Genomic DNA, 72,089 nt, shown 5'->3' on the forward strand with positions numbered 1-72,089 from the left:
GAGAAATCCATGAGAAGCCGAGGACGAATTATTTTCTACAGAAAAAATCCCGCAGAATCTGAGGACCTATTTTGTCTAGAGAAAAAATCCTCATAACCTGAGGACTATTTTTTTATAGAAAAAAAATCCCTCAGAACCCGTGGACTAATTTTTCCGTAAAAAGTAATCCCTCTGAAACTGAAGACCAATTTTTTCGACGGAAAAGGTCTCTAGGAGCAAAAGTTTAGAAATAATTATTTCTGTTAGAAATAAGAAAAATCCACCCCAATAACTTCCCCTGCATATGCATGATTGCATTTTTGCACAGAAGACATAATCAAACTATCGAAAACACCATCAAACATTTAACACAACATCATTATCATCATCATCACAATAACAACAACAAAACAGTAGCAGCAACATCTTTAAGAACACAAATTTATGTATGTCCGAATATGTTCTGGCAACAAGACATTATTTTAATGATGTCTCAGCTCAAGTTCCCTGGGGTAGTTGTTGTTGTGGTCATGTTGGTGCAGCATTGTTTTTGGGATGCAACTGCATTTAATTAACAACTGGAACTTTTTAATGGCTCGATTTTTGGTCTTTCTCTACGTTTTGACACATAAAAATGCATTAAAGTTAAGAACAAAATAAAACTGATAAAACAAAAGAAGAAGAAACACGATATTATGCTGATTGCCATCGTATGTATGTAGTTACTTAAATGATGGTTAGGACTTTGGCCAAAAGGACATTTTGCCACTGGACAGACTGGACAGCCCAAAAATCAATGAATAAATCATGAAAATGAAAGTGTTTGCTTTAAATGAAAATATTCGTAAATAATAATTAGGGAACACTTATTTTTGTATGTGCATTTTGATAACAACGTTTGCTTAACGTTGACATTCTTTACACTCCAACAAAAATGTTAGTTGAAATGGGTATGAGTTCTAATAAATTATTTAAGGGAATTAAAAAGTGGTTAATGGTGTTAAATGGGAAGTAAAATTTGGAGGATAGTATTATGGACTAAAAATCATATTTGAAACCTAAAAGGAATACAGAGATATGGTTCATCATACCACTCTGCAGCAATCTAACGTAAAGTTTGGACCATAATGGCTACAATGACAAATAGGACCCATAGAACTCAAAATATGAAGTTCCCATACTTTGTAAGCATCGAAAAGGGTGAGGCTTTTGATCATTGATCACTTCTCAAATGAAACTCTTCCAAAATGTTAAGAAAGGTTTTGGTAGTCCTTGTCCCCAATGAAGATGAAAACGGTTAGCGGACAAGTAAAACACTTCTATGTGAACCGGCATTGATTAAATTCAGTATCAATGGTATTGGATGAACAAATATACCTTGATGTGTGAAATTTAATATTTGGGTTAATGTTCTGAAAATCCGTTCAAATAGCTAGGATCTTGAGAATCAGACATGCTGTACAATGATTGCTTGGAGAACTACTCAATACCGAAACAAGTTAGTGATGTGAAGAATAAAACCCAGTCACGTGACTCAAGAACAATTGAAAATATTGCTGATGTTGCCGAAAGATGTGAAGAAACCCTTAGGACTTAAGAATTAAATTAATATTTCTTCCAGACTTAGTTCAAGTTCCATCGTACTATCCGATCTTAACCAAACTTTGTACAACCTATTATATTTACCAAACCTAAATTATGTCCAAAGATGGGATCCATTGGTCCATTCGTTTTGGTAGTTCCATTACAAAGGCTCAACAATTTCAATATTTATAAATCCAATGTTAGGCTAATCGAATGTCCGATTTAATCCAAATTATGCAAATCTAAATTAAGTTCGAAAATGGGGAAATCCGTCCATTTCTTCTGGTACCTCCTCCTCAAAATGCTAACAAATTTTGCAAAAAATACATTTTATAATAATTCGGTTAGGGGAAATGCATGAAAGAAATGCATTATTTTTATATGATCTATAGGACTTTATTTAACATGCATCGGAATGTCCGATTTGAGCCAAATATGCACCGTTTTGTTGTATAATTTGTCGTCATTTTGAATGTAACTTCATAATGCCTCTCTCTTAGAAGTATTGCTCTCTATTTGCAAAAAACTCTAGTAGTCGATTTTCAAAATCCTAGAAAGGATTTTTTATCATTAAAGCAATGCAACAACAATTTGATATTCGCATTGTGCCAAATCCGGACTGTATGGCGGATGCATTAAAGCTCCCGAAATTTCTGGTGAGTTACTGTAGATGTATGTGACATAGCCATATGGAAGCAACTCATAATAAATAATCGCCTTCCAGCCCCACCGAATGTATATCAAACATTCCTGGCCGTTAGCCGGTGACCAAACCAAGTCACCGTTTGAGGTGCTTCACCGCTCTTTGACCACGATCGTTTTCGGAGAGGCTTATCAAAATTTAGCCATATGGAAGCAACTCATAATAAATAATCGCCTTCCAGCCCCACCGAATGTATAGCAGAACATTCCTGGCCGTTAGGTTTGGTCACCGTTTGAGGTGCTTCACCGCTCTTTGACAGGCTTATCGTATGTGATCCGTTTCTCATCTCCGGTCATCATCCGTTTAAGAAATGGATCTATCTCATTCCGTTTGGCTTCCCAGATGGAAATTCGATCCATCCTATTTTTTTCTGTTAATTGGTGTGACACATAAACATCGATCTTCTTTTTGAATCCATTTTTGTGTAAAAGGGTTTAAACATTTTTATGGTCGATTTTTAGCTCCTGGGCGATGTTACGGCTGCTATGCATGCCGGTCAACTTCGATCATTTCTCCGATTTTATCGACATTTTCATAATGAATTTCTTTTCTCCCACGCCAAATATACTTTCTATATTTTTATACCATTAATTTTGTTTTTCCGTTTGTAACTCATCGAAATAATCATTTCCGACCCGATAAAGTATATATATTCTTGATCAGCGTAAAATTCTATGACGATTTAACCATGTCCGTCTGTCTGTTGTAAACATATTAGCCTCTAAACGAATTAAGATAGATCGCCAAATCGTCAATTTCGAAGATGGGCTATATCGGTTTAGGCAAAGCTCCATTATAAAGTTGCGCCCAATTTCCGGTACTTTGGGGTTCTTGAGAGCGTTTTTCAACCGAATTCGCTGAAAATTAGCTTATTGGGTTCTTATTGGTTACCAAATTTCCCCACTAAAAATTACAAATATAGGTCCACTTTCTCTGGTAGCCGCCATTTTTGTGGAGTTTTGACAGGATTTTGTCATCGAATTGGCTGTAATTTTGTATTTTGAGTTCTTAATAGGTGTCAAATATCTCCACAAATTTATTTAATTTGGATTATAAATGCAAACTGTACTTTGTTTACAATTTAAAATGGACGGGCGGACATGCAAAACTCGACTCAGAAAGTGATTATATGCATATTCTCAACAGAATACATGTGTCTATCTCATTTCCTTTTGCCTGTAACAAACATATGTCCAAAGAGATAACACCCTGCACCACAGTGTGACGAAGGTTATTAGATTCGAAATTGAGCTATATCGGTCCTTAATTAGGCATAACCCTTCATATTTTAAAAAGGCCAAATATTCGCTAATACCTACACAATGTTGTCAATATTGGTCCCGCTTTAGGTACGCCTCATATAACTTTGCAGTATTTTGAGGATTTTATACAAATGTTTCGCCCTACCATGGAAAAACCCCCATTAAAATTGCTGAAATTTTTTATGGGTTGCAACAATCGATTGGAAGAATTGTCGTTATAAATTCACTTTTTGGTATATTCTCCATATTTTCATTTCACGTAACTGTAAGTATTCCTATGGTGGAGGGTATCCAAAATTCGGCCCGCCGAACTTAACGCTTTTTTCACTTGTTTTTTTTTTCTAATCCCGAAGCTACTCACATTATAGTTGTGTAGGGTATGCATATTTTTATCTATACCTCAATTTCAACGCACAGACGAACATATCTTAAACGACATATACTTTTATTCTGATATAATAATTTTATGGGTTCTCTGGGGTTAATATTTGAAGGTTTTCCAAATGGAATTACAAATATACACTCCCCCTGAAATTAGATGTTATATAAATTAATTTATCGACTGAAATTCAGAAGAGGATAACAAATATGAATAAAATGTAAAAAATATATATCCCTGTTATTTATTAAAAAAAAACTTTAAAAAGTTGTGTCATCGCCCTGTTCATTATCCTTTCTCAGACTGAGATGAATGATTTGGGTATGAAAGAATATCAAAATCAAAAACTATTTATTTTACAAATAGTTAATTCGTCCTCAATAATCGAATTTATTGATATTTAAACTGTTTTAAATTGGATGACTAATAGCTTATCACAATAAAAAACAAACTTAAACTTTTATGTGATTTTGGCAAATTGCCTTGTTTAGTCAACATTTTCGCATCGCCTCTTTTTATATGCACCCACAATTACATGGTAGTCATATTAAATGTTCTGTTTGATTCGTAACTCAATTTTTTTATACCCTCCACCATAGTATGGAGGGTATATTAATTTTGTCATTCCGTTTGTAACTCAACGAAATATTCATTTCCGCCCCGAAGTATATATATATATTCTTGATCAGGGTAAAATTCTAGCCATGTCCGTCCGTCTGTGGTAATCACGCTATCTTCTGCAGGTAGGGTGCTGAAATTTTGCATAAGATTGTCTTTTGTCTGCAGGCAGGTCAAGTTCGAAGATGGAATATATCGGTCCACGTACCCTCCACCATAGTATGGAGGGTATATTAATTTTGTCATTCCGTTTGTAACTCATCGAAATAATCATTTCTGAACCTATAAAGTATATATATATATATATATATTCTTGATCAGCGTAAAATTCTATGACGATATAGCCATGTCTGTCCGTCTGTCTGTTGTAATCACACTAGCGTCTAAACGAATTGAGATAGATCGCCAAAATTTTGCATAGAGTCTTTTGTCTGCAGGCAGGTCAAGTTCGAAGATGGGCTTTATCGGCCATGTTTAGGCATACCTCCCATATAAGGATACCCCTAATTTTCGGTATTTTGGGGTTCTTGAGCGCGTTTTTCAAACGAATAGGTCCATTTTTCTGGTAGCCCCTTTTTATACCCTTCACCACACTGTGGTACAGGGTATTATGTCTTTGTGCATATGTTTGTAACAGGCAAAAATAAACGAAATAGACACATGGTTCCTTTTGAGAATATGCATAGAATCACATTCTGAGTCGATTTATGCATGCCCGTCCGTCCGTCCGTCTGTTGGTGTTAAATTGTAAGCAAAGTACAGTCGCATTTATGATCCGAATTGGATGAAATTTGTCACAGCTCGTTTATTTGGCCCAAGGACGAACCCTATTGAAATTGGGAAAAATCGGTTCAGATTTAGATATAGCTCCTATATATATTTTCGTCCTATTTAAGGTAAATGGTACACCAAAGACCCTATATATCTGTCGATTTACACGAAATTTGGTACAACGTACTGAATTGAGCCTAGAATGATGTCTGTCAAGTTTCGTAAAAATCGGTTCAGATTTAGATATAGCTCCCATATATAGTTTCGTCCTATTTCATGTAAATGGTGCAAAAAAGTCCCTATATATCTTTCAATTTGCATGAAATTTGGCATAACGTACGGAATTGAGCCTAGAGTGATGTCTGTCAAGTTTCGTGAAAATCGGTTCAGATTTAGATGTAGCTCCCATATATAGTTTCGTCCTATTTCATGTAAATGGTGCAAAAAAGTCCCTATATATCTTTCGATTTGCATGAAATTTGGCATAATGTACTGAATTGAGCCTAGAGTGATGTCTGCCAAGAAAATTGGTCCAGATTTAGTTATAGCTTCCATATATAATTTCTTCCGATTTCATGTTAATGGTGCACCAAAGCCCCTATATATCTTTCGATTTGCACGAAATTTGGCATAACGTACTGAATTGAGCCTACAGTGATGTCTGCCAAGTTTCGAGGAAAACGGTCCAGATTTAGATGGTTAAAATTTATATATATTGGTTCCATATATAATTTTTTCGTTCAATTTTACGTGGATAGTTTGTTAAACCATATAAAAAATTCTCCACATATTTTCCAATGACATTAACATTTATATGTACTTTCGAATCAAGTATGGATAGACCATGATGTAGGGCATCACATAGTCGGCTCCATTCGACTTTGTTCCTTCCTTTTTACTATGAAGTGTGTATAAAATTCCATGATTATGGTGGTTTTACTTTAAAACTGACATGTCATGACCAAACAAAAAAAAATTTCCTAAACTGTCATAAATAAGTTTATGTTTTTTATCTGAATTTTTCTTTTGCTAAACCATGAAAAATCAAACAATGAAAATGTTTTTCTTTTCATAGTTATCAAAATGTTTCCGTTCGGGGTTCATTGTTGTATTGTTCCATGTGATATTTGTTTGCTCTTAGCAACAGAGCATTTTGGCAAATTAAAGTATATTCGAAAATTGTTTTGTAAAGCTGTTTAATAGTTTTTAAAGGAAAAAAATTGTAGAGTCTAATATCGAAGGCAATTTGTTCGTTAATTAATACTGACCTATTAATTTTTTTCTCCATATTATATTTGCTCCTTCTGGTTTTATCTATGACACCTTTAAATAATCTAATCAAACTCGTAGTCTAGTAGTGACGTTCCACCACCCAATTACAATTGAATCGAAACGTGTAAATAATTTTAGAAAAAAAATCTTCTTACAACATTGTTGCTGGCCACTTAAGTAACATTGCCTGTTCATACATTGTTTGCAACAAAACAATCATTTTGCAAGTCTATCTGCCTGTATGTCTGGGTGGGTGGCTTAGAAAAACATTTGAATTATCTAATTGAAATTTCGACATTATCACATGATATTAGAATTAGGTGCTATGGGTGTTTAGTGGCTGGCAAAAAATTGAGAATTACGCTGAGACATAAACAGTAGGGACTGGCTAAAATTATTAGATTCGTTTTAGTTGTATTTTTCAAATGGTGTTTGGTTCGGCGCGAAAATGTAAGTAAAAATCGAGTTCTGTTATTTGGGTTAGTAACAATCATGCGCATTAAGGATCGGAAAGTTTAAACAAATATTAAGGATATTAAAACTAAATTATTTAAATTGTATTTTATATTTTTCATAAGACATAATCATAGTTGTCCTTTCCAGAATATGACTTCGTTAATCTTTCAGTGTTTAAACAAGAAAAATCTATTGGTTATATTATATCGAGATATTATAAATAATATCTCGAATTATAATTAATGATAATCATACGCTCTATGAATCAGAGAAGAAAAATTAAAAGTTCGGTCGAGTCGAGAGCAAGATTTTACAGCCATCAGCTGCTGGTGGCTAATGGGTTACACTATACTAAATTGTTGCTACCTAAAATGACCACCATAGGTGAACTGAAATTTATATACAAATAATTTTACAAACCTACTGGGAATTAAAGTCGTGGCTACCGGTGTAATGAATAATGGGCGGGATAGTTATATAGGGATAATGAAACTAGTAACAATGTCTTTTAGTTCGGCCAGGCCGAACATTTTATACCCTCCACCATAAGGTATTCATTTAAAATGTCTATAATGGATCGGAAATTTTATATATTGTGTCTATGACATGACAAATTTTTCGTAGGAGGGGGATAAAGAATTGAAATAAATCTGATTACGTAATACTTGAACGGTCCCTAAGCAATAACAAATATGCACCGTTTGTTATATGATTTGTTGCCATTTTAAAGGTAACTTCAAAATGACTCTCTCAGTCCTGCTCTCTATTTGCAAAAAACTCTTAGTATTTTCACGATACAGATATCACATTTTTATGATATCAGGTTGTCAGGGTATTTTAGCTTTGTGCAGCCCAAAAGTTTGTAACGCCGCCTAGAAGGGGATCGGGCCATAGAGAAGGGGATCGGGCCAAAGAATAAGCATGCCTGTTGTGATAAAGATTGGTCAATATTAGCGGGTCAAATGGACCCTCACTTTTGTGTGAAAAAAATACAAAATCGTTCTGGGGCATATATACTTGCTCCTGAAGGACATATACCCGAGAAGTTGATAGTATATCCAAGAGGAGTTGTTGACCTTCAAATTAATACTAATTATAGTTGAGATTTCATTCAGGGGGTGCAACGAACTGAAACATTTATTTTTGTCAGATCTTCTAGTCGTTCTAGAAGCAATTATTATATGCAGAACATCACATATTTTACACGATGGCGGGGATCTGACGAAATACTTAGTACGCCTGTTTAGATGATAATCAGTCAATATTCCGAGGGACAAATTAACAAAAACCTAAAGTGACCAAATATAAATAAGTGAAAATATCACGAAATATTGCCCAGGCTCAGAATATAGAACCGCAGAAAGTTTGCTTTTCGTGGTAGTTGTGTAGGGTATCATATGGTCGGCTCCGTCCGACTATACTGCTCGTTTATCATTAAAGAAATTTTGCGATGCAAAAAAAAGATAATAATCGCTTGGTGTCAAGTCCGGACTGTATGGCGGATTCATTAAAACTTTCCAACCAAGCTCCCGAAGTTTCTGGCGAGGAACACGACACCTCTCCTACAGGCCAATTCTGGCCGTTTCTGGTCAATTGCTATCTTCCAAAGGGTCCAGTTGTTGACAGTACAGATCAGAATTTACCATTTGGCCATATGGAAGCAACTCATAATAAATAATCCCCTTCCAGTCCCACAAAATTCGTGGGCGTTAGTCCAGTTGTTTACAGTAGAGATCAGAATTTACCGTTTGGCCATATGCAAGCAACTCATAATAAATAAACCCCTTCCAGTCCCACCAAATGTATAGCAGGATCTTCCTGGCCGTTAGCGGTGAAGCACCTCAAACGGTTGTCAACGCTCTTTGATCACGATCGTTTTCGCACTGGGTTATTGTATGTTATCCATTTCTCATCTCCAGTCACTATCCCTTCAATAAGTAGGCCTATCTCATTCCGTTTGGCCAAGGCTTCGCAGATGGAAATTCGATCCCTCCTATATTTTTCTGTTAAAGATCGAGCTTCTTCTTGAATCCAGTTTTGTGTTAATTAAAACAGTTTTATGGTCGATTTTTTACCGATGTTACGACTGCTAACATGCCGGTTAACTTTGATAATTTCTCCGATTTTATCGACATTTGCGACGACCGTCTTAATGGATTTCTTTTTCCCCAACCTAATATATACTTTATTGGGACTCCAGTGAATACTTCGATGTTTTATAATAATATACACTCACTCCACCTTATGGTGGAGGGTCTAAAAAGTCGACCTATATCCCCAATCTTTCCAATAGAATCTTGTAACCCGTAACTCAACAAAATTCTAAATTTCAGGATATAGTATTTTGAGATTTTTGAGATTCGGATTTTGACTAGGAGCCGCAAATAATTCGGCATATTTATAAAGAAACTTTGCAAAGCTGTAAAGCTTCGATATAATTAAACAGTAAAGAAGGTTCAAAAAGTTCAATATGATACCCTTCACCACTATGGGTACATGCAAGACATGTTAATGTCTACAAAATCCTGTATATATAGAAATTTCGCATACATCAGTCGGGACCTAATTCAGTACTCTGTGGAAAAATTTGCTTCGATCGGAAAAATATTGGGAGTTTGGTGCACAATTTACTTTAAATCGGACGAAACTATATATGGGAGCTATATCTAAATCTTAACCGATTTCAACTAAACTTCGCATTCATCAATCATGACCTAATTTAGTACGCTGTGCAAAATTTTGTCTCAATCGGATAAATTTTGGCAGTATGGTGCTCCATTTACATAAAATCGGACGAAACTATACATGGCAGTCATATCTAAATCTGAACCGATTCCAACAAAATTTCGCATTCATCAGTCGGAACCTAATCTAGTAGGTAAATCTGAACAAATTTCAACAAAACTTTTTTCTCAATCGGATCACTATTGGCAGTTTGGTGCATCAATATTTAAAATCGGACGAAAATATATATGGGAGCTGTATCCAAATCTGAACCGATTTTCTCCAATTTCAATTGCGTTTGTCCTTCGGCCTATTCAGTGACCTATGCCAAATTTCATCCAAATCGGATCATAAATGCGTCCTGTACTTTGTTCACAAAAATACATGGACGGACAGACGGCTATATAGAAATCTGGACCGGTTTTCTCGAAACTTGGCAGACATTCATTCTAGACTCAATTCAGTACGTTATGCCAAATTTCTTGCAAATAGAAAGATATTTAGCGACTTTGGTGCACCATTTACATGAAATCGGACGAAACTATATATGGGAGCTATATCTAAATCTGGACCGATTTTCACGAAAAAAGGCAGACATCACTCTAGGCTCAATTGAGTACGTTATGCCAAATTTCGTGCAAATCGAAAGATATATTGCGACTTTGGTGCACCATTTACATGAAATCGGACGAAACTATATATGGGAGCTATATAGAAATCTGGACCGATTTGCTCGAAACTTGGCAGACATCTTTCTAGGCTCAATTCAGTACGTTGTGCCAAATTTCGTGCAAATCGAAAGATATATAGGGACTTTGGTGTACCATTTACATGAAATCGGACGAAACTATATATGGGAGCTATATCTAAATCTTGACCGATTTTCACGAAACTTGGCAGACATCATTCTAGACTCAATTCAGTACGTTATGCAAAATTTCGTGCAAATCGAAAGATATATAGCGACTTTGGTGCACCATGTACATGAAATTGGACGAAACTATATATGGGAGCTATATCTAAATCTCGACCGATTTTCTCGAAACTTGGCAGACATCATTCTAGGCTCAATTCAGTACGTTATGTCAAATTTCGTGCAAATCGAAAGATATATAGCGACGTTGGTGCATCATTTACATGAAATCGGACGAAACTATATATGGGAGCTATATAGAAATCTGGACCGATTTTCTTGAAACTTGGCAGACATCTTTCTAGGCTCAATTCAGTACGTTATGCCAAATTTCGTGCAAATCGAAAGATATATAGCGACTTTGGTGTACCATTTACATGAAATCGGACGAAACTATATATGGGAGCTATATCTAAATCTGGACCGATTTTCACGAAACTTGGCACACATCATTCTAGACCTAAATGATTAGGCTGTACCAAATTTCGTGCAAATCGAAAGATATATAGGGACCGTTTACATTAAATCGGATAAATATATATATGGGAGCTATATCTAAATCTGAACCGATTTTTCCCAATTTCAATAGGGTTCGTCCTTGGGCCAAATAAGTGACCTGTGCCCAATTTCATTCAAATCGGATCATAAATGCGACCTGTACTTTGTTTACTATTTAACATCTACAGACGGACGGACGGACGGACATGCATAAATCGACTCAGAAAGTGATTCTATGCATATTCTCAAAAGGAACCATGTGTCTATCTCGTTTCCTTTTGCCTGTTACAAACATATGCACAAAGACATAATACCCTGTACCACAGAGTGGTGAAGGGTATAAAGACATAAAGACATGCAGGGTATAAAAAGAGACTTAATCACCGTTTGGGTTTGAATATAGTATGTTTAGTCTTCTGCTCTTCGTAATACATAATAATGAATCCACTGTAGTAAAACTGTCTGAAAATGTTGCTTCCCATTTGATTGAATGAATTAGGTAAAAAAACCTGTGCAAATGTCTCGAAATGCGTAAACAATCAAATATAGAACTTGCTCCAGTTTGTATAGTATATCGGTAGTAGTAGTAAATAAATGACTTATGTTCTGTTTGTCTGGCTATATAACTGTCAGTGAGTGAGCCAAGTAGCCAGCCATCGAGACATTCAGTCAGTCTGTCTATCTAAATCTAAAATTTTTCGCACTGACTTAGTTGGTAATAACAAAAATAACAGCATTAGACCTTTTGATTGCCAGTACAACAATAACAACAGCAGCAACACCAACAATATAAAGCGTCTGCAAATTCAATTATGCTACTACTACACGCCACAAATAGTCCAATTGGAAAGTAGAAAGTGAGAATTATTGCACACATACAGTGACTCCATCGAATAATCGGACAAGTGGTTGTCAGATATAATAATGTTATACATTTCAAAAAAATTGTCTAAATGTGTAGTTTTTTCGCTTTTATTTACACATTTCTTACTTATATTTCTGAACAATACAAAAAAACAACAACTTTCCTAGTGATAACAGTAAATTTCGCCAGAAAAACAAAATTAACTCAATTTATTGTGTTCAACGCAAAATCGGACAAAGCAAAGTATCAATGTTAAAAGTCCCGTTATTATGTTAATATGAACTTCAAATCTGTATTTTGTTTGTCATATTCATTCGTAAATTGCATTTAGATCAAGAAATTGGAAATAATAAATAAAATTAAATTTAAATGGCTCCAAAAGGGAAACAATCCAGTGTGGAAATCAGACAATTAATAGATAAATTGAATTATGATGGTAAAACAGTAAGAGAAATTGAGAATTGGGAGGAATGAGTAAATCTACTGTCGACGACATTATAAAGAGGTTCCGTGATGAGTTCAGATTGACCAATAAAAGCAGAGAAGGTCAATGGAAGATATTAAATGAGCGAGGAGAGCGTTCGATATTAAAAGAAATAAAGCAATATCCATTTAAAACCGCAAAAGAACTTAAAATAAATTTAAAAACTCGCACTGCAAAAGATGTGTGCCTAAATACTATTCGCAATACATTACATAAATATGGTTATTATGGGAGAGTTGCAAGAAAAAAACATTTATAAGCCTTAAAAATAAAAACAGTAGAATAAAATATGCCAAGGAGTATTTACTAAAACCAGAAGATTTTTGTAAGCAGGTAATTTGATGATAGATCATCTTAAAATACATTTGTATTGATAGTTTTCATTATATTATGGTTCTGTTTACTGACGAAAGCAAATTTTATTTGCACGGATCAGATGGAAAGATGTATGTGTGGCGTAAGCCAAATGCTGAATTTAATCATAAGAATACAAAAGCCACTGTTAAGCACGGACTAGGTTCTGTTATGGTTTGGGGCTGCATGTCGAGTGTGAGAGTAGGCAATTTTCATTTTATTGATGGTAAAATGGACAAATTTGTCTACCTCAACATTTTAAAACAAAATGTAAAGCAAAGTGCAGACAAATTGGGTATCGCGAACAACTTTGCCTTTTATCAAGACAACGATCCCAAGCTCACATCAGGTGTTGCAAAGCTTTGGTTGATCCATAACTGCCCCAAACGTATACAAACGCTTCCACAGAGCCCAGATCTTAACGTAATTGAGCATCTTTGGGAAGAATTAGCTAGTAGAGTATATGAAAAAAAATTAACTCCTTAGTACAGCTTAAGGAGGCTTTACTGGAATCGTGGAACTCCATAGAGCCAGAGGAATGCCAGAATTTGGTCAAATCAATACCGAAGCGTTTACAGGCCGTTCTGGACAACAAGAAATATGCAACTCAACTCAATATTAATATTAATTTCTCGATTTTTTTCATTTTTTAAAATTGATACTTTGCTTTGTCCGATTTTGCGTTGAACACAATAAATTGAGTTAATTTTGTTTTTCTGGTGAAATTTACTGTTATCACTAGGAAAGTTGTTGTTTTTTTGTATTGTTCAGAAATATAAGTAAGAAATGTGTAAATAAAAGCGAAAAAACTACACATTTAGAAAATTTTTTTGAAATGTATAGCATTATTATATCTGACAACCACTTGTCCGATTATTCGATGGAGCCACTGTATATATAATCCAATCCATTCAATCCACAGCATCATGCTGATGTTTTCTATAGAAAATGGGATGGCATGTGTTTCACATTATCAATCATGACTGATGATGCTGATGATAATAACGATAATAATACTAATAGCTGTAGCCTTTGGATAGTATAATGGTGATGATAATAGAAATGTACGTTCGTGGAGATTTGGGTGCGTATGTGTGGCATTGCTTGTTGTATTTCCTGTTTATGTTGATATATGTTGCAGAACAATGTGTGTGTGTGTGATTTGTTTTCTAGAAATTAATTGTGACTTTGGAAAAATTTTTACTTATTCATTAAAATACTAGAAAGGAAGTGATCAAAGTAGGATGTTGCCGATTATGTGGTAAGCTATATATGTTTGGGTACATACAAAGATAAGCTTTTAGGATTAATTGCTATACCTTCTTCACCTTATATGTGTCCTGAACTCATTTCATATGATAAGTGTTTAATACAGGCCCTTTGGTTCCCCATGAAATATATGGAGGTATGCCATTTTTATATCCTCATCATTAGAGCTGTTCATTCTTACCTCAGTAAAATATGGGGTTTTGACCCCCAATTGTATTTTGCAACAAATCTTTTTGAGCAATTTGAACTTGATTTAGATATGTCTGTACGTTGCGAAGGTATCCAAATTTTGCCCTTTGTAGCATTACTTCCAAAATTAAATCAAGATCTAAAATGGAGACTATATACCCTTCGTTCTACATATGAGAACTATATCTAAATCTGAACCGAATACAATCAAATTTAACATACGTTATTATCTTTGGTATTCGTACGAAACTTCATGTCAATCGGACAAATGTAGGAGTTTCGTACACATTCTATATCAAACTCTGGGTAGATTTTGACCAATTTTTGTAGGGGTTAAATAAATGAAATATGCCGAGTTTCGTCACATTCGGCCGAGTTTATGTTGGCTTCCAATTTGGCCCAAATAGTTTTAACATCCCTACATGAAGTGTGTAGTAGGTAGTTCCAGATATAGCTTTGAAATATTGCACATTCATTGCAATTTCTGAAAGTATGTTTGGTATTGAGGAAATATCGTTATATACTGTTTTTCGAAATTGTAGTCTTTTTTGGAAGGGATTGTAGTTGGAAATATGGGGTTTATGACTATAAAAAACTCCTCATAGGAAACTCTCATTGGGAGTCCATGATTCCGTCCCATATTAGGTATCGAATTGTTTTCATTACGTACGATGTTTTGACATAACCGTCATATAAAGGCCGGTTATGTCATAAGTATATTTCGGACCGAATATACTGGAATTTGAAATTTCGGATTCTTGGTGACTTAAATCTTCTTCGCAGAAAATGCTAACATTGTATGTTGTTGAATAAACGCCTCTCTAATTGAAGGCATTTTAGTGGTCCTAGTCGTAGTGATTAGCATTCAGCTTCGAAATTGGTCCAGCATATGTTTGTCAAATATACGTATTGGTAATTTGGTATGTCGTTCTCTTAGGGGGCAAAAACTTCCTGATAGAAAACTTGCAATAAATATTCATGTTATATATATGGGCAATATTGCCATTTTTTTAAATAGATGAAGCGGAGGTTTACCCCTTTATAACTCGGGAACTACTTAAGCATATGAAAAAAGTGAATAGTTTTGGGTTAATTGATCTGTCGTTGCAAACTGTTCATGATATTGACCTCCAAACTTTATTTTGGTGGAAGCTGTGTCTACTTTAATGTAAAAAGATGTGTAAAAACAGGTTGAGGCGAACCATTTTTTTGATGTTCTCTATCGATTTGTGATTAAGCCACTCATTGCACGGTCTTCGTGTCAAAATAAAACTAGAAGCCAACAAAATGGGGACTACGGCCCTTATGTATCATTTTTCAAAATTTTAACTGCATCTACCTTTAAATGATGCTGACATTTTGATGCTTGATTTTGAGTTTTTTTATTTTACTTCTAGCTTTAATACGCAAACAGGAATTTATAAAAATCGATTATAAGATTATTGTAGTCGCGAATCTGCGTAATTTGATATGTATTTTGTGTATGTAGTATGCACAGCTTCAGAGTAATACTCATCCGAAGGTGCGAATTTTGTGCGATCAAATTTCTAAAAAACCTATTTTTCGGGCCAAATTTTTAGATCTGTCAACTGAATGATATGGGTACCCGCGATCAATAAGGTTTTTTACGTTTCGGATGATATAAAATCTTCTTCGTGAAAATCCATCTACTAGAATGGCGGGAACTGGCCTTCCAAAAACACGAAATTTGGCAAAAAATGTTTTTGAAAATATCGCGGATTTATTTGCGTTTTCTGTGTATCATTTCCGCTTCAATAAATGACCTCATACGGATTTTGATCTTTTTCGAAAAGAGAACTTTAAAAACTTCAGCCGAAAGAGAGATGTACGCAATTTATCTCAAAAATAGATTGTGCTGGCACATCCATGGTTCTTAATGGACCACATTGAAATGGTATAGATCGATGTATTTTTTTAGGGTGCACACTGAAATCGGATGCGCATTAATGGCATCTGGAGTTTTCGGAAATTATTCGCGTTTTACGATTTTTTGGGTACTTCAATGTAATGTGCGGCACATCTTACCCGTCAAATGAAATTTCGCAAAATATATATGGATTGGGAGATAAACTTCAGTACTTCCTGGAAACCGCATTCGCATCAAATGATTTTGAGAATTACGCGATTTAGACGCAATTTATCTCAAAAATAGTGTGAGCTGGCACATCCATGGTTCTTATTGGACCACATTGAAATCGGTATAGATCGATGTATTTTTTTAGGGTGCACACCGAAATCGGATGCGCGTTAATGGCATATATATATATATATATATATACAGAATGTTTCTAAATTGTTCCCATATAAACATACTGACACTATTTTCCGCATGTCGAAGGCCCTACTTTTGCTTTGCTTTTCTCGGAGGATAAAACCCTCCTGACATATAATTTACAATAAGTGTCGATATCCCTTCTGCTACATCAATAGAATTGATAAAAGTATAAAATTTATCCTGTCCTTTTTCATACACTGGCAACTTCCTCGGTCCATGTCGACCAGGAGTAAAAATATACGCTGTAATATGCAATTTTATTACTTTTTCACACAAAACTCTTGATCTACTTGACTAGCTAAATATTGATATATTATCATCAATGCTTTTTTTTTGCCAGTTTCCCTTCCTCATGAAAAATGTCATGATGTTCGGGTCATATTTTGACCATTTTTTCGTCCAAAAATTATAGATATCGTCTAAGATCAGTACTGTGTATGGAATTTCGAAACGATTTGTCCATAAATTCGGTCTCTAATTTCATTATAAATTATAATGGACACCACACAGTTGTGTAGACTACAACAATAAAAATGGTAATCATAATTTCATTTAAACTTTTATTGAAACCTTATTAAAATTTTGCAACGAATAATTACTTGTTCTCATCGTATCATTACAATTAATTCAAAAATCTCTTTTGTAACAGACAGGTTAATGCTATAACATCAAGACATTACATTTATTGTTTACAGGCTTTACACTATGCATTTATGTTATAGCCCAACTCAACACAGAGTATTAACAGACGTGTCTTCTGTTAAAACATTAACAGCAGACACGACATTAAAACAAGTGACTGACGATGGTGTTAGTCACATAAACGAAAGCAAACACAAGCTCACATACAGCACACCGCAATGGTCAATGTGCTGGCACAAATACAAATGCATTTGCATTCAACCAACCGGCGAGAAGCAAAATCCCGAAGACACATAACAGCTAAATATATAAACGATACATACACACATGTATACAAATGGCAAAGCAGTTGCAGTTAACATACACATTATGTTGTCGTATATACGATTGGAATCACGAGTTGACGAACACACATGTACATATTTTATATATCGCATTGTAAAGAGTTAACTTATTGCAAAACCATATACAGTGTCTTCGAATAAATATTTATTTGGAAAAATATCAAGTGTGTTATTTTACAAATTCCATGATTCTAAAAAAAGGGTTATCCATTTCGAGGGTTCTACAGTTTGGAACCGGAATTTGACCACTGTCAAAAAAAAAAAGGCTTAATTATCTCACAATGCCAACTGCTTACTTACTAAGCTGGCTTGTTACAGAACGGTTGTTCCATAAGCCGAGCTTAAGAAAGATTTCCAAGCGCGTCGGTCCACCAATTTGAAAGACCACGTTCCAAGATGTTGTTTTCTACTTGGTCTTTCCATCTAATTCTTGGTCTTCCTCTTCTACGGGAACCATCAGTATGCCTTTTGAGCTGGGGCATGTTCATTCATCCGCACAACATTGCCTAGCCACCGTAGTTGCTGCAGCTCAATACGACTGACTATGTCGATGTCCACGTATAAATTGTAAAGCTCGAGGTTCATTCGACGCCGATATTCACCGTTCACGCAGATCGGCCCGTAGATCTTTCGGAGAATTTTTCTCTCAAACACCCCAAGAACTGCCTCATCTGCTTGCGCAAGTACCCATGCTTCTGATCCATATAATAGCACGGGTAGTATCAGCGTCTTGTAAAGTGTGAGTTTGGTCTGCCGGGAGGTGGCCTTGTGTCTGTTGGTCATCACAATCCTTCTCCGAATTTCAAAACTGATGTCATTCGTTTTATTTATGGCGGTATATAAAGTCGTTAACTACCTCGAAGCTGTAGTTATCAAGTTCCACACTTGGTCCGAGTCTACTGTACGTCTTGCGCGTGGATACCATCAGCTTGGTCTTCTCGCCGTTTACTGCCAGACCCACTTTGGCAGACTCCTTTTCAATTTGTTCAAAATTGGCTGTTACCGCTCGCAATGTTCGACCCATTATATCGATGTCATCGGCGTAGGCGAGTAACATGTGTTTTTTGGTGTACAGAGTGCCATTTCTGTTCACCTTTGTGTCTCGTATGACCTTTTCCAGTAGGATGTTAAAAAGATCACACGACAAACTGTCACCTTGTCTGAATCCTCGTTGGGTATTGAAGGGCTCCGATAGGTCCTTTCCTACTTTAAGCCGTATTAATTTTGCAGGAATGCCGAACGCAGACATGGCTTAAAACACCTCTGAACGGATAGGGCTGTCGAATGCGGCTTTATAGTCGACAAATAGGTGGTATGGGTCGATGTGGTTTCGTGGGTCTTTCCAGGATTTGGCGCAGAGTGAAAATCTGGTCAATGGTGGATTTGCCTGGTCAATGGTGAAGCCGCATTGGAAGGTCCGATGATGTCATTGACCATTGGCTACAATCGTTCACACAGCACACTGGATAGGACTTTATATGCGATGGTATGTTAATAAACATAATTGTGGTATTTGGGGTTCAAAGAATCCTCATGTAATTGTAGGGAGTCCATTACATCCAAAAAAGTCACTGTTTGATTAGACCTTAGTTCTTCGTTAATTTAGAGAGTTATTATCACATAATAACCACCTTTTTTGCTGCTATTAAAGAATACGACTTGGAAAATATGTTGTTTCAATAAGAAGGTGCACATACCACCCAACTCGTGTGGATATGACTTTATTGCAAGAGACATGTCCTCCTGTCGCGTAATTTTTCATCGTGGCGATATCAACTGGCCTCCAAAATCATGGGATTTGACATCAATAGACTTTTCTATATGGGACTACGCGAAAGACGATGTTCATGCCGATAAACCTTTAATCCTGGAGCACTTAAAAATCAACATTGGCCATAAATTTTGAGAATTTTTTCTCGACATACATACAAGGGTTTGTAAAATGTCACGGCTAAAATAGAGAAATGACCACTAAAATGTTAAAATATCGATTTATCGTCTTTGAGGACCCCACCTAAAATCTTATGAACAACATATTTGTAGAATATTACAAAGAGGAAAGAGTAAGGGAAGTATGTAAAGTCGGAGCGAATATCGATTCGGACCATTACCTTGTGGCAGCCAAGGTTCGCAGCAGCAAAGGTGCGATCTAATGTAAGACGGAAACTCGACGTCGAAAAGCTGCAAACACAATACATAGCAGAAGCCTATACCTCTCAACTTACCCACTTGCTTCATGAAAGCAGTCCTTGTCCCGATAATAATATAGAAGAACATTGGCAAAGAATTGCCCACTCCCTACAAACTGCAGCAAAAGCAACACTTGGACACAAAAATCCGCAATCAAGAGACCCGTGGTACGATCAGAAGTGTCGTAATGCTACTGAGGCGAAAAACGCAGCGTATAGGACAACCCTTCAGACAGTAGCAACACGTTTAGGCAACTATTGGAGTGTTTGAGAGAAAAATTCTCCGTGCACATCAAAAGGAATTTACATAAAATCGGAAGAAAATATATATTGGAGCTATATCTAAATCTAAACCGATTTTCTCGAAACTGAGCACACTTCATTTTAGTCTTAAGTCAGTACGCTGTGGAAAATTTTGTGCAAATCGAAAGAAATATAGGCGCCTTAGTTCACCATTTACCACCATAAAATCAGACGAAAATATATATGGGAGGAATATCTAAATCTGAACCGATTTTCACCAAACTTTGCGGACATCACGCTAGACTCAAATGAGCGTCAAATGAGCCCTACCAAATTTCATTTGATAAATGCGACCTGTACTTTGTTTACAATTTGACATCAACAGACGTCCGGTCATGCATAAATCGACTCAGAAAGTGATTCTAGAAATGTTTCCACCAAATTTTCGAAATAGATTCCTGATTTGATAAAGCCCTGCAGCATTTGGAAGGCCTTAGCTAAATTGTCCACTATAGTTGTTGTAATTTAGCGATCCGGGTTCTTAGAGAGCGAAAAAACATATTTTTTGACAATTATCAGTCGATGTCAACCCTAAAATTTCTATATAAGTCCAAGTTTTGATTTAGACTCCATATAATAGTTCAGCTCTATTTCTGGAATATTTTCCACCAAATTTTTGAAATAGGTTCCTTTTTTGTTCATTGCCTTCATATAAAGGTCCAGCCCTATTCATCTCTAGCGGTATTTGGAAGGTCTTAGCCAAAATTTCCACTGAAGTCGCTGCAATTTAGCTACCCGGGTTCTTAAAAGCATATTTTTAGATATTAGGCGGATCCCTCCCCATTTTCGGTATTATAAAGGTTTAACCAAATTTTTTTCATTGAAAGGCCATCATTGAGAAAATCTGTTTCCTGATAAATAAAGGACTTATTTTCAGAATTTATTAAATATGGGTTAATATGTTAAAATAGTTCCCCACACAAAGGTTTTATTTAATTTTCGGTATATTGAAGTTCCTGAGTGTCTGAAATTTGCAACATTTTTTCAAAGCATAAACAACCCGTGGATGTTTTAAATAATATTTTCAGAGTACTATTAGACCTTTAAACGTTGATTTGTTCAATAATATTTTTAGAGGACTAAAATACCCTTAACCGTGGATTTTTAAAATAGTAATTTTAGAGGACTATTCGACCTTTAAGCGTGGGTTTTTAAATAATATTTTTAGAGAACTATTATTCCATAACATATTTTGGGTAAAATTGAGTTGTATTTCTCAGAAGATGTTGGATTATGTTCTCGGCTCCAGATTAAAAATCAATCAATAATCCCATATGCGCTAATACCTAGGAATTAATTATGTGGTGTTGAATACGAAATGATAACTTTATAAATCGATATATTTGTGGAAATGTGTTCTATTAGGGACGAACGTATAATGGCGATGGTCCATACGCCTATGAAATGATATTTTACCAATCTTTATTTTTTCAATATATTTATTAAAACCAGTGAGCGGAGCAGTATAGTCGGACGGGGCCGACCATATGATACCTTTTTGTGATATTTGTAACGTTAATTGCGATATTTGTACCCTCTTGACCGACTAGAGGACAACAAATATTACTAATATTCACTACATCCCTTCTAATTACTTGCCTTCACCTTGGGTTATGTTGTGATGTTTGGCTTTCAATTTTGGTCTATCGATCGACTCGAAAAAACACAAAAAATTATGTTTTCGGCCCACTTCATCCCAATATGATTATCTGATCATCATCGAAAATTATAGGCATTGTCCTGGACCATAACTCGGACCTCGCGGAACATTTCAAAGCGATTATCGCTATATTTCCGCCCTCTAGTGTGGTAATGGCTTACTAAATAATATATATGAATACGTAACCACCTGTAAATATGTTAGTCTAACTCCCACATCCGGATACATACTACAATATAATTGGTATCGATTTAAAGGCCAACCACTCCTTTTCGATATACTATCAACATTTTGGGTCTATGTCCTTAAAGAGTAAATATATACGCCATAGAAAACAAATTTTGTAATTTTTCACACAAAAGCCAGGTTCCTTTTGACACGCTAAATATTAACCGATCTTTATCAAAACAGGCATGCTTAATCTTTGGCCCGATCCCCTTCTCCATGTAAAAATTCTCGATGTTTGGGCCATAATTGCAGCCTCTAGAGCGACCAGAAAATCAGACAAAAATAACGTTTTTGGTCCATTTCATCCCCTAAATGTTAACCGAACTTTACCAAAAACGATAGGGGTCTTCATTAGCCAGAACTCATCCGACATGCAAAATTTCGTGAATATTGGTCTATAACTGTGGCCTGTATCGTGTTTACAAATTATAAGGGACAGACGGACGGACACACATGTCTAGATCGACTCAGCTAGTCGAGATATAACGATCGGTATACTTAAAAATGGTTCTTGAACCAATAATTCGCGGCGTTACAAACTCTTGGGGCTGCACAAAGCTGTAATACCCTGACAACATAGTTGTGTAGGGTATAATTATAAAAAAACGTATGACTTTCCAAGACCTTTGACACTTAATTTTATGATTTAAAAAAAAATGGAGTTAATCGAGGTGTGAAATGAACATCTAATATGCAATAATAAAACCAAACTTTTGTAATTATTACTAATTTTGTCCTGATGCAAGTGAATGTTAAACTATATCCTATGTAATACAATGTGCAATTCCCTCTATATAAATGCAAAATTCTCCCCAATGCTTATATACCTCACCCACATACATATACATGAACCACTTTCACACAACCATACATATACAAATACACCATACATATACAAATACATAATATTTCTACGAATGAAATAACAGTAAGTAAATTCGCAACATAAGTAAATGCAGCAAGTTAAGGAAGCCAAAAAGCACAATTCGCATACAAACACATGCATGCATACATACAAGCAAACACAGTCATACTGAAGTTTATTCGTACCAATACGAAGAAAATGCTGCTGCTTTGTTGTTTTCACGTTGGTCGCTTTATTGTATATGAATGCAAAAGCATATACGAATGAAAGACAAGTACACATGCAAGCAGGCAGGCCAGCCAGCCGGCCGGCAGCCAGCAGACGACGAACCAACAACGTCTGCTGTGATAGATGCGAGAAAAATGTTATTTAAGTCTTTTAAAGTGCCTCGCGCAAATCACTTCGTACTTGCCATTCTTAGAGTGAAGACAAACTAGAAATCCCAAAAAAAAAAGAAAGAAAAGAAATCAAAATAAGGAAAATTTTGCAAAGTTTTGAATGAAAGTGTTTAAGTAATACATTTTTGGCTAAAATAACATTAAAACAAAAATAAAAAGAAGACTTCATATAAAGAAAGCCAAGCAAATTTTGTTTGTGAATACAAGACTTTAAATTTTTATTAGAATAAAATAAAGAAAATAAAAATACAAGAAAAGTAAATAAACAATGAATTTTATATAATTATATTTTGTTTTGAAAAAATATAAAAAAAACTGATATACTTTGAATTAAATTGTTTATAAGTGTGTTACGTATAAAACAAGAACATTTCTTGTATTGAATTTTTTGAGTGAAAATCCATTGCTCTGCAACAATGTTTGTACCAAAAATCATTATCATTTTTGGCCTCTATTGTCTGCCATTGCTGTTGTTTAACAATATTGTGGTCACAGCCGATAATGGGGCCATCCACACGGCACCGGTCGATGGCAATAATCGTAAACAAATTTTGGCCATGTTCAATTTGACCGAAGATCAAATGAGCCGTATTTTTGCCGGCATAAATGCAGCCAATAAGGAAGCTGAAGCCAATGGCAGTGTTTATTTTAAAAATATCAAAGAATTTCGGTAAGTAAATAAAATGGACATTTTCATTGCAAATGTGTAAAAAAAATAAGGAAATGTAAAAAAATGTTTTTTGAGGAACTATTAAAAGGTTAAGATGTGACTGAAATATGGTTTGTTCAAAGGGATCTTAGAGTTTCTTACACAGAGTTAAGTTTGAATATAGGATTTGTAACAATAACATTTGCAATCTTAAATCATTAACTATTTTAAATCTCAAAATGGCATATATAATAGATCTGAGTTATAAAGTTACAAATTAGGAAGATGATTAAATGTTAGCTTTGTGAGAGGATAATTTGCAGGTATGTGAATGTCATATCTCCAGATCTCAGAAATATAATGTGACTTTTAAAATTGGCTTTCAGTTTCGAATACATTTCACATTTAAACTATTTCAGTACGCATAGTATTGCTCTTTGTCCTCCCGTCCCTAAAAAAAATATTTTTCCCTATAGATACAGTTTTTAAAACATTTTACGGTCTGCATGCTTTAATACATCTGCATGACAATCTTCAATATCTTTCCTGAACTTTTTTAAAATTTCAAAATACCCTGTTAATTAATTTCGAATATTTCTCACATTTTTCCTTATCTGCAGACAATTTTTTGCATCGCGTGGTGAATTACCCCTTTTCTAAAAATATATCGGTTCTAAATATTGGCTTACACTCAGGGACAATGACAAACGCTCAGGAATAACCCAGTTAATTTAAAAATAACTTTAATAAGTTCATATACAAATAATGCTTCATATTCAATACTAAAATATATTATACTTTGTTTTTATTTTTTTTAATAAATTTGGAGTCTTAAAAAATATAAAAAATACTTAGTTTTTATTTTCCAAAAAAAAAGTATAGGGACTTTAGGGTTAATTAAAATATAAATAATTTCACTTATTTTCTCCAGATAGTCTGTCAGGAACTGATTGTCAATCTTCTATGAGCTGTACCGATTGAGCTAAATATATCCGTCCGTGAATTGCCCCTATCAAAAAATTATTGTATTGGTTCAGGTTTACATATAGACCCTTTAAAGAATTTTATTTTTGATTGAAGTCGAAAATGGTTTTAAATTTTCTTGGATAACTCTTTTTGGTTTTCCAAGATAATTTCTGGTTTTTAATGATTGCAGGACACTTAGAGAAGAACTTTTCGATTTTTATAGAAATGTATTTTTTTTTAGATTTTGAATAAATTTCGAATGCGGTGGTTTGAAAGGATATTGAAAATATTATGTGAAGAAGTTGTTCACCCACCAAGATTAATGAGTGTCAAAATACAGTCACTTTGTAATGCGTAAATATAGGGACTGTAAGGACCATGAGATGGATTGAATTGAATAAAAACATGTTCAGTTTGGCCGAACTTTTTATATCCTACACCCTGAGGATGACATTCAAAATATGTAGAATTAATGGGGACTCCTAGGAGAAATTGGACCTTGAATACACGAAAAAAGACGGGAGAAAAAAATATAGTTTATATGGGGTCTATTGCAAAACGGGGATCAAAATTGATTATTTTGGGTAGTGAAGTCATTTTTAGTAAAGAGATGTGGGGGTACATGAGGGCTACACTCAAACTTGGTTCAATATTAATAATTTTTTCCTAGTATAAGGATGTGCTATACAATAAGAACTCAAAATAAAAAATTAAAGCCAATTTGATTGAAAAACGTGTCAAAAATCCCAAAATAATATATGTGGGCTATCCTTGAGTCCGTATTAATAATTATTGGTACGTTCATGTGTTATACAATGAGAATAATACATATTAAATTACAGCCAATTTGGTTCAAAAACTTGTACAAAATCCCCAAAAATAGCGAATATTGGGGTGTATGATGGCTACTCCGAAATTTGGGTCAATATTAATAATTGCATATCACATCTACATAAAAAAAACCAGTAAGGAAAGTAGTAAAGTTGGACTGGGCCGACTATATGATACCCTTCACCACTTTGGGTATATTGTACATATGTATCCTTACCATTGTATGTCAATGTTCCCTCGAGGGAACATACTTATATATTTCAGCAACCTATGATCAATTTAATTTCATTCAGGCCGATTTAGAGGGGTCTGCGTACCATGGGAAAAAAATTTATGTAAAACGATTTATAGCAACATTGATACACGTTATTCGGTACGCCGTACTGTTAAAAAGTTAGTTTTAATCAGACACACGTTCGAAATATATATGGAAACTATGGCTGCATCTGCACCAATTTCAACAAAACCCAATAACGTCTCAATTTGATACGTTGTGCAAAATGTCGTGTTACATAAATGGTGCACCATTTATGTAAAATCGGACGAAAATATATATGAGAGCTATATCTAAATCTGAACACGAAACTTAACAGATATCATTCTACTATTAATTTAGTACGCTATGCCTAATTTCGTGCAAATCGAAGGATTTATAGGGTCTTTGGTGTACTATTTACATTAAATCGGACGAAAATATACATGGGAGCTATATCTAAATCTGAACCGATTTTCACGAAATTTAACACACATCGTTCTAGACTTAATTCAGTACGATGTGCCAAATTTCGTGCAAATCGAATGATATATAGGGACTTCCGTGCACCATTTACATAAAATCGGTCGAAAATATATATGGGAGCCATATTTAAATCTGAACCGATTTTCCCCAAAACTCACCATTACTCATTCTATACTCAAATCAGTACGTTATGCCAACTTTTATGCAAATCGAAGGATATGGGACCTATATCTAAATCTTAACCGATTTTCACGAAATTTAACACACATCGTTTTTGCCCTTATTCAGTACGGTGTGTTAAATTTCGTGCAAATCGAAGAATATATAGGGACTTTGGTGCACTATTTACCTTAAATTGGAAGAAAATATACATGGGAGCTATGTCTAAATCTGAACCGATTTTTCCCAATTTCAATAGGGTTTGTCCTTGGGTCGAATAACGGAGCTGTGCCAAATTTCATCCAATTCGAATCAAAAATGCGACCTGTACTTTGTTTTCAATTCAACATCTTAAGACGAATGGACATGTATAAATCATCTCAGAAAGTAATTCTATACATATTCTCAAAAGGAACAATGTGTCTATCTCGTTTCCTTTTGCCGGTTACAAACATATGCACAAAGACATAATACCCTGCACCACAGTATGGTGATGGGTATTAAAATTAGTGAACATTTCATTGTCTCTTCAAATTAAATTACACTATAATTTAATTGTCTTTCAGACTATGTTTGAAAGTGCATTAGCAAACTATTTATTTTGGCATGAACGCCATAACCTTAAACATTGACTTTTTTCCTTAAATAAAAAAAATTGACACCATGATATTTGATCTGAAGAAATCACAAATACATTAGATACCAGTATTAGTCACGTTTCGTATTAGACCGCCAACAAAGGGAAGAAAAATGAATTATATTCTTTATCTATTTTTTCCAAAGAGCAGAGCTTGTGCAGCAATTGCTAAAAAGTCATGACTCATATTTGCAATATGACCACATCAAATCTGTGTGAGAATTATCCCACATGGATTTGTTTGTTAGTTTTTTTGCTTCCCACTTTGATGACCTTAAAATGTTTATTTCCGAAAACACGTGCAGTCAAATTGCAAACGAAAGAAAAAAAAAAAACGAAATAAATAAATCGACCAAAAAAGACAGAACATTAAATCAATTTGTAATGTTTACATCCCACATTTGGGTAATGCCACTGATCTTGTAATTCAGCTAACAAACATTTTTCATTGTTTATATATTATATATATATATATATATATATTACCATACAAACTTTTAGAACGACTCCCCTGGTTACTACAATACATATGACAAAACTTTTCAATTTACATTAATTATTCAACATCCTAATCTTTGGGCATTAAACTCTGTAACAAACACCAAATGTGTGCGAATAAATTAAACTTTATATATTAAATCATTAATTTATACATTCAGCAACAACAAATATGAAATCACCAACAATTAAAGACCAACGTTTATTTCATTGCTTTGCTATTAAATAAGTATTCCGCTTTGGTTATTCGCCACAGAATAATTGTGTTTATCCTCTCAAACACCTCCCCACCATCAACGAGTTTGTTTTTTGTTTCTATTTATGGTTTATATCAAACAATGTTTATATTTTCAAGGTTGCATAGATTTTTCTGAGTTTAAAGAGTTTATTTTTATTTTTTTTTTGATTTGCCACTTTGTATGCAGTGTTTTATGTTTATAAATTTAATAAGGTTAAACACCTTACGCTGAGAATGAAAAATCAATAAACATCGCACTTGGCGTGAGAGGAAAGTTTCACAGACTAGTACAATAGAGTGTGCTGAAAAATAAAATCGGAAAGACAATTCTTGAAAAAAAAAATATATTAGAAAACCAGTAAGGAAAGTAGTAAAGTCGGAATGGGGCGACTATATGATACCCTTCACTACTTTGGGTATATTCTACATATGTATCCTAACAGACGTCTTTTCGAAGGAACATTGACATGAAATTCAACGAAATAAATAGGCGATCTTTATCTATAAGTATCGTAAACCGTCTAACATTAATCCCAATCAAATTTCGTACAAGTTGAAGTAAATATAGGGGCTTTGGTGTATTATTTACCTTAAATCCGACGAAAATATATATGGCAGCTATATCTAAATCTGAACAGATTTTCAAGAAACTTAACACAATCGACTTAATTCATTGTGCTGTACCAAAATTCGTGCAAATCCAAGGATATATAGGGACTTCGGTGCCCCATTTACCTTAAATCGGACGAAAACATATATGGGAGCCAAATCAAATCCGATTTTCTCGAAATTTGACACACGGCATTCTAAACTCAATTCAGTACACTATGCAAAATTTCGTGCAATTCGAAAGATATATAGTAATATGGGGGCATCATTTACATAAAATCGGGCGAAAATATATATGAGAGCTATATCTATATCTGAACCCATTTTCACGAAACTTAGCACTCATCATTCTAGACCTAATTCCGTACCCTATTCCAAATTTCGTGCAAATCGAAGTATATATAGGGACTATGGTGCCCCGTTTACCTTAAATCGGACGAAAATATATATGGGAGCTATATCTAAATATGATCCGATTTTCTTCAGTTTCAATAGGGTTCGTCCTTGGGTCAAATAAGTAACTTGTGCCAACATTTCATTCGAATCGGATCATAAATACGACCTGTGCTATGTTTACAATTTAACATCTACAGACGGATGGACATGCATAAATCGACTCAGAAAGTGATTCTGTGCATATTCTCAAACGGAACCATGTGTCTATCTCGATTATTTTTGCCTATTACAAACATATGTACAAAGACATAATACCCTGTACCACAGTGTGGTGAAGGGTATAAAAACATATACAATAGTTTATATTGTAAACGAATATATATATATATATAATATATAATATATATATAATATATTATATATATATATAATATATATATAATATATATATATATATATATATATAAAGGACCTTGTTCATTCCGAAAATGTAGCATGACTGTTGAAAAAATATATAAAATACTCAAAATGTCGCCTCGATTCTTGTAGTCGTTGAAAAAATATACTTTTAAAATCCACGCCTCTTGTAGTCGTTGAAAAAATATACTTTTAAAATCCACGCCTCTTGTAGTCGTTGAAAAAATATACTTTTAAAATCCACGCCTCTTATAGTCGTTAAAAAATATACTTTTAAAATCCACGCCTCTTATAGTCGTTGAAAAAATATACTTTTAAAATCCACGCCTCTTATAGTCGTTGAAAAAATATACTTTTAAAATCCACGCCTCTTATAGTCGTTGAAAAAATATACTTTTAAAATCCACGCCTCTAATAGTCGTTGAAAAAATATACTTTTAAAATCCATGCCTCTTATAGTCGTTGAAAAAATATACTTTTAAAATCCACGCCTCTTATAGTCGTTGAAAAAATATACTTTTAAAATCCACGCCTCTTATAGTCGTTGAAAAAATATACTTTTAAAATCCACGCCTCTTATAGTCGTTGAAAAAATATACTTTTAAAATCCACGCCTCTTATAGTCGTTGAAAAAATATACTTTTAAAATCCACGCCTCTTATAGTCGTTGAAAAAATATACTTTTAAAATCCACGCCTCTTATAGTCGTTGAAAAAATATACTTTTAAAATCCACGCCTCTTATAGTCGTTGAAAAAATATACTTTTAAAAATCTTAAATAGTTTTTTAAAAAATGTTTTTAAAACATCCAAACCTTAAAAAAAAATATTTTTTAAAAATCATATACTCTCATATAGGCATTGAAGAAATATTTAAAAAAAATTCTTTTGACCTTTGAAAAAATATTTGTAAATATCCACAAATTTTGTGGTCCTTTCAAAAATACGAGCCTCATTAGTCATTGAAAAAATATTTTATAATAAATCCACGCCTCTTATAGTTCTATCATTTTTTTTTAATTAGTACTATAGTCCTTGAAAAAAGCATTGTTAAACCATGAATTATATTACATATTTCCAATATAATTTCCAACTAGACCCTTCAATTTGCCATTTAATATGAGTGGGCTAATTTTGTTTGACCCGTCTATAATCTTCTACTTCTTTAGAAAAAAAAATCCAACCAGAAATGTCATGCTGTCTGGAAAATAAAAACAACAAAAACGCAGACATGTTTTAAGCTAAATATTCTGTTTGATCCTTTATGAACCACAGCAGCAGCAGCAACAACAACAACGACACACAATCAAAGAATTCTACAATAAAACACAATAAAAAGCTAATAAAGAAATCTAAACTCTTTTATGCCACAGACGCCGCCACAATTAGAATCTATGACGCCATCAAAACTCTGTCTGGAGATGTTGGTGTTTTTTTTAATTTTTATTTTTTTATTCGTTTTTTTCCTGCTAAGAAATCTATGAATGAAAAATGCTACCTTACAAATTAAAGAAACAAATGATACCAACAAATAAAATTCTAGACTTAAAGAAAACTTTATGTTTGTTTAGATTTTAAAGTTGTGCGTTTTTGTTGTGGTGGCATATGTCTGCTTAGTTGCTTTTTCTGCATTGGCCAATTGTTTGTGTTTGAAAAACTTAATCGTCTATGGCACAGACCGGCAAACAATTGACCAACCAACCAACCGACCAACACGGCAAAGACCCATAAATAAATAAATAGCCGACATAAACTACAAGGAATAATCCACTAAACTCTATTAACACACATATGAATGCGTATGTGCTTGTATGTGTGTGTGTTGCTGTGTTTGTTAAACGATTTCTGCATAGCAACGACCTACAAAAAGTTCATTAACGGAGATACCTAGACATGGCCCAGACATCTGGCAGACAATGCATAGACAGGCTAGACTAGACCGACTTTAAATAAAACCACCGCACCAAAAAAAGAAAAAAACAAAAACAAACAGTTTAACACAGCATACATACAAAGACAAACATACCGACACTTTGCTACTGAAATACCCAGGCATTGACAGTGTTAAACATTTATGCAAAGTTGGCAGCCTTGTTTGTTTGGTAACTGTTTGAAGTTTTACACCAAAATAAATAACTTTAAAAAAAGTCAGTATTTGTTGATGGTTAAACAAAATGTTATGACTTTGCTAAGGAGGGTTATGACATTCGCTTGATTTGTTGGGCAATGAAAAAATATATTTTACAAAAAAAAAAACAGAAAAGAAAAAAAACAGTAAGTAAAGTAGTAAAGTCGGACGGGCACACTATATGATACCCTTCACAACTTTGGGTATATTCAACAGATGAATCCTATCGAACATTTTTGGAAGGACCTTTAACAGGAAATTGGTCCATTGGTCCAAAATGTCTTCCTAAAATCTAAATTTCTCATTTGGTCAGGTATAGAGTTGCTTCTTACAATGAGACAAAATGATGTAAATCAATTTAAAGCAAATATCAACCACACACCCGTTGATTATTTGGAAAAATATCTGATAAGCATGAGGAGTTTGGTGCACCATTTACTTCAGATCGGACGAAAATATAAATAAAAGATATATCGAAATTTAAATTGATTTCACAATCGAAATTGATTTCATCGGTTAGGTTCTACTAATTTCAGTATGTTTTGTGAATATCGACACATTTTGCATCATTTACTTAAAATCGGGAAAAACATATATGCAGTGTTGCCAATTTAGCACTTTTAGTGCTAGATTTAGCACTTTTTGAACTCGGTTAGCACCAAAAAAATTGATCTAGCACCTAGCACTTTTTTTAGCATTTTTTATTTTTTTAGGAATTTTTTTTTACAAAATTGGTTTCAATCCAAAAAAATCCCGTTTTTCGATTTAATATTGACGCATTGAATTTTCGCTATGTTTTACGTGATGAATTTAATTTTCCAATGCTATCCAGCATGTGCCGTGCATTCCAAATTTCTTTGAAAATGGTCGGGTACTCGGGGTGACTATGACGTTATCTGTTGGTAGATTGTTTGTTTGGGAAAATGAAAAACCAAATTAAGTTGTACATTTTATGAGAGCGATGTAATAATAATGAACATTAATTATATTGGAAATTTCTGAAAACAAGTTTTTAATTCAGCGGGAATCCCGAATGCCAAGTTATAATAATAAATAATAAATAAATTCCGGCAAACATATTTTTTTATATTAAAGTCGCTGTTGGGAATGAGATTATAAAAACTTAAAAGTACGCAAATAGGACGAAAATTGATAGTTGTCTTCATATTTGTATGCAATGTGAAATTACAGCTATTTACCTTAACCAAATTTTGGCATTATTAGTATTTATATTTTAGTAGGAAGACTTCAAACCCCATCAAAACAAAAAATAGAAACAATTTAGTCAATTCGGTTGCGTGTCCGACGTTCCCAAAATGTCGAATAATGGGGAGGGTACCGCTCTCTGGGGGCTACCCCTAAATATGGACCCATACTAATAATTTTTGATAAGGAGATTTTTTACTCAACAAAATTTAAACAATCAAATTAAAACCAATGCAATTGATGAGGGCTACCCTTAAGAGTGGACCAATATTGATAAGTTCTAGTAAGAAGACTATATATCCAGGTAGAACACAATATACAAATATACAGTAATTTAGGTTGAAAAATATGCCTAAAAGCTTAAAAAACAAATATTGGGGTATGGTGTACCAAAAAACGACCGATGTATTCCATTTCCAATATCAAATCTCATAGGAGTAGTACCAACGTATGTGTAAAATTCCAAAGCTCTGTCTTAAATATTGCGACGTCAATCGGACGGACATGGTTAAATCGACAACGAATAACCGTTAAGAATAAATGGGGTTTCTGATTAATATTTTATTATTAAATATTAACAATTTTGTTCTAGAAATTGTTAGCACTTTTTTCTGGCACTTTTTTAAATTTTTTAGCACTTTCTAGCATTTTTTTCAACAAAATCTAGCATTTTTCCTCAACGAAGTTTTGGCAACACTGCATATATGGGAGCTCTATCCAAACCTAAAATCGGATGAAAATATATATGGGAGCTATATCTAAATTAGAACCGATTTTCCCGAAACTTACCACTCACAATTCTGGACTCAATTCTGTACTCTATGCCAAATTTCGTGTAAATCGAGTGATATATAGAGACTTTGGTGCGCCATTCTCATAAAATCGGACGAAAATATATATGGGAGCTATATCTAAATCTGAACCGATTTTCACGAAACTTAGCACACGTCATTCTAGACTTAATTCAGTACGCTAAGACAAATTTCATGCGAATCGAATGATTTGCCATTTACATAAAATAGGACGAAAATATATATGGGAGCTATATCTAGATCTGAACCGATTTTCAGGAAACTTAACACACATCATTCTAGGCCTAATTCAGTACACTATGCCAAATTTCGTTCAAATCGGAGGATATATAGGGACTTTGGTGCACTATTTACCTAAAATCGAACGAAAATATATATGGGAGCTATATCGAAATCTGAACCGAATTTTCCCAATTTCAATAGGCTTCGTCCTTGGGCCAAAAAAATGTGCTGTTCCAAATTTCATCCAATTCAACTCAAGTGCAACCTGTACTTTGTTTACAATTTAACATGCACAGACGGACGGACGGACATGCATAAATCGACTCAGAAGGTGATATTATGCATATTCTCAAAAGGAACCATGGGTCTATCTCGTTTCATTTTGCTGTTACAAACATATGCACAAAGACATAGTACCACAGTGCGGTGCAAGGTAAAAATATTGGTTAACAATTCACGAATCATATAATTCTTAAAAAATTCTTGTCTCATATAGGCCTAAAAAATAAATAAATAATAAAATAATAATAAATAAATAAATAAATAATAAATAAATAAAAAATAAAATAAAAAAGAATTCCCGCCTTTAATCGAGCTTTAACAATATTTTTCAAAAAAATGCCGACTCCTATAGCTCGTGAACAAATATTTTAAAAACTTGAAAAATATTTTTTAAAAATCTACGCCTCATATAGGCCTTGAAAAAATATTTTTTAAAAATCTACGCCTCATATAGGCCTTGAAAAAATATTTTTTAAAAATCTACGCCTCATATAGGCCTTAAAAAAATATTTTTTAAAAATCTACGCCTCATATAGGCCTTGAAAAAATATTTTTGAAAAATCCACGCCTCATATAGCCCTTGAAAAAATGTTTTTTTAAAAATCCACGCCTCATATAGGCCTTGAAAAAATGTTTTTTAAGAATCCATGCCTCATATGGGCATTGAAAAAATATTTTTAAAAAATCCATGCCTCATATAGGCCTTGAAAAAATATTTTTTAAAAATTCACGTCTCATATAGGCCTTGAAAAAATATTTTTGAAAAATCCAATATTTTTGAAAAATCCACGCCTCATATGGGCCTTGAAAAAATATTTTTTAAAAATCCGCGCCTCTTAAAAAATCCATGCCAATTATAGTCCTTGTTTTAAAGAATTAATACATGTACAAATTTACAACGATTCGTCAATGATCATTCCTCCAGGTTATCCCATCTGTTATGACATATAACTAAATTTTATTGCATTATCTTGCAATTTGTATGTCTGCAAAGTTCGTTTATATGTCTGGTGTGACAACAAACAAATGTCTGTCTGTGTCAAATGCCACTTAAAAGTGTTTAAAAATACTGGAAATTGCATTCACACAATACACAAGTTTCACGAAGTTCAGACATGCAATTGTTCGTTGGACACACACACTCAGATGCACAATTGCAATATTCAAATGCAATTGATTGACACTCAACAAGATTCGTTGAAATTAGGTGCAATTCGTATTGTGCGTAGTAGACACGTCAAACAATGTGAAGGAGATTTTATGATTCTTTGAAAGAAAAAAAACTTTAGTGTTATTTAATCTACTTGGTCACTTTTTTGCATGAGTGTTATATTCCAGAACTATCAAATGGACACATTACTAACACCAATATATACCAGTCAATCTGTGTGAAATTCCATGCACCTTTGAATTTGTTGTTGTTGTTTTACCATGGAAGTTTTATTTTCCAATACACAAGTTCTCATTCACTAGTTTGTTGTCCATTCATCGCCAGTCAGTCTGAATATGAATGGAAATTCTATGCTAAAATCTATGCAACATTGTTGCAACGTAACAATTTGCGATCACATGTTTGATATCAAACACTCACTCACTCAGCCAGTCAGTCAGTATAATTTAACATTATCAATTTACCCAGACGTTTTAAGTGGACACACATTATTATTATTATGTAGTATAGGCCTCTATACTACTCAGAGTGCCGGCTGTCTGGAGGGGAAGTGGAGGGTGTTGGTGATGCAGGTGTTTTGTGATTTGGTGCAATTTTATTCAAGACAACTACCGGCAGTGGCATAGCATGGAGTCTGATGAAGAAAAACTGACTCGCAGTTATGCTGCTGCTTTTGGGTTCAGTTGTTGTTACGGCTCAATGTTGCCCCCATGCTGCATAGTAGTCGTAGCTACAGCAGCAGCATGTTGTCATGCAAAATAAATTTGTTTTGTCAACAATTTAATACATAATATAAAAAATAACAACAACAAATAGCAGTTGTCATTGTTGTTTTTGTTTGATCACTGGCTGTCTACATTGATTGCGGCGATGTTTTTGGGTTTGATACCCAAAAAGCGTGGATTGATTATTTCTGGAATATTTTGATTGGTTAATGAATACAACACGGAGTAGTCTAAAGGAGACTGAAAAAAAATTAAACCAGCAAGGAAAGTAGTAAAGTGGACGGGGCCAACTATATTATACCCTTCACCACTTTGGGTCAACAGATTAATCCTACCAGACGTCGCATTTTTGAAGGACCATTAACATGAACTTGGATCCACAAACATGTCATTCTACAACCCAAAATTATGTAAATCAATTTAAAACAAATATCATTCGGACACCCGTTAATTTTTTTTAAATAAATATCTAAAAAAACATGAGGATTTTGGTGCACTATTTACCTTAAATCGGACGAAAATATATATGGGAGCTATATTTAAATCTGAACCGATTTTCACGAAACTTGACACTCATCATTCTAGGTTTAATTAAGTACGCTGTGCTTAATTAAGCCTACGCTGTGCTTAATTAAGCAAATCGAAAGATATATAAGGACTTTTGTGCACTATTTACCTTAGATCGGACGAAAATATATATGAGAGCTATATCTAAATCTGAACCGATTTTCACAAAACTTAGCACACATCTTTCTAGAGTTAATTTTGTACGCTGTGCCAAATTTCGTGCAAATCGAAAGAAATATTGGGATTTTGGTGCACTATTTACCTTAGATCGGAAGAAAATGTATATGGGAGCTATATCTAATTCTGAACGGATTTTCACAAAACTTAGCACACATCTTTCTAGAAGTAATTCAGTACGCTGTGCCAAATTTCGTGCAAATCGAAAGATATATAGGGACTTTAGTGCACTATTTACCTTAAATCGGACGAAAATATATATGGGAGCTATATCTAAATCTGAACCGATTTTCACGAAACTTAGCACACATCATTCTAGAGTTAATTCAGTACGCTGCGCCAAATTTCGTGCATATCGAAAGATATATAGGGACGAAAATATATATGGGAGCTATATTTAAATCTGAAACGATTTTTCTCAATTTCATCCAATTCGGAGCATACATGCGAGATGAATTTTTTTTTTAAACCCTACCCCTCATACAATACTTAAAAAATTATTTTTAAAAAATCCACTCCTCATAAATATCTGGGAAATATTTTTTCTCCAAAAAATACACATCATTAACTTTTCTGGCCCAACACTATCGCTCTGATATTCATAATCGGTTGACCATTTTCCCCTGAGCTCTCCAGCCTAATCAGACACCTTAATCATTCTGCCTACGCCTGTTATAATCAATTAATTTGTTCATGTCTTCAAAATAAATGACCAGCAATTAACACTGTCTGTGCCACTACCACTACTACACATCGACAAAATACCTGGTTCTAGCCAGACAAACAGTAAGCTAGACAGGAAACATGATTTAGTGACATTGCGTGAGAAGATAAAAAAAATCTGCAAAACCCAGACTGTCTGCCACGCAGACATACCTTTACCACAGACAGACAAGGGACGGCATTGATCTGGCCGTATGGTTTAGTGTGGTGAGTCAAAATCTCGAAACCAAATCTCAGACAGCCAGTCAAGTCGCTTGTTAAGCTTTCAGGTCTACCAACGAACTAAAAACAAAAAAAGGTCTGGTATTTATGCGAAACTAATAAAAAAATACTCAAAGGGGTGCAACATTGCGCATGTTTAGAGGGCTCGTCTAGCCATATGCAACAACAAGTGCTGTTGGCTGTTTGTCTGCTGTGGTCGCCCGTTTGGCTATGTGTGTTGCTACCAGACGCACTCGTAACATAACAGTTGTAATTGTTTTGTCTGCAACAGCCGCCAACCGCCGCCGTTGTTGTCGTGACAATGCCAGACAGACATACAGACCGACACATTTGATACTCCTATGTCTGGGCACGCTTGAGTTTTATGTTTGGTGGTATTGATTGCTTCAGGTTGCCTTGCGGCATGGACGTTTTGTATGTTACATGCCTGCGACAACAATGTTGCCTTGTAAAGGTTGCAGACGGCATATGGAGCAATAGCACAACGTGAGAAATACTGCACGGGCCAATAGACAAGAAATCGATTCTGGAGTTACCTTTTCTGTTTGTGTGTGTTTTGCGAGACATGGTTTGTGTGGTGAGTCATCAACATTCGCATTGGCAACAAATATCAAAATTTCTATGGCAAATTAAAAAAAATTATTCCTTGGAAACATTTGCAGATTTCAGATCCATCATCCGTCATTGTCTTCTAGTAGCCAAAATATTACGGTCATCTGTCTATACAAAGGGAATTTGGTTTCATTTCAAGTGTTTTTTTTTTTTTGGTTTGAAGTCATGGTTGCTGTTTTTGTTGTTGTGGTCTCTCTGTCATCATTGTTGGTGGCGTTGGTGTTTTTGTTTTTTTTTTGTTATGTTTGAGACGTCAACGTTGGCGGCGTCTTATGTCTGTCTGACTCGTATATGTCTGGCTTGGTCTGGTCTGGTGCATTTTGTTGGTCTTTTGTGTCTGCATTTATTTGCTCTGCACCAGACAAACGTAGACAGAAGCGACGGCTTGCGTGAATTTTATGCAAGTATGCTTATTAGATTGGAGCAGTTTCGAGTAAATTCATTGCCATACAGACATTTATTGGCATTTTCGAGAAATGTGTGGAAATTAAAATGAATAACTTAACTATATAACTAGTCCTGAAGTAGTCCTTGGAAAAAATATTTTTGAAAATTCACGCCTCATATAGTCTTTGTAAAAAATATTTTTAAAAAATCGTCGACTCATATAGTTTTTGTAAAAAATATTTTTTAACCAGTGAGCAGTATTCCGAGCTTGGCAATATTTCGTGATAATTGCACCCTCTTGTCCGATTGAAAATCAATAGTACCTCTTCCTAACCCTGACATAGTTTCCGAATATTACTAATATTCAGTACAGTGCTTTTATTACTTGACCGATCTTTATCAAAACAGGCATGCTTATTCTTTGGCCCGATCCCCTTCTCCATCTAAAAACTGGTGATGTTCCGGCCATAATTACGTCCTCTGGAGTGACCACAAAAAACCGACAAAAAAGTATTTGGTTCATTTCATCTCCTAAGTATTAACCGATCTTTACCAAAAACAATAGGGGTCTTCATTGGGCAGAACCCATCCTACATTCAAAATTTCGTGAAGATAGGTCCATAATTTTGGTCTGTATTATAATGGACATAGATTGATAGATATTTGAACTAAATTAAAACAACCCATATATATATATATATATATATAAACCTGCAGTAACTTCAATACGGTATGCAAAATTATGTTTCAATCGGAGAACATTGACTGTATATTAAATTCGGAAGAATATATGTATTCCAAAAAAAAACTTCGTATACATCAATCTGGACCTAAATAAGTACTCTGTGCAATAGGATGTCTTAATCGGACCAATATTGGCAGTATGGTGCTCCATTTACATAAAATCGGGTGAATCTATATATGAGAGCTATATCTAAATTTGAACCGATTTCAACAAAACTTCGCATATATCAATCTAGACCGAATTTAGTACTCGGTGCAAAATTTTGTCTCCATCTCCAAAAAATCGGGCGAAACTATATATGAGAGCTATATCTAAATCTGAAACGATTTCAACAAAATTTTGGATACATCAACCTGGACCTAAATTTTGTCTCCATCTCTAAAAAATCGGGCGAAAATATATATGGGAACTGATTATATATCTGGACTGATTTCAACAAAAGTTTGGATACATCAACCTGGACTTAAATTTTGTCTCCATCTCCAAAAAATCGGGTGAAACTATGTATGGGAGCTTTATTTAAATTTGAACCGATTTCAACAAAATTTCGGATACATCAACCTGAACCTAATTCGGTACTCTGTGCAAAATTTTGTATCAATCGGGGCAATATTGGGAGTTTGGTGCACCACTTACAAAAAATCGGGCGAAACTATATATGGGAGCTATATCTAAATGTGAACCGATTTCAACAAAATTTCGGATACATCAACCTGCACCTAAATTTTGTCTCCATCTCCAAAAAATCGGGCGAAACTATATGTGGGAGCTATATCTAAATCTGAACCGATTTCAACAAAATTTCGGATACATCAACCTGGACCTAAATTTTGTCTCCATCTTTAAACATCGATTTCAACAAAATTTCGGATACATCTATCTGGACCTAATTCAGTACTCTGTGCAAAATTTTGTATCAATCGGGGCAATATTGGGAGTTTGGTGCACCACTTACAAAAAATCGGACGAAACTATATATGGGAGCTATATCTAAATGTGAAACGATTTTCTCAAATTTCAATAGGGTTGATCCTTTGGCCAAATAAGTGACATGTGCCAAATTGCATCAAAATCGGATCATAAATGTACGACCTGTACTTTGTGAACCAAAATACATGGATGGACGGAGAGACGGACATGCGTAAATCGACTCAGAAAGTGATTTTATGCATATTCGCAAAAGGAACCATGGGTCTATCTCGATTCTTTTTGCCTGTTACAAAAATATGCACAAAGGCATAATACCCTATACAACAGTGTGGTGAAGGGTATAAAAACAATTAAAGAACCCACGCCTCAAAAAGTCCCCGAAAAAATATTCTTAACAATCCACTCTTGCCAAAGTATTTCAACATTTTTTTTTCGAACCCACCTTAATATATCCGCATTCTAAGGCTAATAAATTGATGCCTATATATATGTATGTATGTTCGAGTATGTTTACCCAAGGAGGTCTGATTATGATTACATCAAATCAGCAGTTATGTTGTTGTTGAGACCGACATCCATATAGAGTTTGTTGTTGTTGTTGTTGCTGTTGCTACTTTTTATGTTGTGTTAATTTTAATTTTTTTCTAAATCTCTGCTCTCGCTATGTGTGTTTGTGCTCCTTTCAAAAGAGTTGTTGTCGTTGTTGATTTTGCAGTTTTTTCTTGTTGTTGTTGTGTTTGTTGCTGGTTTAATTTTCTAGACATTGAGTGCTTGGTGTTTGTGTGTGTGTGTTGTTTTTGGTTTTGTTTTGATATGCCATACAAAACGCGGCTAGACACTGTCTAGCCGGCTGTTACTGCTGACTTTTTTTCTTTGGGTTCTTCAAACATTGAAGTCGGCTCAACCTAAAGCCCATCATCAACAATTAAACAACAACAATAACAACAATTATGCAGTTAACCTGAGTAGCCCTTAAACCATATTTTGTACAACAACACAAAAAAAATCAACGGCAGCCTCAACAAGACGCACATTAACTTTACATGAAAGCACGAAAAAAAACACCAACAACACTTCATTACAGACTTAGCATATCGACACAAACACATCAACACATTTCTAGTCCTTGGTGCATTCATGCCCAGTAACTCATTACAAGTTTGTTGGTGTGTGAGAGTACGCTTTTTGCATGAATGAATAATTATGCTGAGTTCTGGCGGCAACAACAACATCAGTACAATGAAATCGTAATACAACGCATAAATGAAAATCGTAAAAAAATAGTACTCTCGTAAAAATGTGTAAAAAATGTCAAGTATTTGTTGTGTCGTAATCGCCGACATCGTGTAAAGTTTAATTCATAAAATTTATGAAGGAAATTGTTAGCAAATACATTGAAGAAGTCCCAGAAGTTTTCATATGGGGACTGAATAAGAGCCCCTATAAGGAGTTGAAAATATATTTTGAAAAAAAACATATTTTAAAAAAAATTGATTCTGATTTTCTGAAAAATATTTAACCTTTTTTACATTATTATTTTTTTTTTCAGTATAAATGATATCAAAAATCGCATCAGCAATGCCATACAGACAAAGAACTCCGAAGAAATTATTGAATCGCCGTTACATGAAATGGCCGCATATCCCACATGTAATATGGAGACCACTGAGGCATCATGGATGCAGGATAACAATATTACCATACAATTTTCTAGTACCCTCTTCGAACAAAAAATGCAAAATTTAAACTTGGAATCGGCCATTTTGCGTCTTTTCAAAATCAATCCAAATGACACCCGCGACGAACAGGAAATAATCAATGGTGGAGGTAATACCGAAGATGATGATGAAGATGTTTCCGATGATCCCACTAAACCGAAACGTTGTGCTGAACCCATATTGGATGCTCAGATACGTGTAACCGTATCGATTGTCCAGCAAACGCGTCGCAATAAACGTGGTGTGTATGGTAATTATTGAGCAATTTTAGAGAATGCGATTTTAATTAATTGCATTTTTTTCCTCCGTCTCTCTCTCTTTTTCTCTTGTGCCTCTGTGTGCTTTATTGCTTATTTTTGTTTTTGCTTTGCTCTGCCGCTTTCCGTTACAGAACGTAAGAAGCGTATCTGCAACACCATCATGATGAATGTCTCTACAACCGGCTGGGTGGAAATTGACATACGCCGTGCCATTTATATTTGGGAAAATGTCGGCAAACAAATGGAACAGAATCAACAGACCCGTACCCCTATTTTGGTCGGCTATCTAATGATTGAGGTTCACGATGAGGAGGAACAGCCATTGAAGCCGGGCTTATTCTTTAAGCCACCAAGTTGCAATCAGGCAGGTAAGTGTGTTGTTTGCCATAAGTAACTGTTATTACAACACGAACGAAAAAATTGAGGAAACGGATAAAAAATGAAATAAGAATAATACTGGTTTTGGTTAGGAATAATTCAATAGAAAATTTTTGAATGTAAACATTTAAAATTTGGAAATTTGAAAAGAATAATATACTTTCAGGTTGCTATATATTTCTGACATTTTATATTTGAAAACACACTTTTTAGTATAAACCATGGTACAATTATAAAAGGTAACAGCAAATCCCAGCTGATTTGATTCCAACGTAATACTAGTGTCAATATGCATTTGACAAATTATGTTTTTAAAAATCTCCCTACAGGAAAATTAGGAACGCATACAATTTGAAATTGTTCTTTATTAAATGTGCTCCCGTTTTCAATTTACTCAATCTGCCTGCTGGGAAAGTTTGAGGAAGCAAATCTTTCTTCATGGAACAACTCGCAATTTCCAGCATTTTCATATGTGTTTCACATATAAATGGCAATGGCCGTTATATGACGGCAACTTTAAAAATTGGTTCAATATTGATGTTATAATATAAATTTTTGGTAAGGATATGTGTTAATTAATGAGAAAACTTTTTTACCGAATACTGGGAGTAACGTTTAGAGGCTTCTCGAAACTTGGGTCAATATTTGTGCATATGTTTGTAACGAGATAGACACATGGTACATTTGAGAATATGCATAGAATCACTTTCTAAGTCAATTCATGCATGTTCATCCGTCCGTCTGTTTGTCTGTCCATGTTAAATTGTAAACAAAGTACAGGGACGAACCCTATTGAAATTGGGAACAAGTAAAAACGCGTTAAGTTCGGCCGGGCCGAACTTTGGATACCCTCCACCATAGAAATACTGACAAATTTTTGAAATGAAAACATAAGGAATATATATATATATATATATAACTATAATTCTTCCAATCGATTGTTGTAAACCAAATAGAAAATTCAGCAATTTCAATGAGTCTTTTCCTAAAATCGCTAAACCCTAAAATGTTGACATATATTATTAACGCTGAAACATGTGTATAAAATGCTGAAAATACTCCAATTTAGAGGGGTATATTATATATGAGGCATACTAAAGCGGGACCAATATTGACAACATTGTGTAGGAATTAGCAACTACTTGGTGTTTTCATTATATAAGGGGTTAGGCCTAATTAAGGGCCGATGTAGCTCAAGTTCCAAGCTAATATTTTAGGTTTGAATCCCAATACCGTCCATCAGGCTAAATATTAAATAGGTAGGATGTTTTATATAGGAACTGGTCCTAAATGCGGGCCGATACAGTTCATTCTCAAACCTCACGTTTTAGCTTTTATGTCGATACCCTCCGAGAGAAAAATTATTACAACATATGCCTAAATCGACTAAATCGTTTTAGAATTCCATACTATGAGGGGTATGAACTGAAAATTTCGCCTACCGAATATCCCCCCTACTATTGTGGAATACAGCTATATGAGATAACCCCAATACACGGAAAAAATCAGCTATTTTAAAATAAAAAAGGGGGTTATATGGGGACTAGCCATAAAAGGGGGTGAATATTAATAATATTTGGTAGGGAGATTTGTTACCATATACGACTACAAAATACCAAATTACAGCGAATTCGGTTGAAAACCGTGCTCAAGAACCCCGAAATACTGAAAATTTGGGGGTACCCTTATATGGGAGCTATGCCTAAACGTGGACCGATATAGCCCATCATCGAACTTGGCCTGCCTGCAGACAAAAGTCGACCCTATGCAAAATTTTGGCTTTCTATCTCAATTCGTTTAGACGTTAGAGTGATTACAACAGACAGACCGACATGCTTAGATCGTCATAGAAATTTACGCTGATCAAGAATATATGTTATAGGGTCGGAAATAATTATTTCGATGCGTTACAAATAGAAAAAGAAAACTTATATACCCTCCATACTATGGTAGAGGGTATAAAAATCGGTTCAGATTTAGATATAGCTCCCATATATATTTTCATTCGATTTAAGGTAAATGGTGCACCAAAGTCCCTAAATGGCCTTCGATTTACACGAAAATTGGCACAGTGTACTGAATTAGGCCTAGAATGATGTGTGCTGAGTTTCGTAAAAATCGGATCAGATTATAATAAAGCTCCCATATATATTTTCGTCCGATTTAAGGTAAAAGTCCCTAAATATCTTTCGATTTGCACCAAATTTGGCACAGCGTACTGAATAAGGCCTGGAAAGATGTGTGCTAAGTTTCCTGAAAATCCGATTTTTGGTCAGGGGTGCACCAAAGTCTCTAAATAACTTTCGATTTGCACGAAATTTGGCAAAGCGTACTGAATTAAGCCTAGAATGATGTGTGCTAACTTTCCTGAAAATCGGTCCAGATTTAGATATAGCTCCCATATAAATTTTCGTCCGATTTAATGTATATGGTGTTCCGAAGTCTCTATATATCTTTCGATTTGCATGAAATTTGGCACAGCGTAATTAATTAGTCCTAGAATGATGTGTGTTAAGTTTCTTGAAAATCGGTTCAGATTTAGATATAGCTCCCATATATATTTTCCTCCGATTTAATGTAAATGGTGCACCAAAATCCCTATATATCTTTCGATTTGCACGAAACTTGGCATGGCGAACTGAATTGAGTATAGAATGATGTGTTTCATAAAAATCGGTCCAGATTTAGATATAGCTACCATATATATATATATATATATAAATATATATATATATATTTTTCATATCGTTCTGAATTGTGTCTAAAATTATGTACGCTAAGTTTCACGAAAATCGGTAGCAATTTGGATATAGCTCCCAATAACAGATCTTCGCCCGATTTTAGTTAAATGATGCATTAAACTCCTAATGTTTGTTCGATTGGCACGAAATTTTTCACAACATATCAAATTGAGACATATATTCTTTATATACTTCGAACGGGTGTTTGGCTGAGATTATTTTTTACCAGAGCGGCATACAAAATAGCGGGTTTGAAGTTTACTATAAATCGATTTCAATAAATTCTAAATCTGTCCCAATGAAATTAAATTTAGCAGCTTACAGAAAACCAGTTGTATGTTCCTTCGAGGGAACATATTGGTATTGGATAGAAATTCGTCAAAAGTAAAACAAAGAAAAAAATGTTTGACCTTTTTTACGTCGTTTCAAATTCACATATTTTATATCAAATTTCATACGAAAGAATTGAAATCACGTTTTGGTTCGTTCTTAGTAAACGTACAACAAAAAACATAAATATTTAACTTCACAGACGATACGTCACTACAAAATATTTGTTGTGAATTTAATATTTATATTACACATATATATTGTAATTATAAACCATGTCTAGACATCTATGTGTGAATCAGCATAAAAGTAAAAACAAAAAAATTGTTCTTTTTTTACAACACAAAAATTTTAAAATTTTGTTGTTGTTAAAACCATATGACAGACAATGGAAATTCAATGAATTTGCATTTCTATGTAAACGTTTTGTTCCACGCATTTTTTTTTTGTGATAATTTATTTACAATTTATAAGAAAGTATTAAATTACATATTATGTTACTATCGTTAATAAATTCGGAATTTTTGGTAAGGTTGAACGATAGAAAAAAAACAGTGTTGTTATTATTGTTACTTAAAGTAAACAAAATACACACAAAAAATTCCAATTATTTAATATTGAATGATTGTTGTTTGCCGTGTTCTCTATGTACGCCTTTCCATTACTACTGGCTGGCCAAAAATATTATGTTGTTGTTATCGTGCCAATACGCATGTATAAGCTTTAATAACTTATTTTAGATAGGATACATTTAATGCAGCTTTAATGAAACTAGATACTATGATTTTTGCTAACATATGATAATGCTGTTTGTTCGCTACGCATATTGTGCTGTAAAATGAATATTAGCTTATAATATATTTATAATGTGCTTTATTTGTATGTTTAATAATACCTTGATAGAAGAATATATCTAATAAATATATATATTTTTCCAACTTCTCATCTTACAGATCTTGCTATCCCGTGGAATTACTACAGACCGTACTCGCCTTCGTCTCCATTTGCGACGCTCGAGGTGCCAAGGTAAGTGCAAAATTTTTAAATACCCTACAAACTGTGATCAACGGTATAATGCCATTATACATATGTTTCTAAACATCAAAAGGAATTACTTTTAAAATCACATTCCTAATCGAAAAACTGAATTATTTTATCTAATACAAAATCTTCCTCTTTGCATTACAGGTACCCAAGATTAGATGTCAAATTAATGGGATATGCCTCATTTGCACCAATTAACCAACCGAACACTCAACCCGACACCGTCTATGCTAGTCTTAAAGATAAACTATTCAATTTAACGCATAAAACCAGTTCCAGTGAAGCCGATAACGAATCAACCACACAAATAGCCTCAGCTGCAGCAGCGGCCAATAATCATTTACAGGAAGTCAGCGATGTGGATGACGAAGAAGAACATTTGCATCATAAGCGTCATTTGAATGGGCAACAATTAAAGGAATCCATTGACGAGGTAGAAGAAGATGGGGGAGAAATCGAAACAGAGACAATGGATGATGAACAGGTTGAGGGAAATGACGGAGAAGATGAAGTGGCAGAAGATGGTGTTGCATATAATTATCGGAATCATCCAAGACATCGTCGTCATCATCATCATCAGGAGAAACATCAGCGTCATCATCAAAGCCATGAGAAACAAAATAATCATCCAAGACATGCTAATCACGATGATGACAAAGAGAAATCGCTTGATGAATTAGTTACCCCTAATACTGATTATGTTAATGTCCATCATAGACGTCATTCTTTAACTACGGAGTCACCAATAGATCCTGTCGAATCAACCCTTGAGAAGGAACAACATGAAACCAAACTCTTACAACATATTGTCCATAAATTGCAGCAAGAACAAAAACAATTATTGTTATTACATCAACAGCAGCAACAACAAACTCCAACATATTCGATTTAAAGGGGGAGTAGAAAGAGTGGTTATAATGGAAACTAAAACATTCCTCAACTAGGTGATTCCCTTTCCCTTATGATCTTCCTGCAGAATAAAAGAAGCTCCAATATTGGCCTTGCCCTGCACTCACCTCCGCACATTTTTTTTTGGTCTTTAACTCAACAAATTTCCAAATTATTTGGTTTTGCAAGCACAACCATGGTGCTTTTAAAATAATATTAGAGGTCCGAGAAAAAAATGATTGTCTGGGGATAAAAAAATCTATTGCTTAAGAAAAAATTTCAGTGTGTCTAAAAACAGATTGCTAAACCCAAAATACTTCCAAAAAAGTTGCATACAACCCTTAAATGTGGAGAGCCTATATATAGGGGTTGCTAATAATATAGAGGTACATCTATAAATATTGAACAGTATCAAACAACATGGAAGAGCCTCCGTACCTCTATAAGTATAAAGGAACATCTATAAGTATAGAGAAGCCCCTATAAACATAGAGAAGCCCCTATAAATATGGAGAAGTCCCTATACATATAGAGGATCCTCTATAAATATAAAGTAGCCTCTACAAATATAGAGTAGACTCTATTAATATACTATAGTCACTATAAATATAGAGTAGCTTTTATAAATATAGAGGAGCCTTTATAAATATAGAGGAGCCTCTATAAATATAGAGGAGCCTCTATAAATATAGAGGAGACTCTATAAATATAGAGCAGCCTCTATAAATATAGAGGAGCCTCATTAAATATAGAGGAGCCTCTATAAATATAGAGGAGCCTTTATAAATATAGAGGATCCTCTATAAATATAGAGGATCCTCTATAAATATAGCCTCTATAAATATAGAGGAGCCTCTATAAATATAGAGGAGCCTCTATAAATATAGAGGATATAGAGCCTCTATAAATATAGAGCCTCTATAAATATAGAGCCTCTATAAATATAGAGGAGCCTCTATAAATATCGATGAGCCTTTATAAATATAAAGGAGCCTCTATAAATATAGAGGAGCCTCTATAAATATAGAGGAGCCTCTATAAATATAGAGGAGCCTCTATAAATATAGAGGAGCCTCTATAAATATAGAGGAGCCTCTATAAATATAGAGGAGCCTCTATAAATATAGAGGAGCCTCTATAAATATAGAGGAGCCTCTATAAATATAGAGGAGCCTCTATAAATATAGAGGAGCCTCTATAAATATAGAGGAGCCTCTATAAATATAGAGGAGCCTCTATAAATATAGAGGAGCTTCTATAAATATAGAGGAGCCTCTATAAATATAGAGGAGCCTCTATAAATATAGAGGAGCCTCTGTAAATATAGAGGAGCCTCTTTAAATATAGATGAGCCATTATAAATATAAAGGAGCCTCTATAAATATAGAGGAGCCTCTGTAAATATAGAGGAGCCTCTATAAATATAGAGGAGCCTCTATAAATATAGAGGAGCCTCTATAAATATAGATGAGCCTCTATAAATATAAAGCAGCCTCTATAAATATAGAGGAGCCTCTATAAATATAGAGGAGCCTCTATAAATATATAGGAGCCTCTATAAATATAAGCCTTTATAAATATATATATAAATATAGAGGAGCCTTTATAAATATATAAATATAGAGGAGCCTCTATAAATATAGAGGAGCCTCTATAAATATAGAGGAGTATCTATTAATAGAGAGGAGCCTCTATATTTATAGAGGAGCCTCTATAAAAATAGAGGAGGGAAAGGTTGCTCTATAGATGAGCCTCTATAAATATAGAGGAGCCTTTATAAATATAGATAGATGAGCCCTTTATTATAATATAGAGGAACCTTTATAAATATAGAGGAACCTCTATAGTTATAGAAGAGCCCCTATAAATATAGAGCAGCATCTATAAATATAGAGGAGCCTCTATAAATAAAGAGGAGCCTCTATAAATATAGAGGAACCTTTATAAGTATAGAGGAACCTCTATAGCTATAGAAGAGCTCCTATAACTATAGATGAGCCGTCATATACATTTTTATATATATCTGGAGGCCTCCCTTACATCCTGTTTTGAATTGAACAACATTTTAAAAATTTAAATAACTTTTTTAAAAAAATAATTCACATATCATTTCTTTTCAAAAGAATTGTTCCATTAATTTTAATACAGAAAAAGAAAATATATTTAGTTTTATTTTATTATCGAATAAGAAACGAAGGCTGGTTTACTTAAACGAAACATTTCAGATGCACACGTAAATGGTATTGAAAAGAAGGCTATTTCAATCAATGTTTAATATTAAATAAAAAGAAAAATAAACAAAACAGGTTTTAAAATTAAACTGAAATTATGAGGAAACCTTGCTGCACTTCCTGTGATTATTTATTGAAAAAAAAAAACAAAAATACAATCCAACAAAAACAAATATGGTTGATTCTGTTATTGATAATATAAAACAACATAAAAAACATTTCTAATTATAAAAAAGCAATACTAAATAACAAAAAATTAAAAATACTTTGTAATTTTAAGAGAAATTGGCAAAAATTATATATAAGTATAGTGGTAAAGTTTTTGTTGAAAACTTTACACAAATACACATACAGTCGAAAACATTTATAATGACATCGGTAACTAAAAATTCCGTAAAAATATGAGTCATTTATATGGTATCGTTTATAACGACTATCGTTTATAGCGTCCAATTTCGCTCGTCTACAACTAATACTATGAAATTATAAAATTAAAAATATTCAAATATTATTATTCAATAAAACAATTTTATTTTATTATATAAAATAAAACATTGATTACAGCTTAATAATCTCCACGAAATAATTATTGATTCACTTTATTTCCTCTTTTTTTTACTAATTTATTTTAAGTGTAAATATTATTTTCCTTAAGCTATACATACGAGTACATATTGTTTATAACGATTTGTTGTTATATGATTATATCTATTTTACAGAGCTAATAATATTAATAACTATTTTTTATTTTTATTTACTTAATTATTATCTAAGATTTTTATTAATTTAAGCCTTTAAACTGAAATAAAAATAAAACTTTTTTTGTCCGTAGATTGTGAAGTTTTATTTCGTGTCAAATACATTTTTTTTAAATCAGCAAATGAGACAGAACAATTATATGTCCAAACATTGACATATGTAGAAAATTTTATAATTGTGTCTTACCGGACAAGAACCGCGAATGCCAAATTACAGTAATTTTAAGGGGGGAATGAGGACGATAATTTTTTTGTTTTCATCCTTCAAAACCCATCAATGCGAAATTATAATTACTGCAGTAGGAAAAGGTGATTTAAACCTTGATATTATCGAAACGTCAACAGGTATTAATATTTTTAACGGGAAGATTTTACACCCTCATAAGAAATATCACAATACAGTCGTTATGTTTGAAAAACGTATCAAAAGTCCTTAAAATACCGAAAAATAGGAGCTCTATGGTGGGCTACCGCGAGTCATGGGAACTTGATGTGTTTTTTTGGTGTTGGCTCTTCCATTTGGGATTATTGGGAATTAGTTTTAATGTCAATCAATTATGACCTTATTAGGGTTATCTGGATCAGCTATTGAGCGATGTTCATTCGAAGTTGATTTTTAATTAAAACAGATGAAAATATATATGGAAGATATATTTGATTCTGTACCAATGTTAACAAATTTCTATTCAATACGATAACTAATATTTTGTGTAAATTGAACAAACATACGAGGGCAGTTCGGAAACTTCTTAGCCTAGAAAAAAAACACGGTATAAACAGAAAAAAGCTATACCGTGTTATGAACACATGTTAAATTTTGTTTCGATCTGGCAACTCCTTCATAGAAACAGGTATTTAAAAAAGAAGCATCCGCAATTTTTTTACAATGGAAACATTAGAAGTGCGTATTGTCAGTAAATATTTACATAAAAAGGTTTATCGGGACAAGAAATTCATAATGATATGGTGTATCATTCACAAAAAATCGGATGAAACTAAATATGGGAGTTATATCTAAATCTGAACCGATTTTAACAAAACTTCGCAGACATTAATCGGGTCCTATTTCAGTACTCTGTGCAAAATGTTTTCCCAATCGGAGAAATATTGGGAGTTTGGTGCATCATTAACATAAAATCGGACGAAATTATGTATGGGAGCTACATCTAAATTTGAACCGATTCCAACAAAATTTCGCGTACATAAGAATGGACCTGATTCAGGGCCCTGTGCAAAATTTTGTCTCAATCGGACAAATATTTACATAAAATCGACGAAGATATGTATGTGAGCTATATACAAATCTGAACCGATGTTCACGAAGCTAAACACACATAATTCCAGTCTTAATTCAGTACGCTATGCCAAATTTCGTGCAAATCGAGGCCTACCCGAAAAAATGGACCTATATTCATAATTTTTTGTGGAGAAATTTGGTACCTATTAAGAACTCAAAAAAGTGGTTTTGTGGAGACATTTAGTGCCCAATAAGAACCCAACGTACCAAATTTCAGCGAATTCGGTTGAAAAACACGGTCAAGAACCCCAAAATACCGAAAATTGGGGGTACCCTTATATAGGAGCTATGCCTAAACGTGGACTGATATATCCCATCATCGAACTTGACCAGCCTTTTTTGGGAATTCAGTTGAAAAACGCGCTCAAGAACCTCAAAATACCGAAAATTTGGGGGTACCCTTATATGGGAGCTATGCCTAAACGTGGACCGATAAAGCCCATCTTCGAGCTTGACCTGTCTGCAGACAAAAGACGACTCTATGCAAAATTTTGGTGATCTATCTCAATTCGTGTAGACGCTAGAGTGATTACAACAGACAGACGGTCATGGCTATCGTCATAGAATTTTACGCTGATCAATAATATACACTGCGTATCATAACTATAGACGCACCCTTAATTCAATTGGTATGTTAGTTGAGAAATAAAATGGACCCATTAAGTTATTGTTCACAATAAAACGATCAAAAACACATATTATTCAACAAAAATAATTAATTTATTCTTTATGGTTTCGCCGAATTCTGCACTTTCAAAATTGCTGGTGTTGCATAACTATAGACGCACTTTTACAAAATTAGAAAAATTATTTTGTTTAAACTTCAATAAAATAAAATAACTTTTATAAATAATGGGTAGGGCCTCCCTTATTTTGAATAAGTTCAAAAATGTTATCCATCACACTGTTGACCAAAATTATTCGCAAGTCTTCGTCGATTGACCGCCATTCATCGAAAATCACTTCTTGGAGGTAAAATACAGTTTGGTATTGGAAGTTTTCGGCATAGACACGATGAGTCAAGATTCCACACATGTTCTCGATCGGATTCTGGTCAGAAATTTTAATATTTTTCGATTTTAACCATACTTGAGTATGGCGACTTTTATGAACTGGTGCGTTGTCCTGCTAAAAAACGAGTCCTTGATTGTTGCTGCTTTCCCAAAATTGCAATAATTTGTCTTCCAAGACTTGAACGTACTCCATTGAATTCATCCGACAACATGGAAATGTCAAATAAAGCATTCCGTGGCTATAAAATGCTCCCAAGGTGGCGGTTACCTAAATATCGTTATTTCTTAATACGATATTTCGGTGGTGGTTCCTTAATGGACTTGGGAGCATTTTATAGCCTTTATTTGGCATTTCCATGTTGTCGAATGAATTCAATGGAGTACGTTCAAGTCTTGGAAGACAAATTATTGCAATTTTGGGAAAGCAGCAACAATCAAGGACTCGTTTTTCAGCAATACAACGCACCAGTTCATAAAAGTCGCCATACTCAAGTATGGTTAAAATCGAAAAAATATTAAAATTTCCGACCAGAATCCGATCGAGAACATGTGTGGAATCTTGACTCAACGTGTCTATGCCGAAAACCTCCAATACCAAACTGTATTTTACCTCCAAGAAGTGATTTTCGATGAATGGCGGTCAATCGATGAAGACTTGCGAATAATTTTGATCGACAGTGTGATGGATAAAATTTTTGAACTTATTCAAAATAAGGGAGGTCCTACCCATTATTTATAAAAGTAATTTTATTTTATTTAAGTTTTAAAAAATAAATTTTTCTAATTTTGTAAAAGTGCGTCTATAGTTATGCAACACCAGCAATTTTGAAAGTGCAGAATTCGGCGAAACCATAAAGAATAAATTAATTATTTTTGTTGAATAATATGTGTTTTTGATCGTTTTATTGTGAACAATAACTTAATGGGTCCATTTTATTTCTCAGCTAATATACCAATTGAATTAAGGGTGCGTCTATAGTTATGATACGCAGTGTATATATATATATATATATATATACTTTACCTTGTGGGTACCCTTATATGGGAGCTATGCCTAAGCGTGGACCGATAAAGCCTTTGAACTTGACCTGCCTGCAGACAAAAGACGACTCGTTTTACAAATGTGGTCTTTCTTTGTATCTTTTGCCGTTACTTCACGTATTTAAGCGCAATTAAAGAAACAAATTCTTCGACTTTGGTTTACCTTTTTTTCCGGAAATGCACATATACTGTCAACTTCTACGGTCTATGTTCTTCAGGAGTAAATATATAATCAGGGTCCATTTGAGCCACTAAATATTGTCCGATCTCTTTCAAAACAGTCATACTTGTTTTTTGGTCAGATCTCCTTCTCTATGCAAAATTCAGGATCATAATTGCGGACTTTGGAGCGACCAGAAAAGAAGACAAAAATATAGCTTTTAATCCATTTCATGCAAAATTTCGTGAAGATTGGTCCATGGCCTGTATCGTGTTTACAAAATATAATGGACATACGGACGGACGGACACACATGTCTTTATCGACTCAGCTAGTCGAGATATGACGATCTGTATACTAAAAGGTGGGTCTATGACCAATATTTCGGGCATTATAACTTTGGGGCCACACAAAGTTATAATGCCCTGACAATATATTCGTTTACATTTGAAACCACGTACTGTTTAATATAATTGAAATGTAAACATATTTTCATATTTTTATTTAGTTTGAAATCCCGTAATATACCGGAAATTCTTTTTAGGGTGACATATACATTTCCTGTTATAATCAAATTACAAATAACGAATCACCTTTTGTTTATAAACTTTCCCATTACAAAGCTTTAAAAGCCACAGTCTATTTCGCTCAAAGCTTTATTTTCTGCTCTGCAACATGCTCTTGTTTTGGCAAACATTTTTCTCAAAGTTCGTTCATCTCTCTCCCTCTCGTAATTGGCTCTCAGAATGTTGCTAAACAATGTTTATATTGACATTTCTATTTACACATTTAGCAATTATTTCCGGCTACCTTTGATAATATTTTAACGTCCTTTTCTGTTGGACACAGTCTCAGGGATATGTTCGTGTTTAGTCAATGGGTGAGTTGTTGCCAATAATTGTATTTCGCTCTTACTTGGCAGCCATGGGCAATGTGTGTTTGTGTGTCACAGTGGCTATGGTTCAAAATGACAACAACAAAACACAGATAAAAACATAACATGGCTGTTTAGAGGGTGACAAGTGAAGAGTAGCTGCGATTTAAAGGATTTCTGGTTGTTGTTGTCGTTGTTGTGTGCATATAAATGTGATGTGATTGCGTAAACGTGAAATCTTAGTTGTACACCTGTATGTTGATTTCATTTCGTATTGAAGGCTTTTCATACAAATGTATGTTATCAAATAGATGTGGACCAATAAAAATCACCATCAAATAGAGTCGAGACAACAGGAGATAGAAGACTATATATTTTATATCATATATAAGCTGTGTAGACAGAGATATTGCCAATGTTGTACATGGCTGACATTCAAGAGAATTGTGTGGGGCAAAACAAACTGTCGGATAACGATTACTGTTTGGCTGTGACAGCAACAACAACAACACAACTACAATATAAATATTTTCAACGAAATACTCATTCATATCGAGTGTTAGAGTTGTCTTTTGGGGCGGGAAAAAGAGTTGCCAACAACAAATATGGGTTATATTCTAATATTGTAACATAGGGGCGTATGATTGTTTATTTCAGCATTATTTATATTACACATACGCAATGGGGAATGCATATGTTTTAGTTTTTACCAGATGTGAAAAACAATTTAATTCCAGAACCGCTAAGGGAAATAAAAAAGTCGGCGGGACCGACTACTATATACAAGAGATGCTTCTGAGATGTTCAAATGTGGCCCCACTTCAGTCAATCCGTACACCTGAAATTCGGAAAATTTTCATGTTAGATTTGGGTCTTTGATGTACTATTTTTATGAAATAGGACAAAATAATTTACGTGAGCTGTATCTAGTTCTGTAAAATAAATTTGACACATGACATTTCTTTGGTTATTTGTTGCACAATTGAAATCAAACGAAAATATAGAAGATATAAATCCACATCTGAACCAATTTCAATAAAACTAAACATACAAAATTTTTGGTTACAACGGCTGGGATGTTCCTACACACTTTATAAAAACTGTTTATATGATTTAAATCTTAATCTGAACCAATTTTGTGTGGCCAATTTTAGGTACATTGATTGAGGCAGATCCAGTTTCCGAACAGAGTGATTATAATTGGAGAGTAAAAATTGTCTTCACAGTAAATGTTCGAATAGACCCATCGATTAACATAACCCTCGTATGTTCTAGGAATAGGGAATATTACCTCTTAACAGAATATTTTCAATATAGGTTTCAACACTTTTACCACATTTTTTCGATCAAGACATTTACCACATTTTTCCGAAATATTGGTTTTAGACCCCTTGTTTCGTTCGACCAAATCCGTTTTAGACAGTTTGGAGTCGATTTATAAATGTCCGTCCGTCTGTCTGGCCGGTTGGTGCGCACGATAACTTTCGAAGAAAGTAACCGATTTCCACCAAACTTTGGACATCGTAACATTTCTTCCAAACTTTGTTTAAGTTCGAAGATAGGGAATATCGGTCCACTCCTTCTGGTACCTCGGCCACAAAATGGTCAAAATTGTGCAAATACTTAAGTTTATAATATCATGCGAACGAACTATCCGATTTTGAACTTTACCAATCCTAAATCAAATCCGAAGATGGTATCCGTTGTCCACTCCTTCTGGTACCTCTCCCAAAATGGTCAAAATTGTCAATAGTTATAAACTAAATAATCAACGAAAAACTATCCGATTTGAACCAAATTTTGCACAACCTATTATCTTTATCAATTCTAGATGAAGTAGGAAGAGGGGTCCATTGGTTCATTCTGGTACAATATAAACCAAATATCAGGCGATTCTATAATTTTTGAAATCCTAGATCAAGTCCTCCCCTATATTTCATAAAATTGTAAATAATAATAAATTGAGTAACCGATTTGACATAATAAAAATCTGAGCACTCTTTGATAAAAATATATCTTATATAAAGCGGATAATAAAACCTGTGTGTAATTTCGAAGAACTTCGCAAACCATAGCTATATATCTGTCGGCAATTCCGGCTGACACTGTTGTACTTGTTTGGTATTTCGTTTAAATCTTCGGACTGACAAAGTTTATGTTTTAATTTTAAGGATTCCACGTATTATGAATGACTTCATAGACATTTTTACTTATTATACTCTACAAAAATATTTTCCAAGGGTATTATAGCTTTGTGTTGTCCCAAGAGAGTGTAACGCTGCGAAATATTGGTTCAATACTTACCCTTCTTCTATTATCTAGTCATTTGTGTCCGTCCGTAATATCCACTATAAATTGTAAAAACAGTGCATGTCATCGTTATGGACCAAGAGTCACAAAATTTTGCATGAAAGTCGCCTCCGGCCAAAAAAGACCCTACTGTTTTAAGTAATGATCGGTTAATATTGGTGTCGATTTAGAGGTCGCAATTATTATCCGAAAGTCAAGAAATTTTACACGTATAAGTGGATCGGCCCAACGAATCAACGTGGGTGTTCTCATGATGACCCGTCAATATTTGCAGGTTAAATAACGACTTTCGGCTTTAATCGATTTTCGTGTGAAAAATCATAAAATTTGTGTTGTATGACTTATATGTTTATCCCAAAAGGGTATAGACTGGAGAAGATGACAGTGTATCCAAAAGAAGTGGTTGTCCTTTAAGGGGACCCCCCATTCTCGGGGCCAAAAAAATTTTTGATTTAATTTGAATCTACACTAATTCAAGAATGTCCCTACAAAATTTCAAGTGAAAATCTCAAGAACTCTTGAAGATATAGCCGATTTATTGTGTCAACATCAAATGACGGCTAAAGGGCTTCTCAAACTTTAAATGCGTTTTTCTCTTTTGTGAATGGCGGGCACGATAACTCAAAAACTGATAACCCAATCGATTCTAAAATTTTTACACTTTTCTCTGTGAGTATATAGCTATTGTTACCAACTAGGATAAAGCCAAACGGCGAATATCTTTCTTATTTTTAACTTGGTTTTTGGTAAAAAATCGGCGATTTTCCAAAAATATTTTTTCAAAGGTCCGCCATTTTGTTAATTTTAGAGCGAAGTCAATAATCCTAGTTCATACGAGAGCCAGACCTGTACTCTTTCTAACACACGTTGGAATTTTCGGATTCCGATGTTTTAGCGAGGAGTTATCATGCCCGTCATCAAAAATAAGGACTTTTCTTTAATTACATAAAACAATAACAAAAAATTTTTTTAATTATTTTTCTTCACTTTTAAATCTTCATATATATATGTACAAAGTTACAAACCTTAACAAGGATTGCTATTGATTTACCAGCCCATTAAAAATCTTGAAAAATTAGAATCGAAAATGGGTGGGGTTCCCTTAAATTGATACCAACTATGTAATCGAATTTGTACAAAAATATTTACATGTGTCTATGTTTTTTCTATTTTGTGCAGTATTAACATTACGGAAATGTCGCGCTGATTGTTTTGAAATGTTACATTACGTTCCGGTTAAGACCAAGAAGGACGCGTACAACTTTCATTGATGATTTTGTGATATAATAACTACAATAACCGAACATCATAATTTTTCCACGGGGACAGTCCCCGGCCAAACTATTTAGAACGAATGTTTGTGTGTAAAATAAAAAAAAATTTGAATCTTTTGGTGTAAATGTTCTCGGAGTGAACATGACAAGGAAATGATGCCAGGGCTCGAAGTCGGACTGGGCCGACTATATGGTACCCTTCACCACTTTGGTTACATATGTATTAATTTATACTAATTTCAATACGTTGTGTCAATCGGCCTATCTGTGGATCTTTCGTGCACAATTTACTTACTACACATCATTCCTGACTTATTTCAATACGCTATGCTAAAATTCGCAAACCGAATGATTTTCAGAGACTTTGGCGCACCATTTACCTAAAATCGGACCAAACTATTTATGGAAGCTATATCTAAACCTGAACCGATTTTCTCAAAACTTAGCACACATCATTCTAGACCTAATTCAGTTGGCTATACCAAATTTCATGCAAATCGAAAGATATATAGGGACTTTGGTACACCATTTACCTTAAATCGGACGAAAATATATATGGGAGCTATATCTAAATCTGGAACTATTTTCACGAAACTTAGCATACGTCATTCTAGACTTAAATCAATACGCTGTGCCAAAATGCATGCCAATCAAAAGATTAGCAGGGACTTTGGTGCACCATTTAACTAAAATCGGACGAAATTATTTATGGAAGCTATATCTAAATCTGAACCGATTTTCAGGAAACATAACACACATCATCCTTGACCTAATTCAGTTGGCTATACCAAATATCATGCAAATCGAAATATATGTAGGGACGTTGGTACCTCATTTACCTTAAATCGGACGAAAATATATATGGGAGCTATATTTAAATCTGGACCGATTTTTCCCAATTCCCAATCAATAGGGTTCGTCCTTGGGCCAAACAAATGAGTTGTGCCAAATTTCATCCAATTCGGATCATAAATGCGATCTGTACTTTGTTTACAATTTAACATGGACAGACGGACGGACATGCATATATCGACTTTGAAAGTGATTCTATGCATATTCTCAAAAGGAACCATGGGTCTATCTCGATTATTTTTGCCTGTTACAAACATATGCACAAAGACATAATACCCTGTACCACAGTGTGGTGAAGGGTATAAATATTGCCAGGCTCGGAATATTGATCCCCAGAAAGTTAGAGCTCAGTGGTATTTATATAGGTTATCATATGGTTGGTTCCGTTTTAAATATATTCATCAGTCAAGTTAGTTGTGGAATGTTAACATCAGGAAATGTATTTCTGCCGGCCATGCTTTTAACTTCATACACTTTGGCAACACTACCAAGTGTTGTTGTTGCCACTGTCAGCGTCGTCGTCAACAAAAACGACAAAAACAACATGAATAACAACAGAGTTGAAAATGAAAGCAAAAGTAAAATAAAGCTTGCATCCTTCGGAAGTCGGAAGTTTCGCAACAAAATTTTTTCTGCTCTGCCATCAGTTATTAAGTAAACGTCGAGCAATCAGGCAATACGCTTAACACACTCAACGGCGGAAAACGAAAAAAATTGTAAATAAATATTGCAATTGAAAGCATCAAGTAAACAACAAAATAAATAAGAAAAATAATAAAAAAACAAAAATTGGGAAAAATTGTAGATAAAATATAAAAAGCAAAAAAAATAATTATTTCAAAATTATAAAGTTACACAACTTTATGAAAATACGCTTGGGTGTGCTAGTGAAATATAAGTGAAAGTAAAACTTAAATGTTGCAAATTTAGAACAGCAATTTAAAGTTTTGATACAACAGGAAGGAAGTAATTTAAGTTAGATACAATAAGATTTGAAAGGAAATATTGTTGTTAGAAAAGCAAAGAGAAAATAAAAAAATTGATAAAAGCAAAATAAATAAATACAATCATAAAAAATGCAAAAGTTATCTTTGGGGACTGCTACAACATCTTTTATCAATGATACACCTACAGGCCACCCACAAGAATAAAACGTAACACTAACAAAACAAAGTGAAATATACAAATAAAATACAAAACATAACTGAACAGCAACAAACAGCAACAACAACAATAACGATAACAACAATTCAATCGACGAAGACGACCCTCTGAGGTTTTGCATTTCATTTCTTTTTCATTCCGATTTAATCTGAAAGTTAGTTCATTTCCTGTTTGTTTTGGTTTGTGGGTCTAGTTTGATTTTTTTTTTTTTTTGGCACGCAGACACTCAAAACCTGCTACTGACTTCGTCAACTTCTTGGTGGGGGATTTTAGGCCAACTGGGTTGGGGCATCTACAGGAATATGAATGAAGGAAAGAAATTTAATTATTTCTCGTTGCTTTTTTTTGCCAGTCTCAGTGGGTTGTCCCGTTGTTGTTGTGGTTCTCTGGGAAATTCATTGAAAAATATATACTAGGTCAGTGAAAGTGATATGAATAATATTTGAAGAACCGTATAAAATATATAAATATATATTTTTGTTGGTGTACCTCAATTTTCTTTTTTTGTGGATATTCACTTTGGAATTCATTTTAACGTGAGAATATCTCCATTTTGGCCACAAACCATACAGCTGCATCCAACCTATATGTGGGAACCGCACTTAACGTATCATCATCATCGTTTTAATTGAATTTTTATTGAGCAGGCCAAATAACAACAGCATCAGCAACAACAAAAACAAGAAACATGAGTGATAACAGCCATCGATATACGGCCAGTGAATTTAGTTATATTCTTCAGCGTCAGGTTGGTACTATTTCCGTTTGTTTTCATGTTTTTTTTTGACTTTCCAGTTATTTGTTTTTGTTATTGCTTGTAGTTGTAGTGTGCATGTTTTTGTTTTGTTTGTTTTTATTATATACATACATACATATATCTCTATTGTAATTGTTTTAGAAATTATTGCTGACTCTTGGGAATTTTTTATTGCTTTCATGTTTTGGGGGTTTCCCCATTCATTTTCCATTCTCTATATGTGTTAGGGAAAATTTATCTACTGGTTAGGTTTTGTGGTGGTCATTCTATGGTCACAAGATTGATAAGATTGTAAAACAATTTGCGGTGATTGTGCTTCAATGGCCAAACAATTAATAAATGCTAACAGGATAGAGGCTAAGGCGTATGAATATGAGGCCCATTACGATTGAGACAATGTTAATAAGATAGAGGCCATGACATAGGAATATGAGACCCATTACGATTGAGACACCTGCAAAGCATGTTTTTTGGGCACATATTTTGGTGACGACCCTCTACATAGTGGGGAGTATATTAAATTTGTCATTCCGTTTGCAACATCTCGAAATATTCCCCCGAGATCCCATAAAATATATACATTCTTGGTCTGGACAAAATTTTACGACAATATAGCCATGTTCGTCCGTCTGTCTGTTGAAATCTTACTTACTTACTTAGCTGGCTTGTTACAGAACGGTTGTTCCATAAGCCGAGCTTAAAAAAGATTTCCAAGCGCGTTGGTCCTGTGCGCAAGTCCACCAATTTGGAAGACCACGTTCCAAGATGTTGTTTTCTACTTGGTCTTTCCATCTAATTCGTGGCCTTCCCCTTCTACGGGAACCATCAGTAGGCTCATTTTTATATGCATTTTGAGCTAGGGCATTTTCATTCATCCGCACAACATGGCCTAGCCACTGTAGTCGCTGCAGCTCAATACGACTGACGCGATGTCCGCGTATAAATTGTAAAGCTCGTGGTTCATTCGACGCCGATATTCACCGTTGACGCAGATCGGCCCGTAGATCTTTCGGAGAATTTTTCTCTCAAACACCCCAAGAGCTGCCTCATCTGTTTGCGCAAGTACCCATGCTTCTGATCCATATAATAGCACGGGTAATAGCGTCTTGTAAAGTGTGAGTTTGGTCTGGCGGGAGGTGGCCTTGTTTCTAAACTGTTTACTTAGACCATAGTAGCATCTGTTGGACATCACAATCCTTCTCCGAATTTCAAAACTGATGTCATTCGTTTTATTTATGGCGGTACCAAGGTATATAAAGTCGTTAACTACCTCGAAGCTGTAGTTCTCAAGTTCCACAGTTGGTCCGAGTCTACTGGACGTCTTGCGTGTTGATACCATCAGCTTGGTCTTCTCGCCGTTTACTGCCAGTTCCACTTTGGCAGACTCCTTCTCAATTTGTTCAAAGGTGGCTGGAACCGCTCGCAATGTTCGATCCATTATATCGATATAATCGGCGTAGGCGAGTAACATGTGTTGTTTGGTGTACAGAGTGCCATTTATGTTCACCTTTGCGTCTCGTATGACCTTTTCCAGTAGGATGTTAAAAAGATCACACGACAAACTGTCACCTTGTCTGAATCCTCGTTCGGCATTGAAGGGCTCCGATAGGTCCTTTCCTACTTTAACTGCTGACCTTGTGCCACTTAAAGTTATGTCTGTTGAAATCAGCTTTGAAATTTTGCAAATACATTGTTAATACTTCTAGGATATTTGATAGTGAAAATGGGTTATACCGGTGAACGTTTTGGTGTAGCTCCCACATAACGGTACCTTTCAATATTCGGTATTTTGAAGCTTTTGGGCAGGTTTTTTTTCAACCGAATTGGCCCTTATTTGAGTTATAACTCGGTAGGAAGTGTTCCTTCTACAAATGATCAATATATGGGCTAATTTTTTGGGGTAGTCACCATATAACGGTACCCCGTAATATTCGGAATTTTGAAGCTTTTGAATATGTTCTTATACCCTTCACCACACTGTGGTACAGGGTATTATGTCTTTGTGCATATGTTTTTAACAGGCAAAACGAAACGAGATAGACACATGGTTCCTTTTGAGAATATGTATAGAATCACTTTCTGAGTCGATTTACGCATGTCCGTCTGTCCGTCCACGTATTTTTGTGAACAAAGTACAGGTCGCATTTATTTGGCCCAAGGACAAACCCTATTGAAATTGGGAAAATCGGTTAAGATTTAGATACAGCTCCCATATAAATTTTCGTCCGATTTAATGTAAATGCTCCTCCAAAGTCTCTATATATCTTTCGATTTGCACGAAATTTGGCACAGCATAATGAATTAGGTCTAGAATGATGTGTGTAAAATTTCCTGAAAATCGGTTCAGATTTAGATATAGCTCCCATATATATTTTCGTCCGATTTAATGTAAAAGGTTCACGATATTTGGCACAGCGTAATGAATTAGGTCTAGAATGATGTGTGTTAAGTTTCGTGAAAATCTGTTCAGATTTAGATATAGCTCCCACATATATTTTCGTCCGATTTAATGTAAATGATGTACCAACGTACGTTAATATCTTAAGTTTTGAACGATATTTGGCACAGCATAATGAATTAGGTCTAGAATGATGTGTGTTAAATTTCCTGAAATCGGTTCAGATTTAGATATAGCTTCTATATCTGACCAAATGAAGAATTTATTATCGGTTGCAGAATGACATGTTTATATATTCAATTTCATTTTACTGGTCCTTTAAAAATTCGACGTCTGTTAGGATTCATCTGTTGAATATACCCAAAGTGGTGAAGGGTATCATATAGTCGGCCTCGTCCGACTTTACTACTTTCCTTACTGGTTTTAACTGAATTGACACTAATTTGATCATTTGAGTTTTCACTGGGCTGTAAATGTTCCTATTAAAAATAGGCATCTGGTTCGGGGTATAATGGTATCTCTAAATATTCTGTATTTTGGGGGGGGGGGGGGGGGGGTTTGAGCAAGTGTTTCACCCTAAACAGGTGTAATTTGGTATTTTGGATTTTCATTGTGTAGACAATTTTCCTACTAAATATTATCGACATTGGTCCCCTGTTTAGGGTATTCCCATATTTCGGAAATTTGCGGAGTTTGAGCCCTTGTTTCAACCATACTCCTACTTTCCCAACTGATTTTTTCGTGTTCTCGTGGGCGTCAAATCTTCCTAACAATAAGGCTGACATATTTGCCTATATAGGGTTATATTTTATTTTAACTGCCACATTTTCGATATTTTGAAGACTTTAGCTTGGTGAAGGCACGGATCAGTATAGTCGAACGGACCGACCATACGATACCCCACACAACTACCACGGAGTTCCAACTTTCTACGGATCTATATTCCGAGCCTGTACAATATTTCGTGTTATTTTGCGAGATTTTCGCGGGTGAAAGTTTACGACGTATCATAAACATTTTTCAATTTTATTCAGAAAGGGCTTGGTTGATTTTCTTTGGTCTTAGTTGATTTTTCTTCCTAAATACTGTCCGATCATTATCAAGACAGCTATTCTAATTAGTTCGTCAGATGTGTGGTTCAAATAATAATTGTGGATTCTAGAGAGACTAAATAACCAGACAAAATAAAGGTTTCCGTCCATTTTATTCCATAAATATCATCTGAATTATTGAACATTATAGTCATCGACCTTGACCATAACCGGAACTTTAAGCTACAGTTTCTAGCCATCAATGCGTACTTTATGCCCTCTAGTGTGTATAGGTAGATCTCTGTAATTATTTACGTATAACTCCCACATCCGAGGACATACACCAATATAATTAGTTTCAATTTAAAGGTCTGTTTTGACATAGGTTCCACAGAAGGGTAGACCCTTATTGGCAATATTTTAGGGGATTAAGCCACATGTTCCCATTGTAGTGGCTGTAATTTGGCATTCAGTGATGTTGGAGGGCAAAACTTATTTTTGCATAAGTCCGAGTTTTTGTACAGCCCCCACATAAAGGTCCCGCCCTATTTTCCGTATTATAAATTTTTTAACCGAAATAAATTTACTTTTCAGACCGTAGTGACAGGTTTAAGGTATTTTCAATGCACACCACATGGTGAAAGGTATAAAAAGTCCGGTTCTATCGATCTTAAGGGGACACCCCATTTTCCGTTTCAAAATAATCTATTTTTATTTTTATTGAATTTGAGCCTGAAGCATATCATGAATGTCTCTTCAAATTCAAATTATCAAGTTGAATAAATAATCGATTTATTGTGTAAGCGACAGGTTGCAGCCAGAGCGTTTCTCATCACTTTATTTTATGTTTCTATGATTATCGGCGGCGAAAACACAAAATAATTGGTTTCAAATTCTATACGACATACATAGCTATTGTATGAACTAGGATAAATCCAATCGGTGAAGATGTTCCCTATTTTCCAACTTGGGTTTTGGTCAAAAAAAAAAAAATCATTTCCATGAAATAATTTGTTGTGGTCCGCCATTTTCCCAATTTTCGAGCGAAGTTGAAATTTTGAGATTCGTAAGTTCCAGTGTTCCGCAATCATTCCCGCCGTCGACAAGAACGAATTTTCTTCAAATACAATAATAATAAAAACTAACAAGTGAAAAAGCGTTAAGTTCGGCCGGGCAGAACTTTGGATACCCTCCGCCATAGTACTGACAGATACATGCAATGAAAATATAGGGAACATACCAAAAATACCGATAATTCTACAAACCGATTTACGTTAACTATTATGTACATTAAATATAAACTTCAGCAATTTTTAATGGGGATTTTTCCTAAAACCTGTAAGATCCAAAAAGTGGACTGATACTGATAACGCATGTTAGAGTATAAAATCCTCAAACTACTGTAATTTAGATTACAAAGTTATATGAGGCTATGCCAATATTGATTATATAGTGTAGGAAATAGTGAATATTTTGGGATATCATTATATGAGGGCTATGCCTAATTAATGACCGGCATATGCCAATTTTGAACCCTATATTTTAATTGTTTATCTCAATCTATCTCTTTCCTTCAGGAGGTATCACTATATTGAGGAGATGCCTAAATGTCTGCCGATATATTTCATTATAATCATGTTTGAGTTTTCTTTTATCAAAATATCTTTAAAAGGCGGAATGCTTACAAAAGATGACTAAATAGTCTTTGTAGGATAAAAATTGACTATTCCTCGTAACGACTACCCAACCCCAACACACGGAATAAATCAGATAACTACTTTAATATAAACCAGTAAGGAAAGAAGTAAAGTCGGACGGGGTCGACTATATGATACCCTTCACCACTATGGGTATATTAAACAGGACTATTAACATGGAACTGGATGAAATAAAATATGTGATATTTATCTAAATGTGAATCTACCTAGATCTATCCATAAAGTATGTCAATCGACTTCAAACAAATATAAATAGGTCATCCGTTGGGCTATGTCTGTACTTCTAGAAAACGCAACTACGTAATTCTATGCTCAATTTTGTAAGTTGTGCAAAATGTTATGTCAATCTGACTAACGTGAGGAAATTGGGCATCAATTTACTTGAAATCGGGCGAAAATATATATGGAAGCACTATCCAAATATTAAGCGATTTCAAACAAACTTGTCACAGGTTAGGTTATACTAATTTCAGAACGTTTTGTTCCTATAAGCCTATTGGTTCCTTGGTGCATCAATAAAATCAATCTATAATAAAAGGGAGCTATATCTAAATCTGAACTGATTTTCTCAAAACTTGGCAGACATCACTCTATGCTCAATTCAGTACGTTATGCCAAATTTCGTGCAAATCAAAAGATATATAGGGACATTGGGGCACAATTTACATGAAATCGGACGAAACTATATATGGGAGCTATGTATAAACCTGAACCGATTTTCTCGAAACTTGGCAGACATCACTCTAGGCTTCATTCAGTACGATGTGCCAAATTTCGTGTAAATCGAAAGATATATAGGGACTTTGGGGCACATTTTACATGAAATCGGACGAAACTATATATCAGAGGTATATCTAAATCTGAACCGATTTTCTCAAAACTTGGCAGACATCACTCTATGCTCAATTCAGTACGTTATGCCAAATTTCGTGCAAATCGAAGGATATATAGGGCCTTTGGTGCACCATTTACATGAAATCCGATGAAACTTTATATGGGAGCTATATCTAAATCTGGACCGATTTTCCCGAAACTTGGCAGACATCATTCTAGACCTAAATGATTAGTCTGTACCAAATTTCGTGCAAATCGAAAGATATATAGGGACCGTTAACATTAAATCGGTTAAATATATATATGGGAGCTATATCTAAATCTGAACCGATTTTTCCCAATTTAAATAGGGTTCGTCCTTGGACCAAATAAGTGACCTGTGCCAAATTTCATCCAATTCGGATCATAAATGCGACCTGTAATTTGTTTACAATTTAACATGGGCAGACAGAAGGACATACGGACGGACGGACATGCATAAATCGACTCAGAAAGTGATTCTATGCATATTCTCAAAAGGAACCATGGGTCTATCTCGATTATTTTTGCCTGTTACAAACATATGCACAAAGACGTAATACCCTGTACCACAGTGTGGTGAAGGGTATAAAAAGGGGGTTATATGGGGACTACCCCTAAAAAGGGGCGAATATTAATAATTATTAGTGGGGAGATTTGTTACCATATACGACTACAAAATACCAACTTTCAGCGAATTCGGTTAAAAAACGCGATCATGAACCTCAAAATATCGAAAATTGGGGGTACACTTATATGGGGCTACCCGAAAAAATTGATCTATATCTATAATTTTCTTTGGAGAGATTTGCTACCCAATAATAACTGAAATTACCAAATTACAGCCAATTCAGTAAAAAAAATCCAGCCAAAACCCCAAAAAACTGGAAATTGGGACGTACCCTTATATGGGGGTTACCAGAAAAAGTGGACCTATATTTATAATTTTTAGTGGGAAAATTGATTATTTCGATGAGTTACAAACGGAAAAACAAAATTAATATACCCTCCATACTATGGTGGAGGGTATAAAAAGACAATAATATCATCTTGTCAATTTATTTTCTTTTCCCTTAAGTCTTCAAATAAATATATGCAAAGATACAAGATTTCAACATAGAATATCCTATACCACAGTGTGGTGAAGGGTATAAATACCTAAATTCATTTGGTATTTATTCACATGGCAATTTTCTATATTCTGCTCTCAGAATATATTATTTGTTACAAACTCTCAAACAATAGGGAACTCAATTGTCTAATTTAAGGATTACAATTCACATGTTCTAAATAAAACAAATTTCACCATCTACTTAATAAATTTTATATACCTCCTTCCGATATTTATTTAATTTATTAGCCAATTTTAGTCACTACACATGGAATACGAACGAACGAAGGAATTTAATTTATTCAATTTGTTCACACAAAAAAAATACAAACTTTTTAATTACATATACACATTTGTGGCAACAAATAAAAAATGTATTGTCATACATAAATACATAATGTATAACATAAAAACATGTGTATGTATGTCTACAATATAACAAATTTTCCAAAACAAAAATTGCCTAATTTATGTTATATTTGAATTAACATCATCCTGGGGCACATAACTGTCTTTCAATTGTTTTATTGTACAACATTTGTTTTTGTCTATTTGAGAATTTCTTTGAGTTTATTCCAAACTTTTTCCCTTTTTTATTTTTGTTGTGATTTATGAATAATTTATAAAGAGTATACAATAAAAAATTTAATATTTCCTACATTATTGGGAACAACTTTTGTTTTTGTCAAAATCAGACTTGAATATTAAAATAAAAAAATAATCATAACAAACAAAAACCAAATTAAATATCAAAAGGTTAGATTTGAAGAAGTGAGCACCAAATTATCTCTATTGTAAATTATGAATTATGTGGTCACTGGGACACCCTTAAAAAGGTTCTCTTTTAATTTGTATTAAAACATTTTGTCGATAACATTCTGTTTTATAGAAGATGGTTTTTGATTTATAGAAGTTTTTAATTAAAAATTTAAAATCTTGGAATCTATTGGGATATTTACGTAAGGCAAGAGTAAATTTGGTATGTTTATAACAAAATACAAAACAAAAAATCTTCAAGTATGTGTGTAGATATGCAGCATAACAATTTTATCCGATTTTAACCAAACTGGCCATTCTAGACTCAATTCAGAAGTCTACGCGTTTCGGGTAATAACAGGGTCTTTTTTAAATAATATGATTTTGTAGGGTAACTGGAACATACCTCCATATTGAAAGGGGCACTTCTTCCCAATAACTTTAAGAAAAATGCGACTTGGACATTTTCAAACAAAGAATCGATATGTAGTGTTATTTTGTAACTATGCCAAATATGAACATAATATGCAAATAGGACTAATAATCAATGGGGATTGATATGAAATCGTGTGATATCTTGTTTAAAGTGACTTAGAATATTAATTTACAAAAATTTATTAAATATTAATTTTAATACATTTAAATTTAAAACAAATTAATTGCGGGCATTGTATGTGAGCTATGTAAAAATCATGAACCTTTATTGATAACATTGTGGAAATGCGTTTTTCATTCACCGGATATCCGAAATGACAAATTTTGTACACTTCAGCTACTTCGGTGGGAAAATGCTTCAAAAACCTAAATAAGACGGAGCCAAACATATAAACCTACAATAACTCTGAATGCTAAATTACAGACAATTCAAGGGGAGAAAGCGGCAAACCCCTACAAAATATTGGAAATTTGGACATGCTTTGAACATGCTAAATTGCAGTTATATTGGTAGGAAGGAACCTCCTCCTGAGGGGACCTCTCTATGGAAGCGGTTTATGTGGTCACCGGTGAATATACATTGGAATGTTTATACTCTTCACCACACCGTGGTACCGGGTATTACGTCTTTGTTCATATGTATGTAACAGGCAAAAGGAAACGAGATAGACACATGGTTCCGTTTGAGAATATGCATAGAATCACTTTTTAATTCGATTTATGCATGTCTGTCTGTCCATGTTAAATTGTAAACAAGGTGCAGGTCGCATTTATGATCCGAATTGGCTGAAATTTGGCATAGGTCACTTATTTGGCCCAAAGACGAATCCTATTGAAATTGGGAAAAATCGGTTCAGATTTAGATATAGCTCCCATATATATTTTCGTCCGATTTAATGTAAATTGTGCGCCAAAGTCCCCATATATCTTTAGACTTACACGAAATTTGGCACAGCGTACTGAATAAAGTCTAGAACGATGTGTGTTATGTTTCGTGAAAATCGGTTCGGATTTAGATATAGCTCCCATATATTTTCGTCCGATTTAATGTAAATGGTGCACCGAAGTCACTGCATTTCTTTCGAGATTTAGCATAGCGTACTGAATTGAGCCTGGAATCATGTGTGTTAGCTACCTGAAAATCGGTTCAGATTTAGATATTGCTCCCATTTATATTTTCATCCAATTTAAAGTAAATGGTGCACCAAAGTAAATATATATCATTTGAGTTGCACGAAATTTGACATAGCGTACTAAATTAAGTCTAGAATCAGGTGTGGTAAGTTTCATGAAAATAGATTCAGATTTAGATATAGCTCCCATATACATTTTCGCCCGATTTTAGTTAAATAGTCCTTTAAAGTCTCTGGAAATCTTTTCATTTGCACGAAATTTGTCACAGCGTACTGAATTAAGTCTAGAATGACGTGTGCTAAGTTTCGTGAAAATCGGTTCAGATTTAGATATACCTCCCATATATATCTTCGTCCGATTTTATGTAATTGGTGTACCAAAGTCCCTATATAGCTTTCGATTTGCACGAAATTTGGCATAGCGTACTAAATGGAGTCTATAATTATGTCTGCTAAATTTCATGAAAATCGGCTCATCTCCCACATATAGCTTCGCCCGATTTTAGTTAAATAGTCTACCAAACTCCCTGGAAATCTTTTCATTTGCACGAAATTTGTCACAGCGTACTGAATTAAGTCTAGAATTACTTGTGCTGAGTTTCGTGAAAATCGGTTCAGATTTAGATATAGCTCCCATATATATTTTCGTCCGATTTGATGTAATTGGTGCACCGAAGTCCCCATATATCTTTCGATTTGCGCGAATTTTGGTATAGGGTTCTGAATTAGTCTAGCTTCGTGAAAAGATCCATAGTAATATAAATTAGTTTCTGGCAAGTTTCCCTGAAATCGGTTCAGATATAGATATATAACAAAATCGCGACGTCTGTTAGGATACATATATAGAATAGTAGTGAAGGGTATCATATAGTCGGCCCAGTCCCACTTTTCTACTTTCCTTATTGGGTTTTTAACGGATTTACAATGACAGAACACTTTCTCGAATAAGTTAATACGAGAAAGCTCTTCCAATGAAATAATTGGACGGTATACCAAGTTTGACCAGGGTCTTATCATACAATAAAAAATTATCAATATAATGTTTATTCTGAACTCTATGTTGCTTATATTTGGCAAATTACTTTAGTTTGCAATATAAGATGTAACATAAATAAATGGTTTATAGTTTTTTTTTCAAATTAAATATCTTCAAATATACAATAAACTATGAGGTTGGTCGAAAGTCTATTATTTAAGGGTTGTACCTAATTTATTGCGCTCCGTACAAAAATACTCACCTTCGCACCTTTATAGGGTTTGTTAAACCTCCGTAT

At 34.2% G+C, this 72,089-nt stretch overlaps 1 protein-coding gene across 1 annotated transcript; it reads left to right on the forward strand.

Annotated features, from left to right (window-relative positions):
* Positions 1 to 23,661: 23,661 nt before the first annotated feature.
* Positions 23,662 to 47,606, forward strand: LOC133337741 (protein anachronism-like; the record flags this gene model as incomplete). The annotated part of the gene is made up of 5 exons (XM_061545947.1): positions 23,662 to 23,915; positions 41,842 to 42,251; positions 42,402 to 42,638; positions 46,673 to 46,745; positions 46,908 to 47,606. Coding segments are annotated over exons 1-5 (1,673 nt in total), but the record flags the coding sequence as incomplete, so codon positions are not given.
* Positions 47,607 to 72,089: the final 24,483 nt, after the last annotated feature.

Source organism: Musca vetustissima, unplaced genomic scaffold (assembly GCF_032173495.1).
Source record: "Musca vetustissima isolate MV318-11 ecotype Yass unplaced genomic scaffold, APGP_CSIRO_Mvet_v1 utg46958, whole genome shotgun sequence".
NCBI lineage: Eukaryota > Metazoa > Arthropoda > Insecta > Diptera > Muscidae > Musca > Musca vetustissima.